At 34.9% G+C, this 72,089-nt stretch overlaps 1 protein-coding gene across 1 annotated transcript; it reads left to right on the top strand.

The window, feature by feature from the left end:
• The first annotated feature begins 24,083 nt into the window (after nt 1-24,083).
• LOC129282047 (pituitary homeobox x-like) lies at nt 24,084-63,308 on the top strand. The gene is made up of 3 exons (XM_064112811.1): nt 24,084-24,246; nt 34,738-34,940; nt 59,560-63,308. The coding sequence occupies exons 1-3, from the start codon at nt 24,084-24,086 to the stop codon at nt 60,100-60,102; spliced, it is 909 nt and encodes a 302-aa protein (XP_063968881.1). The 3' UTR covers nt 60,103-63,308.
• Nucleotides 63,309-72,089: the final 8,781 nt, after the last annotated feature.

Below are 72,089 nucleotides of genomic sequence, written 5' to 3'. Positions count from 1 at the left end.
TTGAAGACAGGAACTACATTAGCTTTTTTCCAGTCATCCGGAATAATGCCTTGGTCAACAGATGCTTGAAAGAGAATAGTGAGTGTTGCTGCCCTCTGCGTTCGGTCATACTATCATGATCACAGTGATTCAACAAATCCAAAATGGCGGATAGGCGGAAGTCGTTGACTGCTCAAAATGATGTCCAAAAAGTCCCCAAATCTGCGATAAAATCTCATTTAACCATGAAATAATGCTAATAATGTGAAAGATGAGGATGTATTCATGTTTAATATGTTTCTTTAAATAGTTTTTGTACTCTTATATCGATTTTAAAGCGTTGTTAGTACAGTGGCAGATGCAAATTTTGACCAGCGCAAGCATTTGACATCGCTACTCATTGCGTACTGATTTTCTATGTAAACGGAATTGTCACTTTCTCATGTACCAGTACACAAAGTCTATAAAAATTTCCGTTTTCAGACATGAGACATGCTGAAACGGAATATAAGATTTTCGGGAACGGAAAAGGCAATTTTTAGAAACAGTAAATCACTGTCCCTATGTAGGCCCTATACAGAATTTTAAAACATGCAAACCAAAAACAATAACAAAAACAGTGAGTCACTTATGAAAAGAGTCAGTCAGTCAGTAAATCAGAGCAGAACAAAAGCGCCCTTTGGCTTTGTTACACCAAGGATATATCTCCTTGCCCTTGGTTACACCGGTTGCGGCGCGGTACCGAGATCTAGCCCGACCAGACACCGTGTGAAACGCGACAGCATTCTGGTAAATCATCAAATCATGTTCATTCATACTCACCTTTCATTTTCCGCTGCCATAGTTGGTTATTCTTCTGTGGTTGTAAAAAGCATTGAGTCTATATAATATTCAGATCCTAACATCAATTAGAAAACGCCCACTTCATGCAATAACCAAGGCGAAGGCTGTGGTGATAGAATCTCTGAAACTAAGCCCTGGCCTAGACATCGAAGAGAAGATCGCAGAGATAGAGGTCGATAAAATTATCCAGGCACGTCGAAGCTAGCGCTTAGCGACCAATAATTATGATAATAAGGATCTATTATTCCAATCTCTCTTCCTCGATCCTATCTAATTCTTTTTCGTTTGCTCTTCCCCTCTCTCACTTCTTCTTTCCCTCTATTTATCACTATCTCTCTCTCTATCTTACTGTGTACCATGTGAATGCATCCATCGTTGTTTGAATTTATTTGTAATGTATTTTAGATATATTACTGTATCGAACAGTAATATAATAATGTATTATGATTATAATGTATAATGTACTCTGATTTATGTATCATGTAATAATGTAAATTTAACCTGCCGGCCAACCTAATAGGTTGCCGGGCCTGTTTCTTGTTATTCTTGATCTTTAATAAAGACACGATTTAATACTTCTATTGTTCGCCGAATTAGATTGAAATAAACCGACATGCAACTGCAGGGGGGGGGGGTAGATCATCACAATGTCATTTAAATCACATTCTTTAAATTGAAAATAGAGTATTGCCCCTTTTTATCCCTGAAAAATCACAGGGACAGCGAGCACCCATCCCTGCCTCCCACATTTCCTGTCCAATCGATGAGACTTTTTTTTACTCACAGGTATGAAAGAAAAGTTTTCACTTTGTCTCTAAATACCTCAAATCATGTAAACAGAATAATGTTAGAACAAAATAATGCAGCAAAATAACAGACAACGTGGTCAAATCATGTGACATAATTATTACTGAATGGCATTTTGGTTGATGATGACCATTCATATCAATGTGCGAAGGAGCAAGGCGAGTAAACAAATTTGTCATTAGTTGGAAATAGACTAAATGATATCCAAAGCTCTGTCATAAGGGACGATTTAACTCTTTTATATTGCGAGCGAGCGCTGTGAGTAAGCCTTTACAAAAATTGCTGTCACTCGTTTAAAGTTAATGTGCGTGCATTTAGGAAGGTGGTCAATATTGCGCTTAAAAAAGGGGGAAATATATTTTAACATGAGGCAATATTTTGTTACGTCTTGTCAGATGTGTTATGAGAATATGGAAGATGGGATCATGATTATCAAATATAGGATGCCTTCTAAAAATGAATATAGGACATCACCTCTTAAAAACTTTTCAAAAGTGTAAAAAGCACATTAATGTTAATTGCATGGGTATATAGTACCACACGAGATGAATTAATAAATACATGTTTTGTAATACTATGTTCATATGATTGTGTATCATTGGCAGAAAGTGTCAATCTGCATGTTTCTATGAAAAGGTGAAAATACCCTTATTGAAATATCAACTTCATGCAAATAAAAATTAAAGATCGCAGAAAGGAAAGGTTTAGATCTAACTGAACTAACATTATGATCTGATGGGATCTGAGGAAACAATCAAAATTCTGAGCAAGAAAATGATTCACATTCCAATCCAATCTAATCTAAAGGTCATTATTGCCCCTTTTCCTTAAGTTAATATTACAAAGCGCTGCGCACACACTACTCCATGTTTGGGCCACTAAAACAATTATTAAACACCTCAGAATATTCTAAATATATACACAATGTTGCATTAAATGTTATTTCAAATCTAGAATATGAATGGATAAATGCGCTAGCGTAAATTGAACACGTTAATATGGGATTTGCAGGGGCGGATCCAGCCTTCGCCAATATGGGGGGGGGGGCGGATTTTTTTTCAGCCATATTTCCCCCGATCGGCCGCTCGAAGATGATTTTTGGTTTCTTTGAAGAGGTTGTTCTTATAGTCACTTCTTAGCTTTATTATCATAAATCAACATAAATTTATAATATCATAATCCTTATTTACATAATGCGAGCGCGAAGCGCTAGCTAACTTTTTTTGGAAATCTTATGTATTTTTTCCTAAAATTTGAAAGTCTGGGCAATGTTTGTTATCCTGAGAACGATGTGTATATATAACCAAACAATATTGATGCGTAGCGCGAGCGGAAAAAAATTGAGATTTAGACCTATATGATAAACGGGACGCTCTATTCAAGTTTTGTAAATCATGAATTGAATGAGTAATAGGGGATCTTCCAACATTTCTAATGTGAGCACAAAGCGCGAACAGAAAATTTTTATATTGTGATCTGAAACTGGATAGTGATTTAAATAGAGAACAAGTGGAGTATCTGAATAACCATGCGCGCGCGTGTTTCATAAATAGATCTAGAATCTAGGCATTCTAAATAATCTTTTATCATGAAAATCAAAGCGAGCGCGAAGCGTGAGCTTAAACTATTTGATATTCCGATCTAAAAAAAAGTCAATTTCAGCGGTATATTTCAAGCACTTTGTAGGAAAATTGTGAGGTGGGTATCGATTACACTTAATAAAGATCATATTTTTCATTATTATCACATGTCATCATTTGAAAATGATAACTATATCTTCCTATTCCTCTTGCTAAGCGCAGATGAAACAAAATTATTATTGATTATTAAATTAATAACTTATTCATTAATGCCTAATGAGGGCACGAAATCTGATGATATCATGGCATGAAAACTGGAAATTTCAAGCACTTGTAATAATTAGGATGCATCAGTTAATATATTTTTAACCATTAATGCGAGCGCAAATTGCGAGCCAAATATTTTTATAAACTGTCATGAAAAGGGGATTTTAACTTAGTTTGTTGTATAATCAATATTGAGACATACATAACTCGCCAATGAAAATGCAAGCGTGCAGCGCTAGCTGATACGTTTTGACAATCAGACCTGAAAGGGATATTTTGAAAAATTTATAGAATACACGAAAATAATAGGTGCCTGATAAATCCAAATTTGCGAGCGCGCAGCGCGAGTAGAAAATAATAATATTCAAACCATAAAACTGACATTTTTACAGAGCACTTTTTAAAAATGAATTTGTAAATCACACAAATTAATGAAAGTTCGATTCCCGCGGTGAAATATGTTTTATATATTAACTTCCAAACTTGATATTTAAACTCCATATTGAACAAGATATGAAAATCACCTAACAGGCAATGCGAGCGCGAAGCGTGAGCGAAAATTTTATATAGTGACATGAAAGATTATTTTTATTTTCCAAGTCTTCCCCTCATCTTATTTTATTCACTTGTCTTCCTCCTCTTCTTTTTTTTCTCCTCTCTTTGCCCTCCTTTTTTTTCTTTCTTTCCTTTTTTCCTTTATTTGCTCCGCCAATGGGGGGGGGGGGTGGCCCCCTCTCGCCCCCCTGGATCCGCCTATGGGAATTGGTATTTGAAGTTTTTTAACTTATCATTGATTTGATACCTTTTCTTGAAACGTGTTTTCTTGAAACCATCCAGCTTAGCTCCTCTAGTATAGATTTAGGAAAAGACCCCTCACATTCAAGCCAGATTGTAAAGTATATGTTTTTGTTCTATTGTCGAAGTTATTGAACTCATCATAATTATTTAAAAGTCGTTGGAATAAATAACTCATCATGTCAACACTATCGTGGTTCAGTGGATTCACTTTGCAATTAAGATGCCAGAGGCATGTACGATTAAGCGAGTATAAGCGGAGCAATCGTTATATTGCATTCAATATTTAGCAAATTTATTGCATTTTAACTGCATTCAAAGAATAATTCACACATCTTAAAGATCAATAATGACTATTAAATTATAAAAAAATATATATCTTTATTCTTTAAAAGTGAGAAAAGTGTTTTTTTTTTTTAACAAGCCACACCCTCCCCGAAATTGGAAGGGGGGGGTAGACCGAGATCCCTCCTTATCGGGATTTTCGTCAGTGGTTCGTCATTATTCAGAATACAAAATAATACACACATAGGGATCATAAATCCGAAAATTCAAGCGATTATTCCAAAGATGTTTTAATCCAAGAAGATACAAGGTCTGTTATTCCAAAGGTTGGTTAATCCCGCTGTTTTACTAGGGTAACCGTGTTGGGATCTCAAGCCCCAGCCAGCAGTTTCTTTTCTTTCTTTTTTTTTGCATTAACGTGAAAATTGCCATCAAAGCGTGTTTGTATGAATGTTCAGCCCACCCCACTATCTACTCAGCCGCCACTTAAAAACAATTGTTCCGGAGTGGCTCCTGGTCCGAATATGAAAAGTCGTCAGTACGAAAATATTTCAATTTTCGGATTATATCGAACTTTATGGCGCAGTCAAAATAATATCCCCTGTAAAGATTCGAAAGCCGTTTTATACCGGCTACATTATATGTGGTTCGGATAAAAATGAATGGGAACACATTTTATATTTCTTTATATTTGATTTATACTTACATGTACTTCAAATGAGAAAGATGATCATCTTATGTAATCACCCTGGCGTCGCCTGTGTATGCTTGGTTTGGGTTTTATTATTTGTTACAATTCTCTATTATTATTTTGATATTTTTTATTTGTTTATTTAGGTCTGTTCATTCATATATTCATTTAGCTATCTGTTTGTTAAGATATGCATGTATTGATTAATCTATTCATTTATATATCAATTTAATTTTCCCCCTTTTGGGGAGGGGGGGGGGTTGCTAATGATTCTCAGAAAAAACAATTGATTTGATTCAGCAATGAGAATCGATGGCCACATGAAAACTTTTTTATCTATGGGTTCTCTCACTGGCATATAAATAAGCAGTGGCGTAATGAACCAAAATTTTGAGGGGGCTACATTTGGTGTATCACGTAAGATTTATAAAAAGTTCGAGCTAGCGAAGCGAGAGAGAGCAAACATTTTGGCTTTTATATTTTTACATGATTTTCAGAAAATCGTATCATATTTCACCATTCGTTTTCCCTTTATTTTTCTTTCCTTTGCTCTTTTTGTCTGGCTTGGTGGTGATTTTTTTTTAATTGGGGGGGGGGGGGCAATAAAGAGAGCCTCCCTCCCCAAGCCCCCCCCCCCCCCCCATGTTTACGCCACTGTAGATGAGGAACCTTTGTGGCACTTGCCTCAGAGGTTTTTTTTTTTTTTGCAGGAGTTTCTGCATTTATTGTAAAGTCAATAATAAAATTTACAATACATAAACATAATCGTTGAAAATACATTGTAAAGTGACAAATTTATAGCAGTGTTATAACAAAATTTAGACATGAATACAATTTAAGATAAGACAAAGTAGTGAAAAACAAATGCAGTGGCAAACTATATAAGCAAAAAAATGCTTGAGTAATAGCAGCCAAAGGGGGATCAGGGGCTACATGGAAACCAAATATTCTATAGGTGTAGGTCTGGAAGAAATTCTTACGTCACAAATCATCAGAAAAGGAGAAAGAAGAAAACGAGAAAGAAGAAATGAAGTGTGCGTGTGTGTGCAAGTGGGTGAATGTGCAGGTGTGATATTTAAGAATACTTCGATAAAAGATATTTCTTTAATGAAGCTTTAAAAGAAAAGATAGATGCAGTGAGTTTAATATCATTTGGCAAATCATTCCAGATGTCTGGGCCATGATGTCTGATCGTTTTGTGTGCTAATATTGTTATCGGGTTTGTGAGGTGGATGTTGGATGAGTGGCGTGTAGGATATGAATGAATGTTGCTGTTGTAAACAAAAATATCTTGAAAGGGTGTAGGTATAGATTTAGTTGAGAACTTGTACATGAAAATGGCAGTTTGGAAAGTATGAATGTCATGAATTTTTAACGTTTTAAGGTTCCGAAAAATAGGATCAGTATGTGCTAAAAATTGCGAGTGGGAGCAAATGCGGAGTGCTTTCTTTTGGAGGCGTAGAATTGAGTCTATTTTCGTTTTGTTGCAATTACCCCACAGTATGTTGCAATATGATATATGTGACAAAATAAAAGAATTGTACAGCATAAATAGTGATCTTTGGGAAAGACAATATTTCAGTTTGAATATTATGCCAATACCTCTGGCAACAAGTGTGCTAATGTAACGAATGTGGCTATTCCAAGTTAAATTAGAGTCAATTAATACACTTAAGAATTTCGTTTCTTGTTTTTCAGCAAGATGGATGTTATCGATGTTAATGGAGCCACGAAATATATGATTAGAATTGATGTGTTTAAAGTACATGAAATTTGTTTTGTTAATGTTTAAGGAGAGTTTATTTGATTTAAACCACATGGACAATTTATTTAATTCATTATTTAGTACTGCTACAAGCGTGTCTAAGTTACTGTGTGAAAAAAATACATTAGTATCATCAGCAAAAAGAACATAAGTAAGTAAGGGTGAAGCATTGATTATATCATTCATATAAATTAAAAATAACAAAGGGCCTAAGTTAGAACCCTGTGGTACTCCACACTTAACATTACAAACTTCAGAAGATTTAGAGTTAAAATTAACATATTGATATCTATTGTATAGATAATCTTTAAACAATGATAAAACAATTCCTCTAATCCCATATGTTTTTAATTTACTCAATAGTATATGATGATTGATAGTATCGAATGCTTTCGATAGGTCCATGAAAACCCCGACAGTGTGCTCTTTTTTTTTAAAGTGAATCTGTTATTTTGTCGTATAATTGTAAAATTGCATAGGCAGTTGAGTGATTTGTCCTGAAACCGTATTGATTAGGAATTAATAGTTTATTTGTGTCCAAAAAAGAATATAGTCGTTTGTAAATTATTTTTTCAAGTATTTTAGATATGCTTGGTAATAATGAAATAGGGCGGTAGTTGGCGATTTGGCAAGGGTCTTCTTTTTTGTAAATGGGAATTATATTTGCAATTTTAAGTTGATCCGGGAAAATTCCATTTGTGAGAGATAAATTGAATATATGTGATAGTGGAAAAGCCACAAAATGAATTATTTGTTTAAGTAAATGTACACTGATACCGTCATGACCACTAGATTTAGTAGGTTTAAATGATCGAACTATTTCTATAATTTCATAAATATTAGTGGGGTTGAAAAATAAGGAATGTTCAGTATGGTTATCTACATATTTTGTAAAGTCAATAGCATTAGTTACTATTTTAGATGAAAGATTAGAGCCAACATTGGTAATAAAACAATTGAATGCATTAGCAATTTCGGAAGGATCTTGCGTTTTATGCCCGTTTAGAAGGAAATCAACATTATTAAGACCATGCATTTTTTTACCTAACATTTCATTGACTGTGTTCCACAATGTTTTGTTATTATCTTTGTTGTTTTCTATTTTGTTAGAAAAATATGATTTACGGGCTTGACGGATTATTGATGTTAATCTATTTCGATATTTTTTGTATTTGTGTATATGTTCTTGAGTGGGAGATTTAAGCGATATCTTATATAATCGATTACGAGTGAATATTGATTTAATTATACCTTGGGTGATCCATGGTTGTTTATTCTTCTTTTTATTTGGGTTAATTCTCGTCAGAGGTATATTTTTGTCATAGTATTGAAGAAGTTTATTTAGAAATATATCATATGATTTGTTAACATTATCTTCTCTAAAAACATCTTGCCAGCCCTCTGCACTCAAATCAGTTTTGAGAGCATCTATGTTATGTTTAGTTTCTTTTCGCCGGGTGACTTTTCCTTTATTGTGTGGTTTATGTAAATGTTTATAATCTCGGCATATCGTAAAGATTGGTAGATGGTCAGAAATGTCGTAGTAAATTATTCCGTTGTTGTTATTATTATCTAATAAATTTGCATTGCAAAATATGTTGTCTATTATTGTGTGTGATGTACTTGTTATCCGCGTTGATTTATTTATGAGAGGTTTAAAGGAAAATGATGAAAACAAATTAATTAACTGTTGGCCAAAGCAAGAGGAGAGTAAGGCATTGATATGTCTATGTTAAAATCTCCCATGAGATAAATGTCCTTGTTTTCGTGTGATATTGTTTCAAGACAGGATTCCAATTTATCGAAAAATATGTTAGCGATGTTATTTGGTGGTCTATATACTACACCGACTAATTTGTTTATATTGTTATCATCAATAATTTCTATGAACAAAGATTCTATACCTTCAAATTGAATGTCATATCTTACTTTGAAATGTAAATCATTATGAATATAAAAAGCGACACCCCCTCCCATTCCACGTTTACGATCACTATGTTTAAATGTATAATTGTCAATATTGAAAATGGTTGGTGAAGTTGAATGTAACCAGGTTACTGATATGGCGATTAAGGAAAAAGGAAATGTATTTAATAGAGATAAAAACTCACTGAAAGTATCAACATTTCTTTGCAAGCTTCTGATATTTATGTGCATAAGGCTAAAGTCGGTTGGTTTATCAATTTTGGCTGTATTGAAAGCTGAATTAAATTCCTTTGCAGTGTAGTATTTACATTGGGGTGTAAAGGCTTCATTATTCATGAATACGTCGTTTATATTCATAAAAGGTTGAATAAACTTCGGTTTGAAATAAGGAGTAGTGAATATGGGGTGAAAGGTGCGTGCAGGTGAGAGTGAAAGTGATGTATGTACATAATAATAAGGGTGTGTCGGATGTTTTGAGCGTACATGATTGTGTGACGAACAGACTCCGGGCTGCACAGTAACAAACACGAGAAAAGAAGGGGGGATCCTCCGGAAATTTGTTAACCTGTACAAGTACGTGTATTTGGTTTAGATAAAATTCAAAGTTTCATTAATCTTAGGACAATAAAAAAAAAGGTGAAATCTAAGTCGGCATAATACAATGAATACTAACAATGTTCTATATAACCTCATGGATAGGATCGTTAACCGAAAAAAAATCCAATTTACCCGTCATTCAAGCGTATTATGGAATGTAAGAGCGAGGAAATAAAATTGTTTACAAAAGTGAAGTATGTTGACGATGAGGATATTCATTTACATAAGAATTGTGTCCAGGTCATTAATCTACAATATATGCCTAATATACTATCGAGTATGTTAACATGCATGTAGCCTACATAGACATTGAAAAATCACAGTGAAAGCGAGATACTAAATGGAACAAGGTGCAACAAGGTAGCATGAATAGGCAAACGTTGACATGGAACATAAAAGGTATGCAAATGATTAATACAAGCAGGGAGATAGTACAGCAAAGGCATAGATACTATATAAATTACATTCGACAAGGGATCTCATTTGCATAATGATTGTGAGAAAATTCCAGTAAGAGTAATATGCACATGTACCACACTTCTATATATTCAAAGTGGATAGAGCTTCATGGAATCTTGCATATAATAAGCTTCTATATAAGGAAAACTTAGATTTGCACACTGTGTGCAGCGAGTTCAAGCGAAGCCAAGAGATTATATATTTTTAGCATAATAGAATTGAAATAGACCCCTAATGTGGAAAAAACAGTATTAATAAAAAAATATGTTTTTAGACAATTCAACAGATAACAAAATGACCATTTGAGAATATTGCAAAAAAAGTATCGCTTAGTGTCATAAAGTCCTTTTCATAAATAAATTCAGGATACCAGGGGTTACATATCGTAACAACAGAAAATTCTTATGGAGAATGAGAAAAAAAAATGTGGTCCTGTATTGAGAATTGAAAAGTGTCATCAATTTAGAATGTCAGTTATGTTCAAGAACGTATTTTTAAAATAAAGAAATGAGTGTAATACAGGAGGAAGACTTACTCTGATTCAATGAAATCCTAATTTCATTATGAATGTGTTGAAAAGATCAACTGTTTCGGAAATCGTCACAACAGAAAAAAACTCAAATTTTTTTTTCCCTACTTGGTTACAGATTTTGTAGAAAGAGCAACGTTTCAGATGCAAAATTTTTTTTTTTTTTTTTTACCATATACCTTTACCAAATAAAAAAAATCTCAATATTTTAAAACAAGAGAATGCGTCTTTTATAATTCACGTTCATGTAATATTCATCTGACATAGACAAACTGTCAACCTATCACAATATAACTATTTTTATTAATATTACATCGACCGTATCAGAGAGTTTCTGAAGATCTTGTTTGAAATAGACAGAGATAGACCCTGTGAAAGGAGGAATATCTAAAAGGGTTTTCATTTCAGTTACAAACAAGCTAGACAATTCTGAAAGTAGGACAATAAAGAGATACTATTAGATTGGTTTAATTTTGGTTTGAATGTGGTGAGATGTTTAGATTAAACTAGCTGACATAATAATGTAAACTGTCATATTATCACAAACAAATTGAGTCATGATACATAAGATTCAAAGGTGTACATATATAGACGAAATTACATGTAGATCTATTCTGTCAGCATAATAATATCTCGGTTATATTGAAAAAAGATATTAAAAAAGTCAAGAATAAAAAAGGGAAATGTCTTACCCTGACTACAGTTGATTTAAGAAACAGCTTGACTAGTTAGTGAAGGCTATTGAAATAACCAAAGATTTCAAATATGACTTGTTCTGTCTACATAAACATATATCAGTGTATATACATCTGTTCATTTTAATATGATAGAAAATTCCAAAAGTATATACTCAGAGTGAAGAACAGAATAGTATATTAAGCTGGTTAAGTGTTGAATGTAAGTATCAACCGTTTTCAATGTGTTTGACCACTTGTCCGGTACAGCATATTCAAAATGTCTTAGTGCCTGATGGGCGTCTATGACGATTTGTTTTCGGTTTTTTTCAAAAGTAAGAACATGTACATAAGGGATAACTTCCAAAATCAGATAATCTACGTATATTATCGAACTGACGTGAATAAATGTCAGATTGACGCACAGAAAATGAAATAAATCACAAATCATTCAGAATAGGGTTATAGGCAAAAAAGGCAGAATATCTCGATTACATCAACGAGAGAGACTCCAGTGAAAACATCAACAAGGTATATACTCCAATGTGTGACCAAAAGGAGTTTGAAATACCCATACAATAGGTAGAGGTTCCATTACCTCGTCGTCATTTGTCAATCACATTTGGTGCAATAAATTATTCCAAAGCAAATCGCTTCCTTCTCCATTTATATACCCTCCGTCGTTTTCTGTTTTCGCGTCGAAGACACCATAGCCGCAAATCTGGCTTATTGGTCGCTAGATGTAGCCATGATGAAGCTGCGCGTCAGAATAGTAGTAGTAGTAGTATCCCGGAGTAGTATGGTATTTATTCAATAAAAAAACTGGCAAAACAGTCCAAAGACTGAAAAATCCAGTGCACAGTATAAACAAAGGCAAATTACAATATTATAAAGATGAAATAAAAGCAAAGAATTACAACCAACCAATAATCATATTACACAATCATAAAAGATATAACAAAAGAAAAAAAAAAGAAACTTTAAAAAGAAACATATTGATCAATGAAGCATGTACAAACGTCAAGAAGTGTAAACAAACAAGGCAACCCTGGGGAAATTCTTTTTTTTAAGGCGGAGAATGGTTTGATACAGGCCTGGGGCGTCGATCCATTTTATCAGATGGGGGGGGGGGGTCAAAATCATGAATCAACGTTCCAAAGACGCTCGATCACACAAAAGAAACAAACCCACACACACATAGGCCTATATTATATAAATATATGACTCATGATCATGATGATGAGAAAGAGACCCATATCTCACCGTGACCAACAAATTAATCAACAAATTAATGCAAGCGCGAGCCGAATTTTTTAGTATTCTGACCTAAAAACCGGAAAAAAGTACCTGTTTAGGACTGTCTGTAGTAACTCATGAGGAGGATACATATCTCACTACACAGATAATGCGAGTGCCGAGAGCGAGCTGAAATTTCTTTATATTCTGACCTGAAAGCTTGATATTTTAAGTTTTTTGGGTATCAATGTTTAAGATGGGTATCTAAAACAACAACAGATGCGAGCGCAAAGCGCGAGCTGAAAATTTGATATTTTGATCTGAAAAAAATGTTTTTAATAAGAACAAGATATATATCCAACAAAAGATTACTGCAAATCGAAGCGGGAATTCTTTTCAGGTTTAGAACTGAAAACGGGTCATTCTATTCACCTATAATATCATGAAAAGTATGGGTTTTTGTTACAGAAATGATGCGAGCGCAAAGCGCAAGCTGAAAATTTTTATATTCCAATCTGAAAATGCGAACATTTTGAGCACGATTTTGAATAAACGGAACGAGTTGTGTATCTCAATCTCGCTTGCTGATTTCTGTGTAACATTCAAATCTTATTTTATTTTTGCACATTCAGAATTATTGGGGGGGGGGCAAAACGATATGCTTCCCCCCCCCCAATATTTTCATTGGTGAGGCGATCGCCCCCCCCCCCAAGATCGACGCCTCTGGTTTGGTATCATAACGTAACATAAAATTGAAGTTAGTCGATATGTGACCAGCCTAGGTAAAATATACATGTAGTACAACTAAAGAAACATTTGTTTAACTCAAACAAAACTTGATTATCCAACAAAGGTAATGAAAGTGGAAATCGAGGTGAATTACTGATGATCACAGACGAACATAAACACCACCACTACCTGCAAAATATTTTTTTTAATGATTCTACTAGAAACCTTAAATTGAAACCTTACTTGATGATTGTTCAAACCTGATTGTAACAAACTTTTACAATTTTTCGTCATTAATTTCTACTTGTTATTGTATTTATATTAGTGTATGTTTTTTTATGACAACATAGGCCCAATCGGAGGGAGAGGATATACACTCACACAAATTTTCCTAAGAATTTTTGACGCATACATTTGCTTATCCCAAATTATTTTTAATGTATACTGTTTATGTTCTTAGTCAATATCTTATTCTTATTTTGATAAGAGTAGGCCTGCATTATATACATAAATAATAATAATAAAACCTGTATGATGATCAAGATTTTTTTTTGCCAAAATTTCTATTGTCCTGCTTAATAGGCTCTATTGAATTCAAGTCCATTATAATGACACACAATCTCACTGAGACTCCAAGGAAGCTTACAAATGCCATCTTGACAAGTCGACTGATGAAACTGTCTGGTGGCGAGTTACTTCATTGTTGCATATCTCGCCTTGCCAAAATTGGCGGCGGAAGCCACAAAATTTAGGGGGGTCCACCTGAAATTTTGGGATGGACACATGTAAAAAAATTGACAAGCAAATAAAAAAATTAGGGGGGACCACAAAAATTTTAGGGGGTCAACCTGAATTTAGGGGGGGGGGACGCAGCAAACAAAATTAATTGACAAGCAAAAAAAAAATGTTATCAACAAAAACTTTAGGGGGGACAGGACCCCCCCCCCCGCTTCCGCCGCCTATGCTTGTCAACAAAATAACATTTTAGAAGTCGACTTCGTATATGCGTATCTCGCCATTTCAAAATGATGAGGTTATTAACAAAATCTTCCGTCAAATTCCATGGCCAATACTCACTCACCTCAATGAGATAATGCATTACCGAAGACATTTAAATCGATGATTTTTTTTCCTACCGGGTAGGCCTACCCATTCACCTCACCTGAGTTGAGTGCAGCATAATGTGGGTAAATTTCTTGCTGAAGGAAGACACGCCATGGCTAGGAATCGAACCCACATCCTCGGATTGAAAAATGAGAGTCATAACCACTTGACCACGACGACGCCCCGTTTGACGTATCAAACGTACCCTGCAGATAAATTGGAAATAAAATAAATAATATGAAAATAATTTGTTCTCAAGAGGTGGATGAATCATACTGTCAAGCATATGGTCTTCACCATAATATATTAGAAATACACTCTCACTGTCTCTTAGGTCTTCAGCAGATCTCCAAGATAATTATCCAGGATATATATATATATATATATATATAAAACGATATTACATTCCGCGTGTTGGAAACAGATGAGATAAAAGAGACGAAGAGGTAATGCATTGGTAGTTCCAACAAAGTCAGATTGTGAGCTTTTTATCACTGACGAAGACGTGAGGTTTATGTCGAAAATTTGGATTTGGAAATAAACTTTGTTGGAACTCTTATACCTTGGTCACATTTGTTCTACGGCGGCCGTACGGCGAGTCGAAAACAGCCGTTTTACATTTATTTGTACCAGCTACATATAGATGATTTTAGTAAAAATGAATAAAACGGCTGTTTTCGACTCGCCGTACGGCCGCCGTAGAGCAAATGTGACCATGGTATTAAGCTAGAACACAAATTCCATTTTCAATCGTGAAACTTGGCACTTCAAAACTATAATCCAGGATGAAATTTGATATAGCAGTGAGAAGGGGTGGACGTAAGTTTGTTTTCGTGCAAAAAGCAAGAAATTTTCTCAATTCAAAATGTGGAACTTCTCATTTTAACCTTTTCCATTGGGTAAGTGTGAAGGATTTCTGTGCCAAGCTAAGTGAATATTTCCATAGCGACAAAGCGAGGTAGTTTGCACATGTCAAAATTAAATTATTTTTAGCCTAATTGCGAACTAAACACACTTTGTAGTGCTTCTTAAAAACAAAAGAGAATTGCGTCTATCGATAATGAGATACTTAATTCCTGCAAATTTATAAGGCTTCCTGCTATTTTGCAACAGAAATTCATTTTAATTCCTTCATTCATTTTTTTTTCAAGAAATAAATGCGTAAATAAAACATAATGAGATAAAGTAAAGCCATAGAAAATTTTACCAAATACGAATCATGACAAGTAGTCCCTAATATAGTAAGGTCACGGAATATGAGAGCGAAAAAACGACACACCCCCACAGTCTCATTTTCTCTGTTCTTTTACTTTGCAAATGTTTGTCTGTTTTCTTTCCCTTTTAATTTATTATCTCGTCTTTCTCCGTCTTTTCTCTCACTCTCCCTATTTCTCTCCCTATTTTTCCATATCTCCATGTTTACTTAGAAAAAGTTGTTCGCTAACTACCATACCATCACAGTGGCTCCGACGGGCGCAATATCTGGCTGAGCACAGGTGTCTGACGGTCAAACACCGTCGGATAGAAGAATAGGACAATTCCTCCATGCAACGCCCCTGTCCCTGTATACTGCTTGCAGACAACACGCATATTTCCTGGTGGGTGTTTCATAAAGCTGTTCATAAAGTTCTGCATGACTTTATACCCACGACTGGAACGTGTACTTGAATGGGTGCTAATACCTCAGTCACATTTCCCCTACAGCCGCCGTGCGGCGAGTTGAAAACAGCCGCTTGAACATTTTTTTTGTATCAGCTACACAATGGGGGTGAATAAAATTATATAAAACGGCTGTTTTTGACTTGCCGTATGGCGGCCGTAGGGGAAATGTGACTGAGGTATTAGTCATCTACAGATGGATATAACGAAGACAGGATCATCAATGTGTGTAAAGCCATGATTTTGTAACTTACGAACAGCGTAAGAAACACTCAGCACCGACCTTGGCGCAGTATCAATATCAGCGTCCAAATTGTATTGGAAAGCAAACTTGGTACACGGCCGGCGCATTTTTTTTTCGAATGCCAGGGAGTGTTCAGGAATGAAATAAAATACTGACAAAGCCAGTGTGCTGACCCTTTGAATAAGATGCAAACATGTTGCAGAAATTGCATAACACTCTGCATTTTACGTCTTGTCCTACTTTTTCTGGCCCTGTAGCGGACGCCAGTCTTCACTAGGAAGGTGCTATACAACCATGACAACCAGGGCCGAATGGTGTGACCTCTGTTCTCTGAGACGTTGGCATAAAATAAGTCGACAGACAGACATAAAAAAGTCCAGGGGAGCGTTCATCAATATTTTTGTCTGACAAGTTGTCAGATCTGGCAACTTTCCTTGATTCTGATTGGCTGTGAGGTACTGTCACTGTGGTAACTGTCGCAAAACATGTCTTGTCGGATAAAAAGTCCGACATGTTCTTTCATGAAACGCTCCCCAGATCCATGATAAAGGCTGGAGTGCATGTAATGGAGCTGTCCGTTTGGTTGCAACCATAGAGGTGGACAGATCCCCCTCTATCATGTCTATGGTTGCAATGGATTTTGTGGCAACTTCTGGTGTACGAGGCGGCTGTGTCCAGAGAGATTCAAATTGAAAGTTTCTCTCAGATCTTGTTAGCAGCATGGACCTACTGATCTGATGATCAAGAGTCAGATGGTCAATTATTAGCAAAATCTAGAATTAGTATACCAAGAGCGGCGCAAAGGAAAACATGGCTAGACCATCCCTGTAATCTTGTGAAGTAGTAAGAAAAACAGGGGCCGCGGAAGCGGGGGGGGGGGGGGGGGCTTCAGCCCCCACTTTTTTCCCAAAACCTTGTACAAAAAACGTAAAAATGACCATTATGATTGTGATTTTTTGCATGGTCCGTCCCCCCCCCCTCCATATTTGGCTCAGCCCCTACTTTGAAAACCGTTCCTCGGCCCCTGGAAAGGGATAAAACAAATAGGGGTCTATAAAAAAGTGGGATAGGACAGAAGGAATGAAGGAGGGAATAACAATATATTTCTGGGCAGTGTATATAATTATTCATGCTCGGCTATTAGCAATCGCTGTTTGGACATCATTACTTTATATACATGGCGACTAGTGATCATGGATTGTCAGCTTGTTTAGAGGCATATTTTTAGCTCCATGTTGTGGCGTTATGACAGGTATTGAACATGCTGAAGGAGGAGGAAATATTGGCGAGAGGAATTAAAAATCTATGTAAGATGCGACTCCATGCAGGCTGATCTGAAGCTCGTCATCTACAAAATGACCCCGATAATTTGAGCATTGGACTCATGAACATGATGAATACGAATCCCCGCTCTGCCATTGTCTCCACATTGAAAAAAAAAAGACCCGAGAGTAATTTATGTCGTCTATAAGGTCAACAACTATGGCTGATTAACTTAGCCCCGTGATACACATCGTCAGGTTTGAGACCGCCTCCGACACCGAACTTGAAGCCGCCTTCACGCCTGCAATTTGGGTGGTGATACATAAGCCAAAAGTGGAATGAAGCCGCCTCGAGTTCATTTTCCCCTGATAGACATACCCACTTTCACACGGTAAAAAAAAAATCGTAATTTGAATGATGATTCAAATGAAAAATAAGGCTAATGACGAATTTTTAGCCCGTGTGAAACCAAACTACAATCACGAACGCTTATTACAATCACGAATTCAAATTCTACTCCGGAGATGAATTCCATTTAAGTTTCACTTAAATTAGGGTACGAATTTTCCATGTGAAAGGTCCGATGATTCTAAAGACGAATTGCAATCTCCATGACAATGATGATTCAAGATTCACGTGTGAAAAGGCCCATAATTATCAGCCGGCCTCACATCGCCTATTCACGTGAAACGAGTCGCCTGACTTTTTATGTCAATATTTTACATTTTCCGTTACCTCTAAATATTGTTCGCGATTTCTAGTTAAGTGGTCAAGCCGGCCTGAGTCCACTTGAACACGTTGAAGCTGCATGACCGAAGCCGGTGTGAAGGCACCTTCAACCCACATCCAAGGTAGACTCAGTCCGAGGCAGTGTCAGTCCGGCAATAAACAAAATTAGGGAGGTGATCGGTCAAGCAGCCGCCGACGACGGCTTCTGTCCACTTTCAGCGTATGTGAATCATCTCTCTTTAACGTAAATTTGAGCCTTAGGCTTCAGTCACAACTCAGAGCGGCGGCCGACCGATTAGTAGCCTGCTCGGGCGACGCTGGAATTGAGGCATCGTCGAACGATTTTTGTAGAAGTCGATCGGGCTGTAAAAATACTTAGCGGTGGCCGAGCAGTGCCCGGTCGATTACCCATTATTTAAAGCCTAATCTGGGAACTTTTCTGTTTGGCTTCCGAGCAGTGATCGGCTGACGACCCATCGAATCCCGGGCGGTCTCCCACCGGCCATCGGCCTATTTTTAGGTAATCGTCCGTCCGATCTTCAGTTCGCCGCGAGATCATCGACTGATTTCTGACCGGCCAGCGACCGGCCGATGACTGCTCGACAGCTGTTGATCCAACGAGTTAAATTTTGGACCTAATATCGTTCGACGGCGACCGCTCGATTACGTTGGCGCCCGAACGGCGACCAACCGGGCGCCGAGCGTATTTCGGGCGGCGAGTAAAAAGTGCAGGCACCGCTAGAATTTTAACTCCGCGCTAAATCTTGAGCGGCGACCGAGCGATGCCCCCAAAACCAGTGGTGCCCGGACGGCCGCCGGTCGGTGCCCGGGCGAAATTGGCTAAAAACTCGCTGCCCGGTCGCCGAGCAGGCTAAATTTTGGAGTTGTGACCTTAGCCTAACGTAGGACCTAAAATACTAGTTTAAATATTAAAATTGTTTATTTTGGTCAATCACTATGACTCTGTCATTTTTAGTTGTTAGAATTAGTTCTTCTGTTGAGAAATTGACATTTTCACAGCTCAGTCGGTTAAAGCCTTGTCACACCGACCGAACTGTGTTGGAGAGTTCCTTCAACGGTAGGGAGAGGAGGCCGAATTTCGACAACGCTCGTCACCACTGGGCACAAAATGGGAGAAAATTTGAAAACACGGGTTTTGCCTGAGCGGTGCACCGCTGAAGCCGGCGTTGCTTTAGCATTAGTTTAGTGGTGACGTGAGCGTTGATAGAGCGGCGTGCTGCGCATGCGAGCGTTGGCTCGGCGGGGGTTTAAATTTGGGTTAGCGGCATACCATAGGGTTAGGGTTAGGACTACGGAGCTGAATGGATCTCTTTGATAGAAGTTCTGATCCTTTCTCCCCGTATGTATGGCCAAATGCTGGTCCCGCTCTGACACTTCCATACCAACGCCAAACCAAAGTTCATCATCGCAATGAATCGCTGCTTCAACGCCCGACACCGTTCAAGCGATCCCGTGTCCGCTCATAAAACGCTAACAACCGCTCCGCCAGAGTTTTTGCAACGTTTAATCACTGCCCGGTCAAAGCTGGGGAAGCAGCGGTGGTCCAGCGTTCAAGATTTCTGCGTTGGCCTAGCGGACCCAAGCGTCCACGAACTTGCGTCTAGCGGTGCCAAACTTTGACTGGGCGTAAAGTTGGAGAGGTGGTAAACTTTGCCGGAGAAGAAAATATTGTCCGCTCCTAACCGCTCGCAATATTTTGTGCTGCTCAAAATTTTCGGAGCGGTAGGAGGGACCATCAGCGGTGGCCAAGCGAATACGGCGTTCCCTTAACGGGGCCAACTTCTGTTAAACGGTGGTGAACATGGTGAACGGTAACGAGCGGTGATGATTTTTTTTTCACCGCTCCAGGAACGCTCCAGCAAAGTTCTGGCGGTGTGATATGCTTCCGACCAATATTCAGGTTATCAAAAATGTATTTAAAGCCTGCGTGACTTAAATCCATTCTCGACAATACCCTTCATTGTGGATTGAGTAGACATATACCGTGTTTACACAGTGACTCGGCTCTGGGGTTCGACACGCGCGCCGTGTCGAACACAGCTTTTTTGATCCGCCAATATCGTAGGTTTCAACCACGGAAATATTAAAAATTATTTCCATGGTTTAAACCCGCTGGACGTGTCGAACTCGCTGTTTTGGTTTCAGTATAAACGCGATCACATTGCCGTGTTGAGCACAGCTCGCGTGTCGAACCCCCGAGCCGAGTCATTGGGTAAACACGGTATTTATCGGACGGCAATCTCGGTTTCTTGTCCTATCCACTTGGTACAAATAATAATAATAACAAATATGTTGGTAATAATAGCTGGATTTATGTAGCGCTTTTTGTCAAAACGTAACTATTATTACCCCCATAATTAACACGAGCTGCCGCTTCATCAGCTACGCTCAGTGCATTCAAGGAACTGATCCACACCTGGGGGCCGTTTCATACACTGGCGTAAATCCCGGGGGGATGGGGGGATATATCCCCCCACTTTTCGAGGAGGGGGGGGGGATGGCCTGTACAAACATCCCCCCACTTTTTACGAAAGAAATGAAAACAAAATCACAAGAGATAATTGTTTTATTGGTGAAAATACCGCTTAACAAATAAAACAATATTATTGAATCATAAAGTGCAAATAAAGAGCCGGTTCACCATTTCCAAACGAAATACTTATGTCCTTATTATAACATTGAAGAGAAACCCCCGTTTCTTCCAATTCATCAATGTTGGGGTCTTTGGGAAGGGATTAAGATGGAATGTCAATTTTTTTTTAATGTAATCTCTAATAAAACCATTAAACCATCATGGGGTAAAAAAGAAAATAATATTGGAGGGGTATTTGTCATATGGACATACAGTGGCGTAACTACGGGGGGCATGGGGGGCACATCCCCCCCCCCCCCCCATCGGCTGACCCAAAAAGAAAACGGAGAAAGGGGAAAAGGAAAAAGAGGGAGAAAGGAAGAGAAACGTAGTGGGAAAGAAGAAAATATTATTTATTATAATATTATATTATAATTATGTTATGTTACATTACATAAGAAACATATTTATCATAACTTTATGAAACATAATTTGCCCAGGGCCTACGTCTTCATTGTTCCTGGTGCTCGCATTGTCTGTTTAATGTGATATATAATCCTGTTGTACTAAAACATCCCATTTTCAAGTCAATATAAACCAAATATATTTCCTAGCACTTGATTTATCATTGTTTTATGTAGTGACATACGCTTCTTTTTCACGACTCAAAAAGTGATTGCCCCATGTTAAGGTCTTCGTATATATGAAACATTTCCTGTCCGTGATTACGTTCGCATTAGTGGATTGGTGAGATATGTCTGCTTTTCATAAATTCCTAAAATCAGTCCTTAAAATGTCCCTTCTGATCTGAATATCAAAAATTTTCAGCTCGCGCTTCGCGCTCGCATCAGTTAATGAAATACGTATGGTTTTAGTTAATTCTTACAAAAAAACCTTAGAATGCCCCACTTCAGGTCTGAATTATCTAAATTTTCACCTCGCGCTTCGCGTTCGCATTGTTTAGCGAGACAGGTACCTATCATGTTTACACAAATTTTATTATAATGTCCCTTTTTAGGTGTGAATATAAAAAAATTTCAGCTCACGCTTCGCGCTCGCATTATTTGATCAGTGAGATACATATCAGTTTAATGACATTGTCCTTAAAATGTCTCTATTAGGTCAGTATAACTGGCAACTGAGCGCGCTCACAAGCGCACTCACTCAGTGATTAATTTTTTTGCTGGTGCCCCCCCCCCCCATGCCGTGACCCACGGTACGCCACTGTGGACATATCAATGGCAATTCCTTGCATATCTAAAAACATGATTGCAAAAAAAATGCCAAAATATTTCAGTCATCCCCCCCACCCATCAACACGGATTTACGCCAGTGGTTTCATAAAGCTGTTAAGATCGACTTTAAGAACGACTGGTGATCCTTCCTTATATGTTCACCATAATTGTTCATTGGTGATTATTTAGCGCATGAGAAAGGTTCACCAGTCGTTAAACGAGTACGTATAAAGTACGCTGGAATGTATACTTATTATCTTGATATTTCAAAACTAAATTGATTAGGATATTTTTTTGAGTCTGGAAATGTAGATGCACCGATCGTGTCAGGTGAAAGAGGTGCATCCAAGGTGGGGAGGGGGCGGAGAAGAAAGACAGAGATTGTAAGATTGAATTGAATTTATTTTCATAATTCAAAAAATATAAAATATGATAACACAATACAAGAAATACGTTTGATTATTATACAGGATACAGAAGATTATGATAATGGCAATTAATGAAAGTGAAATATAAAGGAACCATCATAAAAAGCGGAACTTGTAATGTCTGCATGTTCCTTATGATGGACTGGTTTTAAATGAAGAATTACCCCCCTCCCCCTTTATAGATTGCGATGTCACCTATACTTGCTTGTTTGAGTGATCGTAAAATACCAGGCAAGTACAAGGGAGAAGTGTGGAACTGATCACTTTTTTAAGTCTCCAGTGGAAGATAAAAGCTTATTGTAAGGATATCAATTCTTGGTTTGCACAAGCCTTAGAGTTTAGACCATGCTGTATGGGTTCATTCGACGTTTAATCAGAAACCCTTTCTTTTATAGTGTTAATTATTTCATCATCCTTTTGGGGGTCAGATTGATATAGTTTGCAAACAAGCCCGACAGACATGACAGAGGACGTTGAATTTATTGTGTGTCCACTAACTCTAGGATGTCGGCGACATTCCTTTCATAATTATGTACGCAGTAAAGCTCAAATTTAGTCAGGTTTTATGCCATAAATAGTGGAATAACGAAACATAAGATTCACCATCCTAATCATTCGAAGACATACATATTTGAAGCTGTTTAGGCTTGCTGTGAATACATACATAGAAAATTCTCTCCTACCGGTCCCCATATCTCTCTCTCCACCCCCCCCCCCTCTCTCTCTTTCTCTCTCGTCCATCACATCAATCAGCGTTGGGAAGTGCGAATATACATTTCGTATCATTTCGAAACAGCGCCAACGGGCTGAAAGGGAAAGTGTACTTGAATATAATAACCTGACAATAATCATTTCAACTCTCGGAACACAACGTCGCTTCTGCACACGGCACTATTGTGACGACAGCTCAAAGAATCCGCCAATCAAAGACGTGATTGGTGTGATATTGCGCGGACATGCCAAAAGAAGCACACCGATCATGGCATGTCAACCAACTAGCGCATTTCCATACATTTTTTTTCTCATCTCCTATTGCCAAGTATATAACATTTATATACACATCTAGTTTGTTTTTAACCTACCCGTAATTTCCCCTATCCATCCCCTTTTAAAGACTTTATCGTCTAATAGTCACTTGTAAATCACGGAGACTGTGGTTTTTCTTCGGAGAAGATTCGCCGCGCATGAGCTGGGAGTAATCTTTTTATATACCTCCCGTAGCCGTGACTGAAATCGCCGTCGCATTCGTTACCTGCTACGAGCGAACACGAGTACCATCATTCTGATTCGTCGCCCAAGCCTAACCGAGCTAAAGTCAGATTTTCGCGAGGATTTCCATCCAGCGGAGCAGAATTTTCTCCCATCCATCGGCTTTCATCATTTTTTTCCTTAGAAAAAAGGGAGAGTGAGGGAGAGAAAAAGGAAGACAAGAGAACGTGAAGCGAGTGTTTTAAGCCCCGTACATTACCCGAAGCAGGAAGGCTAGTCGAGTCGTTACGAGGCGGGCAAGATCAGGCTAGGATCAACATTAATCCGCGACTAGGTTTTCGTCCCTGTGACGGGACTCTCACTCCAAGGTAGAAGGAGAGAGCGAGTGAGAGAGCGAAAGAGGAAAAAAAGTCGATAAGCCTTTCGTATACAACCCAGCCTAAAGACGAACAAGACAATGAACACCATTCGAGCATTCGAAAGCTTCGTCGAAGCTAGCAACGCACGCAACACTCAACCGAGTTCAGCGACGTCGCATAACGACATCGGGCATGATACTCCGTGTGATCGAACTCCTCATTGCTCAACGATAGGACATCAGAGTACACCTGAAAGTGTTGGTAAATATAAACCCTTCATTCTATCTTTCCTCACCGCGATGTCGGCTTCGATTCATTTCAATTTTCATTCCACTCTGTTTCATTATCTTAGTCATCAATTTATTGATTTCATGATATAATATATCTCTAATGTCACATTTATGTGTTGAACCTATCAAGAGGTATGATTTGAAAACATGTATAATTGCGTGATAGAACACGATACATGTAATGGGGACCTATACATGCTATGCTATCTTCATGATCTTCGTTATATTTTAGTTCATATATCAAAAATAACGATCTTATTTTTAATTATTTTTTCTTACATTTTTATTTTTCATTATAAATTTCCTTTGGCTCACAAGCAATAATTCTTAAGATTATTTCGTAGCGTATAGGTGAAAGTGGCGTTCTGGTTGAATTTGTAAACTAAACACCTACCAACCCACTCCCTCCGACAACATTGTATGAGGAAAATAATATATTCTTTTGTAATTTTATCCAAAAACATTAATTCGTTGGTGTCGATATCATATCATTATTTTTCATTACGGCTTACTTTTTATGATGTGGATAATAAGTGTTCAAACAACCCTCCCCGTTATATTGTCTTTTCTATAATGGTTTTAAATTAGTAAATGGATTATCTTAATTTCTGATTGAAAAGAAAATAGATACACTTATTTTTTATGTATATTTCTTTTTGTTTAACTTAATACGCAAGGATATGTTTTTAGTATGCGTGAGTGCCTATAGATGCGATGTGGGTGTGCTTACCTTTGTGTATCTGCTTATGTCTAATTCTGTATTTTTTTTTCATTATTTGCACACTCATTTGTTTCCTATATTGGGACCAATTTCAACATTCCTACTGTAGTTTGTTTTTATTTTCTTTGTATTTGATATTGATTAGACAAAATGCGCTTGAAAATTGAACTTGATCCAACTTAGATGGGGTGATTTGACATCATGGAATAAGCCCCGTAATAATCTTTAGCACTGGCGTTAATCACGTTTAAATTCGTTACCATCCTATATAACCTTTAAGAAATTAATGAATATTCATGTTATTTCTTTGGCAATTTATTTTTAAAGAAAACTTAGAGTGAATGGTGATAATAGCAATGATAAAACTGAATACCTCATTCTGATCTAATCAGCCCCGGCAGACTTTATGGCTTTGTTTGTGAAACGACTGTTTTTTTTCTGATCCGAAAAATATAGGCTTATATCTTTCTTCGAATATAAACTGACAATTTGGTATTTTATCATGTATTATAATGTATCATTGTGATTAAAGTTACAGGGTTTTTTTATTCCAATTTTGATAGCGAACTATAAATTATTGTCTACAGTTATTCCAAATTATATAACATTTTTTTCAGAATTCCAAATGTAAGAAATTCATCACTTGCAATACTTGTTCCGACTTACTCTTTTATGCAAGATCTTATTGACTGCCGATTATATTGAATGTATAATAATTATATACTAAGATAAGATACAACTGAGATCCAATGATTCTTGCTTTATTCTATATGTAAATGTAACAATGATAAAACATTTCGCCATCCAATGATGTAGCCAGAATATAGCTTACTTAAAAATGAAAACTTTGAATATATTAAGATGAATTTACATTGCTCGCAATAATGAATATTCAATATGAATACATTACTACTACTACTACTTCTACAACAACAACAACAACAACAACAACAACTACTACTACTACTACTCTTTTACTATTACTACTACTACTACTACTACTACTACAACTACTACTACTACTACTACAACAACTACATACTCTACTACTACTACTACTGCTACTACTACTACTACTCTACTGTACTACTATTATTACTACTACTACAACTACTACTACTACTACTACTTCTACTACTACAACAACAACTACTACTCTACTACTACTATTACTACTACTACTACTACTACTACTACTACTACTACTACTACTATACTACTACTACTACTACTACTACTACTACTACTATACTGTACTACTATTACTACTACTACTACTACTACTACTTCTACTACTACTACTACTACTACTACTACTGTACTACTATTACTACTACTACTACTATTTTTTCTCCCTCTTGACTTTCTTCTTCTTTTCTTCTTCAACTGTCTTCTGATCTCCCTGCCCTTTCATCTTCTTTTTTGTATTTCTCCTCCTTCTCCTCCTCTTTGTCATACTATCTTGACTATAATCATACATTCTGTTTTCAGGGGACGCGGAACGGACTTCAATGTGGGCCGGGGGGGGGGGGCGTTGCACATATTTTCTGAAAAGGTGCTAGTGGCTCATGCTTTCAACGCAATATTGCCACAAAATTTGGGCATTGGGGGAAAGTTATAGGCTTTGTTTGTACGTTAACTACCTTAAATGTTATGGGTAACCCTTTAAATCAGCTTTCAAAATTACTTGACTAGTGCTCTGATTATTTTTTTACTATCTACTTCATTCCATGTTAATATTATCATTATCTCAGTATTATTGTTTCGCTTATCATCATGATCACGATTTATGTGTACGTTTTGTTGAATTTAATTACATTTATCCTTTTATCGAATTTAATTGTCTTGTGTAATGTGCTGTTAAGTCACTCATGTATAGAAACAATAGCGCACTACATTATCAATCATAAAATCGTTAATTAGATTTTGTCAGCCAATATTCCAAACCAAAACTAATAACGTAAATGCCTTTCTGATGGGCTGTAAGTAAATGATTAGATATAACGTATGATTTTTTACATCATACTTTTATTGTAGTGCGTGTATAATATAATATTTTTTTTTGTTATGGATACAATCAGATTTGTCTACATCCGAGTGAAATATCACTTTCATATAATGATAACATTTCTCTTTCAAAAAAAATTCTGGTCTTTCACTGAAATGTGGATATAATCCCCGGAGGGAAAACAAATCGGATCTCGAAAATGAATATTTCACGCTCGTTCACTTCCGCCATTGCCCCTTCACGTTCAACCGTGCTTGACCGATATTAAGCGATGATTCATGCAGAGTACGACTGAGTGATGTAGCAAAATATTTCCATGTATTAACTAAGAGTAATTGTTATTCGTAAATTGATTAAATTAGATTGTGTATGATTTCGCTATTTTTAATGACGATGGTCAAAAGCATTTTCGTTTGATATAAGCACTATTATTATAATAATAGTGTTAGGGTACCAGTTATGTTAAATTTACCCTGAATACTGCATAAATACAAATACACATGTGATTCCTATATAATTGACCATGATTTCCCAAACTATCTAATTTCTTTAAAAATAACTGCATCTCAAAGCATTACTGCCTATGTTAAAATGTAAATAAAAAACCTAAATATTATCATGACGGATATTTTTAACATCTTTATCTTGAAAATTCATGCACAATGATGTTTACTACGAGTGAACGTAATGAGAATAGTCATAATTGCAATACTTATCAAAAAATAATAGATCAAATTAGAATGATTTGTTAATACTTATCATAATGATTATCATGTTATACATTTTTTATGTATTAATCAGAGTCGATAAATCATGAATTAATAAGACTGAAATTATATCGATTGCAGCCGTTCTCTAATTTCGTACTTCAATGAGTATTACTGCACTTGCCAATATTTCTATAAAAATAATAAATCTGAAACAGAAAGGTTTAGAGATACACATTTGCCATCACAATTTTGAAGAAATTATAGAAATATGAATAAAGGAGCACATCGAAAGAACATTACAAAGAACATTTTTCCTATAATGGAACACAGAAAAAATTTATTGGTGAAGAATGGATATATTTTGTAAAATTAAAACTTCTTGTCCACAATTTCTTTTGGTTGTTATTGAATCTCAAAATTAATATTTCACACTTTAAGTGTATTACTATATAGCACGAGCAGAATGTCTTTTAAATCATGACGATATCAATTTTTTCTTAGAAATTATTCAATAATTTTGAGAACTTACCCCCAAACTCCCACGGGGTTCAAGAGTGAATACATATACATGTTCATCTCGGGAGGAACAAACAGTGCGTTGATTGACAAAGAAATTAAGTTGTTCTTTTTGACATTATCTTGTTTCCCTAACGTTTAAGAATAACGAACAGCGAGAAAATACGACTCGAGCAATTTGCATTATACTAACCGCTCTCTAAATAGCCGGAGGGGACAGCTTCCTAACGGATTGCTGGGCCGCTGGAACCCCGTGCAATTGCCAGGCGTGTTCGTTGGCAGAGTGAAATCGGTTGCACGCATTTATTTTCTTTTCGTCATTTTATGAGCCTCAAATCGAACATATTGGCAATGGAATTGAGTGAATCTTATCTGATTTTCAAGTCGCCTCGAGTGTTCTTACCCCTTTTTTTCCCGCAAGTTTTGATGGATGATACTCTATACCTGAAATTACCGTACATGTTTATCAATCAAAGTTGGCATATGTAGCTATCGAAAAATGACATTTCATTGCAGTTTCAGATTCGGAACAAACACACTGCACATCTAGAAAGTGAAACAAGAACTTCGTTAGTTTGAAGTAATTTATTCAGAATTATCGAATTATAGGTGAGCAGTAGCACTTTCATTCTTGCATGCAAGGCGGCGTGCGCTTTCATTAGCAATGCATTCCCCTCATTACGGTTTCTCTATGTTTATAAAGTTTTTTAAATTATTATACGTTCTACCATGAAAAATTCAAACAGATAATTGTATCTATTTAAAGATAGGCCTCATCGATTTGATTGTTATAGCGCGCTTATGATCTGAAATACTTGCTGTTGGAAAGCCAATATTTCATTTTCATTTTGTCCATTATTTGTATCAATTTTATTCTAATTTTTAAAGGGATCAGATAGTAATTATTTAATGAGTTTTTTTTTTGTTACCAATATCATACATAGATGCGTAAATTAAAACGTACTTATGTTTTGAATCAGCACAATATGCAACGTTTTCCCGCTGGGAGAACAGTTTATAAGAGCTGGAGTGAAATAATATACTAGTAATCCAAAATAATTATCATGCCTACCAATTTGCCTTGTAGAACTGGAGCATTGCTTCGACTACTGTAGTTTATTTCGATGTACATGGTTACGTCGTATCTGTGAGGGCCACTATGCAAAGTATCGTTTTTGATATCGAATAGAAGTAAGGCAATCAGAAAAATAAAATGCTGATGCATACACTCTAAGAAAAGGTTTACCCAATACTGGGTAAAATGGAAACATGCATGTTCGTTAGGTAAAAAAGATACCAAATATTTTGTAAATTTTAAGCAATGTTGCGTTGAAATCTACCCTTAAAACGTGCATTTTGCTCAATATGGGGTAAGAAAAATAGCCAGTAACCATGCATGTTCCCTTTCTACCCAATATTTGGTAAAATTTTACTCAGTGTTTTTAGACTGTATATATATATATTACTAAAAACAATCATTGCAACGTACTCTCTTGAAAATGACATTTTAAAGGAGTGACATCCTTTTTCAAAATAATGTTATATCCAATCTGCATAAAACTGAATCCAACAATGATCATTGTACACTGCAAAAACTCTGGTGTTGATTTATCACCAGCCCGGAATCTATATATGTCCACACCAGAAAAGTGTTAAAAAACACCAGTTTCGTTTTGGTCTAACACCAGATAGGTGTTTATACAACACCAATTAGTATCAAAACAGCATCGGTTTGATTCCAAACTGGTGTTGTTTCAATACTTCTCCGGTGTGGACATAATATAGATTATGGGCTGGTGTTAAATCAACACCGGAGTTTTTGCAGTGTAATTGTTTGGGCGAACCATTTAAAGTGGTAAATGCAACATTTAGAAAAAGGTTATCACTCCTCCAACCTCTTAGTTCTTGATTTGACATTTATCATTTCAGAGTGTCGGACTTAATGAAGAGGGAAAATGAGGGGAAAGAAAGCTAATACTTTTAATACGCGGGTAGGGTGTGACTTATCACCCACGTACTGAGGGCAGACAGATAATGATAAGCAAAACGGGATAAAAACATAATATTGAAAATTATTACAATAATAACAACAAAAATAATAATAATAGCAACAACAACTATAATAATAGTAACAATGATAATAAGAATGATGATGATAATAATGATAATAATGATAATGATAATAATGGTAAAAATGATAATAATAATAATAACAATAATAATAATAATAATAATAATAAGGCAAGAGTTCGACTGGTATTTAATTGAGACTATTAGCAGGAATACAAGAGGAGAAATGATAAAAGAAGGAAGTTTGTTTCGAAAGAAGGATGTTAATTTATTGTTTTTATTTTTTTCTTCGAGTTTTTTTTTCTTCAGATTTTGTACTTACTTTTAGCTATTACATTTTGTTCTTGAACATTGACTTTTTCTCTCTCTCTTCACGTTTTTCACAACATTTATCATTTTCATATTATCAACCTCTTGTACATAATCCATAAGAATAATTTTTTAAAGCAATTTAAGAAATTGTATATAGGTCTACACTCTGAACTCTACAGGGTGTTTGATACGAAAACTTTTACATGAGTCACTTTAAAAAAATGTTAATCATAATACAGTTAGAAATAGATGTAACACCTAAAAGTGTCCTTGCGTTTGACATTTACTTCTTACTGCATATTGTCTAACCTCAAACTCTGTCACTGACTCATAAATATCTGAATATCTCGAGATCTGTTTGCATTTTAGCACACTTTGTGATAAATGTGAGCACTTTCAATAACATTGGACGATAAAAAGCGCCATTTTTATACCCATGTCATACCCGATGACAAAGGAAGGTGTAGGTTTTCAAGGATAGAACGTCCCAAAGGTTGATCTAACGTTGCCAATTTGAGGACAGGGCAAGCATACAGACTCCTTTTTACTTCCGTCAAAAAGCTTGCCTGTGTTGAAATGTAGTTGTTACATGTTTTTGTCGAGTAAGTATGACCCCAGCTTGAACCGTGATCAACATGAGTCGAGTATATCCTCTTCTTTCCTCAGAAAACTAGCGCGAAAGATAGCGATGTGTGGAAATATTTATTAATGATATGTGTCCTCTTCACCGAAATCACTACACTATTTTTGAAAGAGAATGAGAGAGAAAGAGAAAGAGAGAGATAGAGAGAGGATGGAAAAGGGCAAAAGCGTAGAATTGGGTATTTACTAATTAGCTCTTACATCCTGTTAAAGCCGTATAATCACTGCATACGAGCTCATGGGATTTTCAGAGTTTGCTACCCCGACAAAGTTGGGGCAACAAGCTTACTACTTCCCGTTGGAGAACTAACCTTCTTTCCTCCCGTACAAGTTGTGCATGAAAAGTGTACGTATGTATCTGTGTGTATTTATGACTGGAGGAGCCGGCTACTGTTTTATTTTTGTTTTTTATTAATGTAATTAGAATATCATCATTGTATAATGAATTAAGATTTAATAGTAAGACAGGATATATCAACTTTGGCTTATGACACTGTAAAAAGCTAACACGAATGGGTCTCATGAGCATTTTAGTATGATTGACTACAAAAACTTACTCTCGGCCCTTTTCGGCTTTGTACCTTTCAAAGGTGGCAGCTCCTTATCACATTAGAACACATTTTATGTCGCAACTTTGCACCTTCCTGATGGTCTTGGAGCACAGTTAGAGGTACAACTTTGCACCTTTCATACCTGACGGGGGGGGGGGGGCACAATTACACATGACATAGGTATATGCTGAAACTAAATATGTTTATCAACATTTTCCACCAATTAATAATACACCAAAATTTTGCTAAAGTGACAAAAAGGAAATACATATAATTTAGATTAATTTCATGACTTTAAAATCTTTAGACTGAAATAAGCTGTTTCCGTCATTGTTCAGATTCTTGACTGCACATCATAATACCCTGGTAAATTAATAATATCGTTATATAATGTTTGCTTCTGTTATTTTTTCGCAAGAAAAAATGAATATACTTTGATTTATTAACAGAAATGCCAATTTTGAGATCCTCGACATCCTATACATTAATGCTATATTTACACTCACAACAAATCCACACGTTGTTTGTATTTTCTCTTTTCCCCTATTTATTCCTTGTTTGTATTTTGTAAATACATTTCTGTGCTGAAAGGTGACCACAGAGAATATCCAACGCCGACAATAGATATTGTATTGAAGTGAACTTGAAGAAAATTATATCTTTGTAGAGCTGAAATGAGGACAGAAAATAAAGTTTTAAAAAAAATTCAAGGATAGATACGAAAGTGATAGAGGTCGGTAATGTCAATACTCAACACAGTCATCTTAAATATTTTTTGTTAGCTTCTTAAGGCCCACTCAGCCGTTGAGTAAGAGAATTTTCCAAAGTTAGTCGAAACGTAAATAACTGATCTCTCAATCGATATTTTCTATTTGTGAAGTTGAGCAAAGATGATGAGGGACTCTTGCCTTGGCTGTCTGACTGACGACGATTATTCATAGCTTCTCACATTTCCAGAGAGACAAAGAGAGAGAGAGGGGGGGTGGAGAGATGGAGAGAGAGTGAGAGATGGGCCTTCATTCGGGAAGGGGTGTAAAAAATAATTGGTGGGGGAGGGGATACGAGGAATATCGAATCATGACAAATTGACTAATAAACGAAGAGAGACATCAAATTATAAAAAAAAAGAGGAAATGAAAAAATATGAGAAAGAAACGAATAAGGAAAATAGGAGGAAGAAAACGAAGAAAAGGAAGAATATAAAGGCGAAATAGGGTGGAAATAGAAAGGGTGGGTAAGGTCACATTAGAAATTGAACAGCCGTCTTCGTCTCCCATCATTCACATGCAACCAACACCTCTACTGCTAAACCCTAAAAAAAAATACCTGTCTGACCTAAAAGAAAGAAGAGAAATCGAGTATGGGGGATACCGGAGCCGGCACAAATTAGCGAGCGTACTTTACACCAGATTAGGAGCGACCGGATCAAGGATCAAACCTAAAGTCCTTCTACCCCTCCTTCATTATATTTCTCTCCTTTACCCATGATTTTTGTTCTCCATCTCTTGTTGAATATTTTTATCGCAACCTGAGAATGACCTAAATTGGGTGAAGAAACGAATCGGGTGGGGGAAGGTGGTTATCGAACGTGCCAGAGATTGGAAGAGAGAGAGAGAGAGAGAGAGAGGGGGGGGGGATAAAGGGGCAATTATCTCTTTATATCAAAAAGAGTATATTAATCGGGAGACCGACAACGAATTCAAACATATTTTATGATTAATTCAACATAAGGAAATAATCTGAGGAGATGATATTTAAAGGAAACGTGTTATAAGCCAGTTATTAAGTTGAAGTGAATATTGACGGGAAAAAAAAAACGATAAGACATTTTTGCAGAAAAAATTGTATTTCAAAACATAGGAAACAATGAAAGATCATGTTTTTAATCAATCGACCATGATGTACCCAAACATACCAAATAAAGGCATTGCAAATTCGAATGACAGAGTGTAAGTTAAACTAGCTTTAAGAACGTCGGGGGGAAGAGATTGAGAGAAGGAGTGGCGCGCTTGGGGGGGCTAAATCTTTTTTCAGCCTTCTAAATTTTTCGTTATCCATGTCTGTCATCACTAACGGGTCACTTTTTACACCTGTACTCCTTAGCGACAAACAATGGAACATGTTATGCTCCATTGGGAATACTTGGGAAAAAAGTGCAACGTTACCTTATACTAACGTACCCCCACCCATCCATCCATCTTTCATTTTAGTTTTATCTTAAAGTTTCGGAAAGGTGTTACGAAACGGCATATAGAAAACAAAAAACAGCTAATGAATTGAGACATGATAGTACTTCCTCTATTTCAGTTATTTCTTAATGCTACTTACAACTTATTTTTATCACTTTTTAGTTGATCATTAAGTATATTTTTTTAGATTTTTAAGAAAATAAAGTTGTGCCGAATATCGATGACCGCCATCAATGCTATTACTGTAGCACTACTTCTACTTCTACTACTACTACTACTACTACTACTACTACTACTACTACTACTTCTACTACTACTACTACTACTACTACTACTACTACTACTACTACTACTACTACTACTACTACTTCTACTACTACTACTACTACTACTACTACTACTACTACTACTACTACTACTACTACTACTACTACAACTACAACTACAACTATTTCTTCTTCTACTTCTTCTTCTTCTTCTTCTTCTTCCTCTACTACTATTTTACTAATGATATTAATACCTAAGAAGTATTTACTTCAAACATTAATGAGCATCATCTAAGTTTTTCTACTTTATATATCATACAACTTTTTTTTTCTTGATCATATTTATGGGATTTAAATACAAAGAAGCTTTAAATATGCATAAAAAATTGGCAATGTCCCTAGTTATTTGACAGCTTAAACAGAACAATTTGAATTTTACGATAATCTATGAAACGATATCTTTGATCTAATCGATAGATAAAACTTGTGTCAACGACGACAACATCGACATCGATGAGGATGAAGACAGTAAGAAACGAAGGCAACGTCGACAGCGAACACATTTCACAAGTCAACAGTTACAGGAATTGGAAGCGAATTTCGCGAGGAATCGTTATCCTGACATGTCAACAAGAGAGGAGATCGCAGCATGGACTAACCTCACAGAACCTAGAGTTAGGGTGAGTAATTTATTTCCGAATTTAAAAAACTTTAATTGGAAACTATTCCTTTGGTTTTGAAACTTGCTGAATTTTTAGTAGCCATGATTTTAGGGGGGGGGGGGGTTAAAATCTACTTTTAAGAAATAATTAAAAAACAAACAAGTAATACCAGGTGAATTCTTAAGGAAAATAGCAGTATCGCATAAAAATAAATAATTCAACTAAGATACAAATAATAAGAAGATCTAAGAAATTTATATAACAACTTTGCTTATCCCACCCAAAGTGAATATAGTCATTGAAAGTCGTAATGTTGTTCTTTCAAAATGCTTAGTTACTTAGATACAGACATTTAGATGGACTGTTTCTCTCCATCATACCTAACACTTCACATCAAAACGAGACAAATGCGACACCAAGTGCAAATAAAATATATATTTTCAGCATGAAGTGCCCTCCAATATGCCATTTCAGTAGGATGAAATGGTATTATCACTTTTCTTCACCCTCGCATCATAATATTCTTCAATAACATGAGAGTAATAATCATACCCGATACAATCTGTTCTTTTGATTTTCAATGGGTACTTCGCGCTATACCAATATTCTGAAAATTGACGAGTCCAATTTACTCCTATTTATCGGGTTTATTGGAAGTTTGTACATTATACATGCACTATTTTGGGATTGTTTTTACACCCTTACAAGACAAACCTATACAGGAACAAAGGGGATAAAGATACATCTAGAAAATGAAAGTTGTATACAAAGTGGGTCACGGCAAAAGTATATGTTATCATGTTATTTAAATAAAATCAGATAAGCCCAGCAACATAATACTCTTATTTTATTTCCTTTCAAATTTCATTCTATCGTTGTCAATAAAATCTTTAAATGACCAAATAAACACAAACATTTTGCCCCACTATATTCAATATAATAATCATGAAATTAACAAACTCACCGAAATACAATACAGTATAGCCTAATTAAATTAATTAGGATAAAAATTCAATTAAAATGAAATCGCTTCATGTTTTATTATTTTATATAAACAAGAGTTCCTAACATAAAGCTTTGAAATAATTTTTAAGGTGTATTGGTACCCATTTGTTACAAAAATACTACTTTGTTTATAAAAAATCCCTTCATTATCATCTTCAATGACAATAACCTTGAATGAGGCTGGTAAGCCGTGCCAAGATTTCTTCGCCTACCTAAGGAAGTGGATACACACGTACCTTTATCCAGAGAGGAAGCCGCGGCTTGCTGTCGGAAAATACGTGATTCAATTGTGTTCTTAGGTATCAAGCCGCCAAGGTATCCTGAATATTACAAGGTCAATGGGAGGTTTTTTTTCAACCAGTGCTTGAGAAAAGTATAGCACTGTCATAATAAAGACATGCTCAGAGAAAAAAAAATGGCGTACAGTTTTTATTTACAGATTGCAACGTCAACAGATATAAGATGAAGGTCAATGCAAAATGCAAAGTACAATAAACCACCATCAGAAATATTGTGCAAAAACGTGAAAAAACATTTCTTTTATATTTTATATGTATTGTTTTTAAGCATTTTTGTATATTTGAAAGGATTGAAAAACAAGTTTAAACAAATATAAGTCAAGAAAGATATGCTAATAATACATTTTATTTTGACAAACCAATTTTAACTGTCTCTCAGTGTTTTCCCGATCTCATTGAGTACTTCTCACTTTATTAATGTTATTTTGCTTCATCTCCTGCACCTTTTTCCTTTTCTCAATACATTTTTTCATTCCTTAAAAAGGCATCAAATATAAAGATAATATCAGCATAAAAAAAATATTTCATACATATTTGATTGATGGTCAGATGTATCCGAGCCTGCCATGAAATCGTTGCAACTGATTCGGTTATTTTGAATGATAAATACATAGGATTAGCGTTAAAAAGCAAACGTAATGGCGTCTCTATTCGATCAATCACACAATGACAGCCCAAGTTGTCAGACCAGATCAGGAGTTTGATAAGTTGGGGTTTTTCTTTTTCTTGGGATTCACGTTTATACAACTGTGTTGTTTTTACATCACGTCTTGCATATTCTCATGTTTATCTCTTTTTTTATTTCCTTTCAGTACGATTTAATTTTAGCACCAATAGAGCGAATTATATTTTTTCATGGAAAGAAATCATGAAAAAGTAGAAAACTTTTTGAATTCTTATTTATCAATACGAGCTTATCATCTACTAATTGAAATTTAAGAATGGTTGAATTGTTGTGGTTGAATTGTTTTTCAGAAGTAATTTTGCCATAATTGTTTCTTTGTTGGTGTATGTGTGTGTGTCTATTTTCGGGGTTGGGTGCACTCTAACAACAAAGAATAAAAAATTTACCCTATATTGGGTAGAAAGGGAATATGCATGTTTGCTGGGTAATTTTTTCCCCATTATTGGGCAAAATCCATGTTTAAAGGCTAAATTTTAACACAACATTGCGTAAAATTTACAAAATATGTGTTATCTTTTTACCCAACAAACATGCATGTTCCCATTTTACCCAAAATTTAGTAAACTCTTTTAGAGTTTGAGTGTGTATGGTGTACTTTGCGTTTATTTAAAGTGTGTGTGGGTGACAATGGTGAGTGCGCAATTTAGTGTGAGAGAGATAAAGCACTGATTAAAGGTTTACGCTCTACCCATGAAGTGTCTGTGTGAGGATTTGTTCGTGCGTAAAGACGATGTGTGTGTGGGTATGTGAGGGTGTGGGTGTGTGGGTATGCGTCGGAGATGGCTGGTTTGTGTTCGTTTGTCTCGTCCTCTATATCACACTCTCTAACCCTCTTATCGTGATTATGAACCCACCGTATACAACCAGGGGTTAATTATCAGCTTGAAAATAATTGATCCAATTTTACGCTTTTAATGGTAATTAAAACATGACTTGATATCTAATAGTATGCTGTTAATTGAAATGTCCTTTCATGTATATTTATATATATGTGTATTGGGAAATTTGTGCATTCAGCCGTCGAATTTCCTTTCAAATATGATCATATATGACAGTCATAATAAAGATAAGGAATATATAGACGAATTAGAGCCATTGCTATTTGCAGCGCCATTACTGAAATATTCACTCATGCTCGAGAGACCTTGACTCTTAAAAAAATATCGCTATATTTTGATTTGCGTTGATTATCAGAACATAGACGCTCAGCAGCGATGGTTTCAGGAATAGATACGCTAGAAAAACAGAGAGTAAACATTTACTCAATATTTGGTAGAAAGGAAACATGTATATGTTTGCTGGGTATGTTTCCACCCAATATTGGGCAAAAAGCATGTTTGAAGGGTAAATTTCATCGCAACATTGGGTAAAATTTACAAAATATTTAGTATCTTTTTACCCGCCAAACATGCATGTTCCCATTTCACCCAATATTGGGTAAACTTTTTAGAGTGTAGCCATGCAGACACCTTAGTCGACTTTCAGATTTGAATTTGCATGAAAATAAGAAAACCTTAAAATCAGAGAATTGTCACTCATAGTCATCAACTCCTAGTCATCAACATCTGTGTATTATATACCCATCTGATATGAACTGTGATATAATGTATATATTTTTCAAACTCGTTTACGTAGGCCTATTCATAATTAGAGTAATTTTCACCAAAGTCCTATTCGATTTGATGAGAATGACTTATATCGTAAGTTTAAAACAAAAACAAACAAAATCGCGTTAGCTTTTAGAAAGATGTATCTCAGTACAAATGCCTCGCCATGTCCCTATTTCGAAATATCTTCATGGAAACATACATTACTCCAGACATATACAACCTCATTGTAATTCCTATATTACTCTACGAACGACTCATGGTAGATGGCTAATGGAGTCCTTCTAGTAATTCCTCCCAAATTAGATATATACGTGTATAGCATTCTACTACAATGTAAAAACACTTGCATATAGGTATACTGTCTGATCATACATTCATATGAAGGATCCTTTTTTGTGAAAACAAACTTTTTCTAAAAGGTTGGTTAACATATGTGTGTGCGTGTTTGTGTGTAAGGGTGTGAGTTTGTGTGCGTGCGGGGATGTATGGACGTGTATATGACTGTATGGGATTATCATTGTCCAAGATGGGAGGGTGTTAATCCTATATTATGTACAGGATATGTCATCTTTATATTAATATTTAATATTTTCATCATCACTTTTCCTATGAGATATTAAAGTTTGAACGATATAAGGTGCGGTGCAATCGTAAAACTGCTTTTTTAACAAGGTGTAGTAAGAATCCATACAATAAAACTGGTTTTCTAGTAATTTCTGAATTTCAAGGTTATCGTACCGATAAAACAAGTAGTTATTTTTATCACCATAAGAGACCAAGTAAACACTCTTAAAAGTACAAGATGTTAAGATTTTTCTTTAGATAATTCAATTCCGAAATGAAAAATTAACAAGATCGTGTATAGACCAATATGACATCAACCTATATTACCAGGAATGTTTACAAATTATAACATACCACGTTTTCGGAAATGGATGCTGCGAACAATTTACAATGTGATTAAAAATATAATCCCCCTTGTGGGGGAATAGAATTAAAGTATTTGCTGCTGGATTTGGTAACAAAAAGTTGATTTGAAAAACCACAAAAAACGACCACGTAAACATTGAAACTCGAACCTACTGAAGTGTTGTTTCATTGCACTAATTAATTTATGAGAAGGTAATTGTTATCTGCCATCGTTGATGTGATGTACACCTTTTAAAGTAATTTGCCCTTGCTTGAACTCTTCTATACAATGTAATTTGATATGTAGCTAATTGATATTCGGAACTCTGTAGTGAACTGCGAATAATTCATCTCACCGCTAAATATTGTATAAAACATATTAGAAGATTTTGATAAATGTTAGAAAGTGATATTTGTAGATAGTGACTGATTTTTTTTTTGGTATTGTTTTTCAGTTAAAGAATGATAGGCATATCCCGTCATGCCCCTCGGGGTTTTCACATTTTTTCTGTATCCAAAAGATTGTAAAAATTGTATTCATATCCTTTTTTAAACTATAATGATCTATATGAATTTATGTGGGGAAAAATGTCAGATGGAAGAAAATAAGTTGTTTGAATAAAATTTATTTTTAATGGAATTTAATTGAAATGTTACACAATAACTGACCTGAATGAATGATGAATTATCTCTTAGATATAACGTAAAGGAATGATATAAACACGAGAGAGTCAAGTTTTCCCAGCTCCAATCCCCTTTTTGTTTGTTTTCTGTTTTTTCTCTTTACACCCATGTTATCTACATGATGTATACATTCTCAATGTTTAGAGCAAAAAGTGCAAATGCTCATGATAATCACGATAGTAGCATTCATAAGAAAATAGTCCACTTTGTCCAATTTTCGATTTTCTTCTCTTATTTTTCAATAAAATAGAAGGAAGTGATGTCATTTTAATCATCAAATTGTTTATTTTTTTTTTCTATTTTTCTGTATAATTCCATACAGAAGTATTTCAGCTTATGTCATCACTCCCATCAAAATAGAACTTCGATAAATGTGTTTTCAAAGCCATCCGAAGCTAGCAGAAAATCTTTCTCTTTACCACTTGAACATACATGTACAGTCAGGCTCATGGCGACGAAAGACGCTTTCACTCTTATACCTTCTCTCGATCTATTTCAGGCCCCGTGCTACATTGCCGTTTATTTGACCTAAATTTCCTATGCATTGGGAAATATCTTGATATATACACGATAGGAAATATTCTCTTAACATAATGCATATAAAGCAGATTGTCATTCACCTCTTCATTTATTCGATATAGGCCCACTGAAATTTAATTGGAATAAATCTTGAAAAGGAATGCAAATCAAAGTAAAATATATGTTATTGGGTTAATAAAACTGACGAATAAATGTTGTTTAGGAATGCCTTAGTCAAATTGTAATCAGCAATAATAATGGCCATATATTAGGATATTGAGAAACTAAAATTTATTATTTTATGTTTATCATCTTATGTGGAAAGTTTGATTTTTAGAAATAAAAAATAGGAAAAAACATAAACTGCGTAATAGGTATTGATAAAAATAAAGCTCAAATGCATTTAAGTAAATACATTCAGATTTAATACTTAATGAACTAGTTTAAAAAAATATGAATTTCGCGACTCCTATATACATTTCATATATTTGTTTTACGTTTGAATGTTGCAATATGACTAGAATTATGATTTTAAATAAATCGTTTAATATTACGGAAATTTTTATTTGTGACATTTCGGCAAAAGTTATATTATATGTCGAAAATATATATTTCTACCAGGCCTTCACGATAAGGTGCATATAGTCAAACATTCTACATTCAAATTGTAATATTTCTGCTATTTTTCATGTGTCCACCCCGATATTCTTGTAATTCTTTTGTTGCCTTTTTTTATATGCAAGACCATTAATTTTTATGATACTGACCCTCCCTGTAGAGATAAAACAAATTAATTAATGGTTATAAAAAAATGAAACGTACAAAATAGCCGGAGACTTTATTAAATTTTTGTTTACAATTTTTGCAAGACATTTTTAGACATTACAGAATCTCTCGTAAACGATTACAATGTATATGTATATATTATATTTAAATATATATATATTTTTGTATAGAATTGCAATTTCAAAAAACATGTAGTATTGTGAAAAGTGAGCAAGGTATGGACTGCAAGCTTAATAAACTTACGTGCAGTGGCAATATGGATTGCCCATAATAATATATCGGATCTAAACCATGTACATTGCACAGATTCACGATCGCTCCACTCAAACACTAAATCACTGTTATATTCCGTTCTATTTTGGTACAAGATAAATCACTCCATGTTAAGGGATGTGTGCTTTTTAATACTCCTCTTCTCCTACCCTTCTACCTAATATCCTCTCCGTCGCCACTTATGTTCAGCGATGAGATGAATTCCGCTTTGTGGGTGAATTCGCTTTTCTCCATCAATAGGGATTTTTGTTCATGATATTATTGGTGGCAGTCTTAGCTGGAAGATGACGCATAGCAATTGGAATAGATATCGAGCTGGCGAGTATGTTTATGACGGTGTTTTTGCTCATGATCCCCTGAACCATAAGTTAGAACACGTGATGCTAGGTCGAGGTGAGTTTCAAAGCTCCATCGATCGTTCGAGGATGACTAGGCGGCCCGCGCCCCGTGCTTCTTTGACAACGCGCCGCTAGAGCTTCAAAGAAGCGATGATTGATTCCAACCATGAGCTGGGAGTGAAAATGCCTCGTTTGAAAGCGATTGGAAAATACCTATATTTTCTTTATGAAAGATATGACCTGGATTCACCCAATTGTAGTCTTAGGAAGTGACATGACTTTGAAGAATATAATCAGTGTATCATCATATTACACACGTCACCCCTATATATCGGTGACTAATTCTAACAAAGGAATTTCCACACAAAGCTCCGTTTTCACAGATGCGATTCTAAAAATTTGAATAAATAAAAACTTCACATTATTTTCGGTATATTAACAAACTTCATCAATTACTTTATCCGACTTTCAAACAGTAAGATGATATAATATGTTCCAAAGGTAATCGATACTCTCATGACGATTGCCCATGCACATCACATAAATACACACACCCTCAAGAGGGCAATTGTTTTTTAAAATATAAATTACTTAATATATTTTCACTTTGTTTGATCCTTTTTGTGTAAAAGATATATGATTTTATTTAATAGAGGATATGCGCTCAACATGAACAATGATCTTTTTTATGTTGAATATGTGAATTTGTTTTATTTGAAGGCTTCAATTATTTTTTATACGCCATTGTTAACATAAGACGTTACATAAGGCTGATTGCGGTATTAAAGCGTCTAAAACCCTTAACTATATACAAAAAGAATGAAAAGTGCTTCTCATAATATTTCATTTCAAATACAGACAGAAATATTGGAAGAAAAATCGATATGGTGCAAGAGAAGCGAAAACCTTGGATGAAAAAGTGCATTGTCGTTTATACTTGAACTCACTGAGAGTTTCTTACACAAACATGGTTGATGGTTTAGAGAGCTTAAGATTGACCGTGACGCGGCCATGACCCCGTGACAGTCAACCAAGGGGTCTGATTGTAGAGCGAGACACATGAGAGAGATTGGTCTATGATATATTCCTGTCAAAATAATATTAATTCATTCCTTCTTTTTTATTTCTGTCTGTCTACAGGTCTATCTGTCCGTCTGTCTGTCGCTGTCTCCACCTATCCAACTCGCTCTTCTCTTAATTCCTCTCCATCTCCCATGCTTGCGCTATCTTTCTCTCTCTCTCTCTCTTTATATATTTTTTTTCACTCTCCATGCATCTTCTCCCTTCCCCTTTCCTCAATTCAGTCTGTGTCTATTTCTTATAAAAAAGTTTTTCCTCCTCCTCTTTCCCGTTCTCTTTTTTTTCTCTCTAAATAATACTTTCTATATTATTTATCTATTCTTATGATAACATATAGGAAGCCCATGGACCTGCATTGCCTGTATTTTATTTATTTGTTTATTTATGTATTTATTTATTTATGTATCTATTTGTTTATTTATTTATTCATTTATTTAATCATTTATTTATTCATTTATTCATTTATTTATTCATGCTTTATTTATTACTAATGATGGAATGAGGTAGAGGGTAGTCCGGTTCAGTTGTAAGAACTGCTTTGTAACGGAGCCCTCCATCTTCATTCTGAAGTCTAGCCTACTCCTTTCGTTAAATCCTTTAATTATGGCACTTTTATTCAAACATTCAATTCTCTATTGCTGATTATTTATGATGGTTTAATAGTTTTTGTAATGAAAACCATCACATCACCACAATCTATATAGATTGCATATCCGTTCTTATACTCAATTTCTTTCTGGCAGTATAATAATTAGCGAATTCATATCGGCTTTTATAATTCTTCGAATGTTTGACGGCAACGAATTCAATGCCTCTATGGACACGGATGCTGTATACAAATTGGGCTCAATAACATTAGCATTATTACCTTAGAAGTAATATCATTTTTCACAACACAAACATTACATAAGTCCTTCTGCTCCTCTTCCTGTTCTTCTCCCTCAAATCCTGATTCCATTTTTTTTCTTGGTCCTACTTTCTTATTGAAGTTCTTAAAGTTTATCATCACCGTCATTATCTTCTTCTCCTCCTCCTCCTCTTTCTTCTTCCTCTGCTTCTGCTTCTCATTTTCCATCTTCTTCTTCTTCTTCTTCTTCTCCTCCTCCTTCCTCCTCCTCTTCTTCTTCTTCTTCTTCTTTCTCTTCTTCTTCTCTTACTTCTTCTGCTTCTTCAGCTTCTTCTCCTTGTCTTCTTCTCCTTCGTCTTCTTGTTCTTCTTCTGCTTCTTTTGTATTCATCCTCTCCTTCTTTTTCTTTTTTTCACAGTATGAAAAAGGAAGCGCATCAATATTACATTCCCTAATAATTCCAGAAATATCCCAAGCGCTCTACGAAAACCACACGCTGTACTTCGTGGTCTTTGATAATGCAGAGTCTGGTCCGCAGCCGCACGGGATTCCGCCCCTCAGATACCCGTTGTTATATTCCATTAGTTGGGGAGGGACGAATCCACCTTAATCTACTTGGAATCCCAGAAACGGACATCTCAAATTTAACTTTCATCCGACCTCTGAACTTATCATCATCTCTCATATTTCATACCCTTAATTTCATTTAGTAATTTTCTTTCTCGTCTGCTGTATTTATTATTATCCTCTTGAAGTTTGTTAATTATGGTCCCTTCATGCCCATGGTAAACAAATTGCGAGAAAGTGTCCAGTTTTCCATTTCAGTGATATTTTCACAACTAAATAAATCTTCATTTTAATGGTATGTAATTGTGAGATTGATTAATAAAATTGGATTATAATTGAATACAAGTTTGAAATGGACGATATAAATTAAGCGATAAAGACAAGAAAACCCGGAGTATGATAATAAAACAGCGAATAAAGGCAACTTCTTTTTACGCTCATCAATCATTGTCCATGCTCAGAGCTGAACTTGTTAGCGAACAGGGATCAACCTCCTCCCCCGAAAGTCCCGGCGGAGTTGTTTCCTTAACCTTGACTTCTCTCGTCTCACAAGCCCACGGCTGTGTAACGTTTGAAATCCATATAACATGCTATTCTAGTGGGCTATTAATGAGGCCGGATGCTAAGGTAACTGTACTTTATACGGATAAATATTTAGCCTCTTTTTCCTTCCTTTTTGAAATATGATTCTTGATGTGACAATCAATCGTCATGGAAATGTAGGTTATTCACAGATTGATAGGTTGAATGTGTACGTGAGAAAAGCTTGTTGTTGTTAGGAAAATTGGCAGGAAAATACAAGATTATAAACTGATATGAATATTCCTCTCATGATGCAATATAGTCTATACACATAAAGTTATTTATAAATGATCAAAATGTTCTTACGTTGGAATAATAGGTTATAGTGCCCACCATGTTCCATGATGTTATTTTTTCTTTTAAAACAATGTATGATTATATGCATTCCCTTGTCAAAACTCTCCTCTGCCGAAAAACGTTTTGCTGTAGCAGCTGCCAAGACTTGGAATGCTATATCCCTCTTTCAATAAGAAATGCTTCCAGTCTTCTTGACTTCATATCTACCATAGAAGATACCTTTTTCCTCAATAATTGATTTCCCTTTTTATCTTAAATATTGTGGTAATTATTGCAAATGTTAAATTATTATTCATACATTGTGCGCGCGATGGTACTTTTTGTTTTTAGCGCCTCTAAATATCCATTATTATTATTATTATTATATAATGAGAATCTGACTCCAGTAACACTGGTTATGAGTCAAATTAAAAAAAAGTATTCTATTCACAAGCACGAGAAATCCGGATCGCATCTGCCTCACGTCCCTACGAACATACGTATTCTACTTTTATGAATCTATTTGCACAAAACCTGAAATGATCCTACGCTATTTAAAATGTTTTGATTGAGACTAAAAAGGAGGTAAAACCAAATAACTCTCTGTCACGAAGTTTGAATATACATCAACAACAATAATTCGATACAGTAAATTGTTACTTGCATCGTCCATTGGCTTTAGTCATGTTATGTATCAGTATTATAATATTCTTCCAAATTAGCGAAAATGGAAATGATAAGAATGTTAACAAAACAACGATATCCAAAACAGCGTAGAAACTGGCAGCGCTGATCGCACTCATTGATCTAAGGCGTACATGCACGTATCTCCGCATAGTGGCTCACTCGTGTTTTGTTACGTAAGAGCGAGTGTATCTCCCTTACATGCATGAGTGAGCTATGCTGCGCGCTTAAGCGTTAATGAAAGCCGGTATGTTCATATCTAACTACGTAGAATTCATTAAGGTCGATCGCCTTTCTCAGCTTTGAAATGGGCTGTAATATTGTGATTCTTTGCACAATTTTACAACAAACCCAGAATCTTTTCTAGTAATCTCTGCTACTTTTTAAGATTATTATTCGTGCACTGCTATGGGCACATTCAAGTGTAATTGGAAGGAAAGGTTGAGTAAGATTTTTGGTTAATCGTCAATGGGATAGTTATCCCATCATCTTGCAAACTTGGGTTTTGCTTTGTTCGGGATATTACTATAAACTTGGAAAACCCCAATTGATTCCTTCATTTTGAGACCTGTATGATCTTCTGCGAAAAAATATGAAAAATTATCTTAATAGTAATGAAATAGAATAAAACGGAAAGTAGGAGAACTAAATATGAGATGAATGTATTTTATAAACTTAAGATATAAACGATTGTATTATTTTTATGTTTTATTGAAGAAAGCACGCAGAATGATATTAATGTTTGAATAATAGATAAATGACCGATTCTATTGTAGTTGATGTTTGGCATATTGACTGATTATATATCATATTTCATAACAAGAAAATAAGCACTGAAACAGTTACACATAACCCTGAATTGCTTTTAATATGCTTTCAGAGCAAGTAGGCCCATGGAAAGGTATTACAAAATAATTTCGATTCCCTGTTCACCCTTTTTCAATTAGTGTTCATCGTCACCCTCCACACACCAGACCAGTCTCACTCAGCCCCTCCCCATGACACCCTATATCATCAGAACTAGACCAGTCTCCCTCAGCCCCTCCCCGACACCCCCTCTATCATCAGAACCACACCTGTGTACCCCTGCACTGTCTTTGTATTACACCCCTCGGGGACAAAACACCACATGCTTTCCTATCATGTGGGACTAGAGTATATGATGACATGGGCTTTCTACTGAAGTCTACCGACCGTTTCTCTTTCATGTGTGCCGATATGAGCAAGGAATTATCACCAATGAGACCTCTGTGTTGATTTTTCCCCTCAGCCCCGCTCATTTGATTTCGAGTACCGTGCAGTTTTTTTTTCTTCTGTTGTGTGAAATGAATTGTCAAAATTCAGCCTGTATTATTATCAAGTATGTTTTATGTCGTTTACTTCATCAAAAAGATATCCATTTAATAGGATTCTTTTATTGATAAAATTGTATATGATTTCAATCTAATTCATATAACCTTTTTATTTTAGTTTTTATTTTTGTAATGAAAAAAATATTTAAATATTTCGTCTTTCCATTTTAAAAAAATGATAAAAATGGTGGTGGGGGGGGGGGGGTGAAATACATGCATATGTTAATAACATATCCAGGTTAGACTTAAGCAAAACTCATCATGAGATCATACTTTTGATAGTACATTCTCTGTCAATTGTTAGTTTCGTTTCCGATTTAAAGAGATAAAATAAACAACATGAACGAGGATAGCGGTGACCTATAGCCTACTGCCCTTCTTTCGTCGAGGGTCCTATACACACTTTATTTCCTAGGTATGATTATGATTATGCACCCTCGCAATGCTCTGGAATAGTTGATAATTATCATGAATTACGATTTTTTTTTTCCCGGTAGTTAGTTAGAATATAAAAGTATCTGTTTGTTATTATCATCATATTGTTAGATGTTTTATATTTTGGATCTATTTTATTGAGCCTTTCAGGGCTTTGTTTGAACAAGATACAGAGAGACAATTTTTCAAAAATACTATTTCTTGTTTCCATGCTATCCTGCATTGTTATAATATCTATCCCTTTAATCTTCTGGACTGTCGTTGTGTTTGCTATAATTGTTTTTGTAATAATATTTTCATGTTTGTTTGTCTGTTAGGTTTTATCCTTTTACTTGTGCATACTTTACACTCCAAAAAATATTTGGTAAAATGCTCCACATTGGGCATTTCTTGTGGGCATTTTTATTTATCCAATGTGATGAAAATTTTGCCCATTCTAAAGTAATTGCTGATATTTTGTTAACCTTACTGGACAATATGATTCCCGTATTGGGTAAAATACTGCCCCAAATCAATTGGACACATTATTACCCTCGTGCTGGTTAAAATTTTACCCAATATTTTTTTTACAGTGTACTTGTTCTCACGAAAAATATGTTGAATAGTCACTCTGGTTCAATCGCGTGTTCGATATGCTCTTAACCATGTAAACGACACTGTGTCCCTATATCTGAACGTGTACTTAAGACACCATTGTAAGCCTACTAGAAGTAAATAGAAATGAATTGAAAAGTTAAATTCTTTGATTTTTTACCTTGTGTTTCATTCTATGTGCACAAGAAAACAAATATTTTGATTTTGTTCTCATGTTCTTTTCATTTTCTCTTTTTTTACCTTTCCCTACTTTCGTTGTTCACATGGAGACAAGTATCTTTTTTTTTAATTTCTCTTCAGTTTTGTTCAAAACTTTCCCTGACTTAGTACCAAGTGCCAGCATTTATCAATATGTGTCACGTCAAACAAGATGTTAATATCCATCTTCTTTTGTTCCACCTCTCTCTCTCTCTCTCTTTCCCCATCCCGCGATCCACGTCAACAACCCATGTTCAAGGCCCGTCGTCTGTCAAAATATTTTAGGACACGTGATACGATTTCGCGGTCGCTTATTGGTCGAAGTCTTAATCCGCTGTTAACCCGGGTAGAACTTGGCCTGCTGGATCTAATCCCAGCTGTAATGTGTTTTCCATGTGTTAACCTATTACGGATTAACGGGTCAATATGACGTATGAGAAATGATTCTAAAACTTGCACGCATGTAGAACCTTAAAGGTCAATTCCATCCAAGAAAAATGTTGATTTGAATCAATAAAGAAAAATCAAAGAAGAATTACACTGAGAAATATAAAATAAGAAAGTTATGACATTTTAAAATTTCTCTTAATTTTCACATAGCAGTTACATGCACAACTTAGTGAGAGAACCGATGATGTCCTTCGCTCATTATTTCTTTTGTTTTTATTGTTTTAATCATACAATATTACAATTTTTACAGATTTGACAATAAGGTCCAATTTGACAGAACCATGAAATGTTACACTCTTTAAAAAAATCAGTCAAATTGACTAGACCAGTAGTCAACTGGGTGCAACTGATTGTTTAGTCACATTTATGACATTAGATTCTAGTCAGAAATATATAAATTCTAGTAAAATACGACTAGAATAAAAGTTGCACCCAGCTGACCCTATTAACTAGTAATTTTTGACTGATTTGTTTTTAGAGTGTAAAACAACGGTGATTCCACATGTTCAGTGAGGAAGAATACTTTGTTTCACAGAGAATGAGGAGAAAATTATAATATTTCATATATCATATAAAAAAATAAAAAATAGTGAGTGGATGATGTCATCAGTCCCCTCGTTTGCATACCAACAAGGATTTGCATATAACTGTTTTATTGTGAAATTAACAAAAACTTTAAAATGTAATAACTTCTTTATTTTACATTCGATTTTGATGAAATTTGTAATGTTATGCTTGTTGGATTTTCTTCTTTTTATTCAAATCAACTTTTTGCCGGGGTGGACTTGTCCTTTTAGCTATGGCAGCCTGGCGTTGACACGAAAGTACTTAATATTGAAGATTGACAGAGTTGCTTTAATTGTCTTCCATTTTTTTAAATAATAAATACAATCAATTATCATTATCTTAACTCAGTTAACATGGATATCATGGCTATTAAATTCTGGCATGAGAAAAAAAAATTACGAACGAAAAATATACAAGTAAGACGAACTTAAAGGTCAAGTCACCCCGACAACAATATTGATTTCCAATAAATAGCGAAAATCGAAGAAACATTTCACTCAAGATTGTTTTTTTTATCCATGTCGCGCCCTTCTTTTGTAATCACGGTGAAAACAAATAAAGAAACAGCTAGCTATCCTCTTTGAAATTGCAGAGAGAAAGACAAGAATAGCAAGGAATGGATGATATACATGCATATAAGATTTACCAAAATTGTTGAGCACATTTACATGGTTAATAGCTAGGACATAAGGGGTGCAATTTGTATTCTCTTTCTAACTAGGCTAGAAGGGGAAATTCGTAACACCGATCGCGTTAGATAGCACGCTCCGCAAATTGGCCGCGTAACCACCCTTCCGTTCCCATTACACCTCGAGCTATTTTTTAGCATTCAACCATAGCATGGCACCACTTCGTCAGAACGAAACAATTTAAGATTTGTAAGGAGGGTGTAGAGCTTTTGGAGGAGGGGTTAGGGCGCTCCTCTTTCGAGCCCTTCGCAGAGCTGAACATGTGGCTTCGTTTTGGTTCTGTCAGTTTTATCGGGCTGAAAATATCACGCACAAATCGATCGGTTTTGGTTGAATATGAAAATATGTTGTCATATAGGCCTAATACAAAGAAAAAAGGCGTTATGAAAATTGCGACTGTTTTTTACAAATCAGAAGATATAACCAGATAGCATGAATAGTTAATTTTATTTTCATTCCATCGGTACAACGAACTGCAGAAGAAGTTAGATCATTATTATTAATCCGCTGTGGGTATACTGAAAATTATTTTGTCATTAGCAATGCTTTTCTCCTAATTATAAGGCATGTAGAAAATAGCAAAAAGGAATTCAGCAGTGTTTATATACACTCTAAAAAATATTGGGTAAAAATGCTCCATGAGGGTAATTATGTATCCAACCAACATTGGGCATTTTATTTGGGCATTTTTATTTATCCAGTGTGATGGAAATTTTGCTCATTTTAAAATAATTGCTGCTTATTTTTTAACCTTATCGGACAATATGCTTCCCGCATTGGGTAAAATACTGCCCAAAATTGGTTGGATACATAATTACCCTCGTGCTGGTAAAAATTTTGCCCAATATTTTTAACAGTGAAGTGAAAAAAGAAGGAATAAGCGAAGGATGGGCCTCTTTTTTTTGCAAGCATGCATCACCCCCCTTTCAAAACCATCCCGCGACACCTGAATTCAATTTGATCACTTAAAAATTATATATTCTTTAAATGTGTGAGATTGAAATTAATTTAAGGTGATTGTCATTAGGGACAAATCTTAAATTACGTTAAGAAATTTTGATCATTAATATTTTCTTATCAATCTATAAGAAGATTGTTGAAGATCCTTGAGGTTTTTCTCACATGAAAATCGTACCGTTTAAACATGCCTGTTTGAAGCATTACATTTTTTCTTATGGCAAATGCCTATATATATATATATATATATATATAGTTTATTATGCTTATTAGTTCCCTAATAATATATTTTGAAGAAGGAAATACGGATAGTATCTACATGTATAATGAAAAGGAAATGGGCCTTCGTTTATATGTATGCACGGAGTAATCAACTCAATATTTTTTGTATGCTGAACAAAATTTAGGAACTATATTAGACAAGAGAAATATATGTAGACAGATCTGACCATGGCGAAGAGCATTATACGAGATAAAAAAAATGAAATGAAAGGCAGACAAGTTCTGGAGGCAAGCACTCCAGTTCATTTTTAGATCTCAATTGCGAAAGTAAGCCTAAAGCAAGAAATATGCCCCAGTGAACGTGAAATTGGTTTCAAATGTTTAGAGCGAGATCAAGAGTGAATATTGGCGTGGACGCGCAGGAGAGAGACAAATCCTATCGACACAGCACCCGGGGAAATTATAAGTCTCCATCGATGAGTCAAGAAACGAAGGGGCTGGAATCTTACAAACTATTTTGACAAGAATTGGGAGAGAATTGTCACAGTTGACCAGGAATTTGATCCGACATGTAGGAATAAAACTTGCAAATAGCTGATAAAATTATGGAACATCGTATCATATGACAAGGCTTGTCCGTTTTGTTTCCCTGCGTAGAAAGTTGATTTGTCACGGTGGAATAAAATTGAAGAACGAAAGTGAAAAACGAAAAGAAAACAAGCAGAAAATAGTTGAAGTAGAGCCTTATATTAGGAATTATGGAATTGTAAATTTAATAACTAGATAAGTATTAGATATAAAGTAAGAACAAGAATTCTTGAAATTTTATTGAACATATAGCTAACTTAATTGATTTCTAATATATTCAACAAATGACATTTTGTTCTTGAATCTCAAATATATATTATTTTATACAAAGCAATTCATTTCAAGAGATTTTATAGTTGTCCTTTTTTAAATTACCGATTACTATACTTATAAAACTAATTATTTTCATTATTTATCGTGAATTCTCTTATACATTGCCGACTACGTCAGGGGATTTGAAAAGATATTCGAAATTTACTTAGCATATAACACTTTACAAATCATTTTTGTTATTCCCTCTTTGATCTAAATGTTCGTATTTGTGATAACATTCTTCCTTGTTGCATTTCATAACAAATGAATATTTATTTTTCTTTTCAATTAGACTGGGATATTTCACAGTACAAATGAATTCCATTTTCATAATTCGCGGTGATGTGACCATGGCTATTTTTTTATCGTCTCATTCAAAACGAATATTATTTCATCCTTAATAAATGGCAAACTTTGCTAGTTAATGGGGGATACCTTTCATTTCATATTTCGCCCCCCCCCCCCTCTCTCTCTCTTTCATAGACGTACACCTTAAACTGTTAAGTTTTCCAATGGATATTCTTTATAATGTTGTCTTTCGAATTACTACATGCTTTAGATGAAAAAAAGTAAAAAACAAAAACAAGGAGATAAAACGAAATGTCTTTTTCTAGAACAAACCTTTAAAAACATTCTTTTGGAAATAATGAAGGATGATAGATAATGACTGATAAATTGCTCCGAGATCCAGAAACCCTTCTTTTAAAATAATGACATTATCATTCTGAATGACTGCCCTTACACTCTTGAATGGGCTAGAGGGATTTGACCCTAGTCGACTTCTAATAGTTTTCAGACATGGAAACATAGCTTGGAGCACTAAAAGGCTGATAAAAAATGAAAAGGACAGAAACAATGTTGGCAAAACAGCCCTAACTGTTTGAATGTTAAAGCATTCTTTTTATTCCAGGTGAAACGATGCAGAACGGGTGTTAATGAAAACCGTGCAGGGTTTTCTGGGATACGCTTCCGTTTTCTGCGCATGCTCAATACCGCCCAAGGCATCATGTTGACAGATTAACGCGACATTTTCTCTATTTTCCACCTTTTCTCTTTACATTTCTTTCTTCTTTATTAAAGAAGGTTTAACACTTTCTGCCCTTTCTGTAGGGGATAACGGATATTAAAGATGTCGTGACGAGTGCAAATTCTATATCATAAAAGATCTAGACTTGATTTTGTTATCTTGTGAGTCATATAACAGTGATAGTCCTAATCATGGTAATAGTTTATCTTGAGTCCGGTTATATCATGCACATTCTTCTCCATTCTAAATCTATATAATTTTAAGAAGGAAGAAGATTCTACTATTTACAAAAAAATATGAACCTTTCTGAACTTTTCTTTGTAAAACGTTTTCCAGAAACAATGATTTATTTGCTAGTGTTAAATGTTTTCTTTTCACGGAAATAGTTGAATATTGAACATCAATCTTTATCAATCTAAATGTCTACTCATACATTTAAAAAAATGAGAGAATTGCAATTAAATTAAGCGCATGAATAATCGAATGTTTCTTTTAAATAGATTGTTAATGTACTGCAATATGAGACTAAAATAGTGATTATAAACTCACAAATAAATAAATAAAAAAAAATCAGCCCGTACCTATTTAGTAAAACATGTACAAAATTAGAAAATGACAATCTAATTGTGATTTTATATAATATGTTCGGCCCAGCCCCCACCCCCCCCCCTCCCACACACACATCCATATTTGACTCAGCTCCCCACTTTCAAAATCGTTTTACAAACACTGATTACAATGACGTCATACCATTTCGGAAGCAGTTATATAAATAGTAAACGTTCTAAGTTTTTTTTTTAACTTAGTATTTGCTATTATGATTGTTACTTCTGGGGCAAGTTTCATAAAGGACTGGCAACTGTTGTAAGTTTGTCATTATGGCAACTACCATGGTAACAGGGCTCAGCAGCCAATCACAATGAAGGTTTCCATGGTAGTTGCCATAATGGCAAAGTTAAAACAGTTGCAAGTCCTTTATGAAACGGGTCCCTGGTGTCGATAAAGAAACTGAAGTTATGCGAAGAAGGTGAATAAGAAATCGACTGTCACCATCTTCTTTCCACTCTGTCATCACTTCTAAATCTCACCTTTCCTGTCGCAAACTTCCTCTTCATTTTTCTCTTTCTCTCTCAGCCCAAGGTCTCCGGTAAAACAGGAACAAAATATCTATTTTTCTCACGATCTGAAACAATAGAGTGTCGTCAATTTATTTCTGATGAGAGTTATGATGACCGTGAGCCGAGGTCAACGCGGTCGGTCACTTTACAAGTTGAATTCAATATTTGGTTTTCTTAAAAGTTCATATATTTATGTATATCAATTATTTTTTTTGTGGGGGGAAGAGAGTACATTTTTCAAGGTAATTCATGAAAACTCCTGCTGTATATTGTTTATGCTTCTGAAATCATTTTTTAATAACGTAAGCATACTTCACATGGGTATGACATAGATATGTAAAAAAAAAGTTATATAATTTGACCAAATTTTCTCCTAAGTTGTGTTTTGCCCTCAACGATAAAATTACTTCATTTCATTATTTCTTACAAAGAGATAATGTTTTAAGTACTTTTGGACATGTTGGAATACAGTGCTGAGTTTTTATTAAATATCATTATGATTCCTACCTTATATATATATTTTTTTTATAGGAAACGAACGAAATTTAAGAATAAAGTCATGAAATTATCGCATGACATAATATTAAACTAAATTATTTCATGTAAAAGTAGATACAGATTACCAAACTGATTTTGTTAGCTGTGAAATTTATGCAAAGTTGCACTCTAACTCTCCAAGAAAATAAATGGTTCATCTTTGCACCTTCAAAAGCTGCAACCAATACACCGGGACACATTGAAAGGTTTATCCTTGGACTTTTAAACAGAATCCATATAACATTTCATTCAAAAATGAGCCAAGTTCGACTTTTCTAAAAGCTTCTTCACGTATCGCTATTATTATATATTATGGTATCACTATTTTTTATCTAAATTTTGAATAACCTTGATTAAATCTGAATTGATGCTATTAAGACATTTCGGTTTTTTTAGTTCATAATCCCTTTTAAGAGAAGAATGGATTACACAACATATAAGTCATAATATAATCATGATCATGTTGTTATCGATGTTTCGTCATACATGTCATAATAGCGAGTATACGTGAATGTGATTCATGAATGTAATGCTAATTCGAAGAGTACACATGATTGTAAAAACACAACATCAGCATTCGCGTTGACATATCTACCTCCACATATCTTTTCTGGGCTCTTCCTATCTTTGGCACATCTATTTTTGGAAAAAAGACGGTCTATTTCAACAAGAAATGTGCTAGTTCACTTGTATTATCTACTGCTTCCGTTTGCAAGCTTCCATAGCTTTAGAACGAGCCCGAACTTCCCGGGCTAAGGTTAAAGAACGCAGGATCTTGGGTATTATTAAGGGAGACAGATTGCAGAGAAGGAGGGCGGGAGAGGGCGGCGTAATTTAATTGTTTATCAGGATGGCCTACCACATAAGTTTAAGACGAAAGATGGCTTATTATGAAGTATCGTTCAAGGTCATGAACTAAATTAAAAATTGACAATCCTTATAATAAGATATGTCATGAAATATGTTCCATCAAATAAAATGGGGAAAAGTTGCGTATTCAATATTATATAAAATTGTTTTGTTTACCAGGCAAACTATAAATCCAATATGAAATAAAAGCTATTTGAAATAAATACTACTTGACTTCACATCATAATGGCCAAATAATACATATTCCCATAAATAATCTCTAAATTTTATAATCAAATGTATTCCTTTAAAATAGATAGTTAAAGTGTAAAGGAAAGAGAACACGTTCTTTAGAGTTAATAGGACATTGGCATCAAGCAACGTGGAAAAACTGGAACAGAAAACAACAGTTAATGAAGTTAATCAGCGGTCAGCGCTAACATAGATTAAACAATAAAACTTTCCTTCTTTGGCTCAAGAATTGAGGAATATCTTCATGACTTCATAATTCATTGGCTATTGCTCAAGCCAGGGAAAACGGTTATTGGAAATATGACCAACACACTACAATACCCACGCGGGGAGATTCGGGCCGCGGACAGAACCAATTACTCGTCTAAATCCCCTCGCTCTAATAGCATAACGTGATTGCATAGCCACGGCGCCTGTGGGATTCGTGGTCTATCTGGGAAGTCATATCATATTTCATAAATTTAGCGGATATTTTTTTTAGTTGGTAATTGACTTCCAGCGAGAAAATAATATACATATATATCATTTATGGACTGTGAATGATCTTTAGGGTATATGACATACAGTGAAGATTCCTTTATTACTTTATGACATCTTGCATAATATTCAAAACAACAGAGAGATGGAGTGGTTTTATTTAAAAAAAAGATTATTTCACACCTGAAAGGTGAAAAGATTGGATATTGATATTTGGATTACTTTTTAAAATATATTTTCATCAAAAGAAATATGCCCACTTGCCTAAACTGGAGGAAAAAAGTACAATTTTATCTTGTTTTCAAGTCTTGTTACACCAGTCATCTACATGTAACATGCATGACTCCACCATGTTTATCAAAATAATAATTAAAGCTCAATAGTCGCCGTGGTGCAATCAACGAGATAGCGTGTTGAAATAGCAATTATGGTTGCTCGTACTTGTGTGTAAAAATGTCCCCTTTGCAACAAATTAGAAAGTTATCTCAATGATAAGGCCACGATTTGCAAATCGTTAGTCAAATCTATTTCTGTATATTCAAGGAGGAGAATATATTTAATCTGAAAAAGGTAACATATTATGTTGCTATAATGGCAAATTGACCTGAAAATAGTTTGACAATTATCATACACCCTAAATTTATGTAATTATCAACCAAAACAACGAACTAACAAATTATTTATTAACAGACAGGGATAATCTCCAATCTTTTTACAAGCAGTCTTGTTTCAACAAATTTCTGATTGGTTCATAATGTCGACCAAGCTAATGTTCTCTTTTCTTGGAATGTATATGTGTTAATATGACTTGCGAATCGTTGCAATAAAACATGACAATTACGATTTTGTTTCACTCCTAATTAACTCAAAGAAGGGGCATGAAATGGTGGGGGGTCATCTATCTACTCCCTTGTCATTTTCTTCTTCTATAACTAGATAAGTGCATCATGTTCGTGGTCACCCCCCCCCCCCTCCATCTAATGAAGTCTTTCTAATTGGGTTGTCAAGATTAGAACACTCCATTTTGTTTCCCTAATCCTCTTGATTGATCGTTCCATGTCCTTCTCATATTCCATTTTCAAATTCCCCCTCCCATTCCCTATCATTGTCGGAATATTTGATGTATACTCTCTATCTTGAGAGAAAGAAAAATTAGGCTAACGGGAAAACGGACATAAATGAACTTTAACAAAATCATTCCAAACGCACGCGTCGATGGTCATATTTTTTTCTTCACGCACGCAATCATGTGAAAATATGTATTTTGATTTTTATTTCCTTCCATTGAGGAAAGGTTTAAAAACACAATTTAGATGTAAATAACATCCTGTGTGAAAATAGGAAACCTTTCATGCCTAGATATAAGTATCACCATCCTTTATTTCCCTTCAATTTGCACATTGATATGTTCATTAGTTGGATTTTATTTTTACTTCTGTTATGAAACTCATCATGTTCACAATGTGTGTTTTTCTCCGTTCATTACTTTTTTTCTGAAGCTATATATTTCTTAACACTAATCAAACTGCTTGGCCAAAACTTTTTTTAAAGAGTAAAGAGACATTTTTTTGTTAAGACAGTACTTTTTGATGATAATGTCAAAATTATTTGCATTTGCATCGCTCAAAAGGTAACTTATTATTATTCTGACAATGAAACGAAGATGAGCTCGAACAAAAAGACAAATTAGCGTTTAAACATCGAGGTTTCTTTTGACGTGTTCATCACAAACATTCCCGTGGATATCAGGACGAAGAGATGACAAAAATCTTGAAGTGTAAAATATTGTATTTATCCTTGGATAACGATAACATTGGCGCTCTCAAGGATGAAGCACGTGCAATGTCATATCAGAGAAGGGGCATTATGGTTCCCGTTGGAATAAGTTGACGGGTAAATTTGTTCTTTGGCAGTCTTAATACGTATTCAGATCATATCTTCAAGCGTGAGTGATTAACGGAAATAATGAAGCAGTGAAAATAATAAATACATGACAGATTGACATTTTTATATAATATAATGAGTTAAGATTATATCATCAAAGCGATAGACATGTGATGTGTAGAAAGTGGGTCGAACTTAGAATACTATTGCATTTAATATCACCTGGATAAACCGATCTAAGTAACGGATGTTATGAGAAAATGAATGTAATTTAAATGAACATGGGGGTATACTAGTTTATCAACCACCTCTGTAGAAAGCTTGTAGACGAATTATGCAAGACATAATTAAAGTGATCGTTATAATCGTCTTGATAAATCTGGGGAAGCGTGTCAGGAAATGACTTGTGGACGTTAATCCGACAATCCTCCGCAGATCTGAGAGTTACCATGGAAACAATCAGACACCTGTGATTATCAGCAAATCGAAATCAAAGAAAGCTGTCGGATATGACAAGTTCCAATCGACAATAAATTATTTCTTAATCGATCTCTGGATCCAAGATGCATTATTTTTTTAAAAAACCTAAATTGTATTCTAAATGGAATATTATATTGAAATAATTATATTGAAAAAAAAAATCTCCCCGATATAGAAGGGATAGTACACGGCAAAAACTCCGGTGTTGATTTAACACCAGCCCGGAATCTATATATGTCCACACCAGAGAAGTATTGAAACAACACCAGTTTTGAATCAAACCGATGGATGTTGTTTTAATACTAACTGGTGTTGTATAAACACCTATCTGGTGTTAGACCAAAACGAAACTGGTGTTGCTTAACACTTCTCTGGTGTGGACATAGATTCCGGGCTGGTGTTAAATCAACACCATAGTTTTTGCAGTGTACCTGTTGACAGATTATCAAACGTATTAGCTATCGATTTATGATTTTTCTTTCACTATTTGTGTCTTTTAATACAGATTTGGTTCAAGAATCGGCGAGCAAAATGGAGGAAAAGAGAGCGTAATCAAATGAATGAACTGAAGAACGGTCTAGGTGCTGGTTTCAACGGCCTCATGCAGCCTTTCGATGATGGCCTCTACTCAGGCTATTCCTACAACAACTGGGCAGCAGCGAAAACTGCCAATCCGCTCGGATCAAAGAGCTTCGCGTGGTCGTTGAACACGGTTAATCCCTTGTCGATGACAAGCCAGCCGATGTGTTTCAACCCACCGACGACTATTAGCTCTACTTTCTCAGCGGCCACACCCGTCAATGGCGTCGGTCAGCAATTGAACTCTTTAAACAACGCAGCAGCCGCTGCTGGTGCACCCGGATACCCGTATGCCTCAGCGCCGGGTGCACCGGCTTACGTGTACAGAGAGCCTTGCTCAAACAGCATAGCATCACTACGACTGAAGGCAAAGCAACACTGCGAAAATATGACCGGAGTCAGTTATCCGGTTCCTCAGAGTTCATCTCTCTCGGCATGCCAATATTCCGGTTTGAACGGAACGATGTAGACTAGAATCGTATTATCCCAACTAATTATCTAACATTTTACCAATCGTCTCACACTAAACAATTGATTCCCGTCTATGAACCGGAAGAACAAACCTGCATTCTGTAATGCAAACCAAGGTCATCATTCTGTTGTCATGGCAACTAGGATATAGTTCAACAGTCGTCTAGAGTTGATCCTTGCAAACGAGTCTTACTGCTGTCAGAATAATCATCGACAATACAAGATTCGTGAGAATGGATTTCCGATATACCACAACAGAGAAGAAATATCATGGAATTAGACATTTAATTTGCTCTACTGTCTGAATATCAATATTTGAAAATATAATATCTCTTTAAAATATACATGAAATACTTTAGATTCCCCTTCTCACTTCCCGGGAATAACGAAGTTTATTGACGATAATTCTGATATGTATGAAATAAACATTGAATTAATTTTAAGCGCCTTTAGTGGAATATGAATTGTAGATCATCATAATTGGCAATTTTATGTATCATTTTTTTTCAATTTGACTCTTCAATGGATAAGAATTTGGTTTGCTTCCTCCTAAGAGCGTTTAATTAATATTCTAATCATTTTTATGACACCATGCATGGCAGCTTCTTATAAAGTTTTCAATATAAAGACATGGGTGGCACCATGGAATTGTAAGTTATGATGAGACGACCTGAAGCTCTTGTCGTGCTCTGTCTTAATATTGCATAACATGGATCATCCCACATGCTTATTTCGTCAACTTTTTACTTTCCCATTTTTGTCACTACTTGAAAATCAAAGGAGGGCGGTTGCCCCCTTGAAGTGCCGCCCCTGTGTGGAAAGGTTTTGTAAAAGTTTCCTCTAACATTTCTTTTTAAATAATATGACTGTATATCTCAAATAATCTCGATATTTAAGTATACTTAAATATCAAATAAAAATGTCAAACTATTCCTTCATCTGTTTTCTCGCGTGGAGAGAGTTTACGGGTCGCCATTTCGATGGACTGCTCGCGAAGGTAATGGTGATTTTGATCACGTTGAATTTAGATGAATAAACAGTATCATTGTAAAAGAATGATACTTGAATACTATCGTTCTCATTGTAATTTCAACTATTATCTAAACACACTGTTGTGATGCAAATATTTTGTTATACTTGTATTTATTTAACGCGGAATGTCTATTATAGGATATAACGTGAATGATGTGTGAAAAGGGATAATTATCATTCTAGTCATGTTTCAATAACTGCCATTTAAAACTCCGGTTTGCAATATTTTTTTTTTTCAAGTTAAACGTTAGTGCTTTTTTAGATCATTTTTAAGGAAAAAATGAGAACACCTCGATTCGATTTGGCAAACACTGTTTGATATCTTTTTGGTTTCGAACCGTGAACAAGTGAAAAACGTCACAACAAGTGCAAGGGGTCGAACGTTAGCTGACAAACATTAACAACACATCATTTTCGTTTCAACCAATTTTATGTCTGTACACTATTCATCTGTTTATCATGTTCATTTTGAGTTGATTTCGTTATTCATATATTTTTAGGGATTTGACAAATTCCGACAGGTCAGCATTTTTTTAAAATCATGCATTAAAATATCAATTTAGACATGTCGGACATTTTTTTTCAACATATTCACTCTTATTTCTGAATGGTCAAATATGTGTTCGAATGCCTCAAGCTGGAAGTAAACCCTTTTCGAGTCAAACTGACTCGTTTCCAAGTTACTCTGACTCAGAATGTGTATTTTTCAGCTGATGCCACACCATTCCGAGTCAAAACAATTTGGAACTCTAGTCACTTTAACTTGGAATAGAGCTGACTCGTGGTTGACACCCAATTTCGAGTCAAATTTGACTCCGCAGAACTAAAAGTGTAAATTGATAACTGCAGAGAGTATGCATTGAAACAAAACGATAATAATAATGTAGTGTCTTTTTTGTCAGAAGAGTAATTATACTATATGTTTAAAACAGTTAGTGGTTTCGGGAGGAAAACACACTCGTTTTGGAGACAGTCCACTATTTTTTTACATCGTTAATGAATAGCTAACAATATCTTATTAGAATAAGAGAAAGTGACAATAATATTGAGATAAAATCCCATGTTTACAACGTGGATATAAGATGAGATGACGAAAGACGTAAAGGAACTATTCTTGTCGTCTCATCAACATTTTAGACATTCTGTTCCAGTTTGATTTATTGTTCTTATTCTCTTTACGTTTCTATGGTAACGCTTTTTTCACTTCGTGATATTCGATGTTTAATTTGGTGCCTTTATAATAAGGGTTTTTACATGGTCACCTATCTGTTCAGTATCTGACATTTTACACGTTTCCTAGTTGTAGTTGTTCTTTTATATTAAGTCAGGGTGAAATGTACATACTAAGCACCACACGCCACGTCTGATTTCTAACTGAATAATTATTTCATCAGTATTCCGGAGTTTGACATTACCTTAACAGCTAAATAATTGAACAAACTTTTTTTACCAATAAAAATAAACAAATTCAACAATCGACTTGGTGGCAGGGGGATTTTTAAATTTTGATAGGAAATTTACAACAACTTCATCCCGAAATAAAATTTTTGAATCAACCAGACGTGTTTCACACTGTAGAGTTCAGTGGTCTTTCATACTACTGTTAATGAAATCGCATGTGACGTCACAAACTATTAAATTATGAGGTGCCAAGTAAAATGCTAATAGTTTTATGCAATATTAAAGCAATTAAGCTTTGACAGTGTTTTATATACAGTATAACGCCAACAAGTTGTATTTTTCCTTTTCATTTTAATAATTATGATTTTCGATATTGACGCAGTCGTTGTTTATACAAGCACATGTTTCAACTTAAACTGAGAGAAAGTAGTGCTTGAAGAACTTATTTGGCTTGCCATAAATAATTTGGTTATAAAGTCATTTGTAACTTCATGAACAGATTTCTGAAACACCCACGGGCCGAATTATTGCACAATGCACTGAACTTAAAGCGTTAAAGTGAAAAAGTTTCACGATAGATAGTCCATAGCTGTATATACGATGTTTTGCATGTAAGAAATGGTTTTAAACATTGCTTTTAGAGTATTATATACAGGTACAACACATTTCATCGTTGTTACGGATGATATGTTTGCTTAAATACTGTATATACGTGTATAAATTCATGAAAATGTGAACGTCGAAATAATATCAGTTGAAATACGATAACTATTTGGTCATTGTTTTTTCGTCTCATTTTGTTTTTGTTGGGTTTTCTCTGTCAGCCATGCCATTCATTTATTCAAAACTTTGAAATCTTATTTCATTTCAAGGTTCATGTTACATACTATGTCCATGTGAATAATCCAAAGTAATTATCTTAATAACTTTGATTCTTTGCTTTAAGTGCTTAAAGTACAAAGTAAGATGGGGAGATGAAAAGGAATAAAAACGAAGAATAAAGAGAGAGAGAGTGTGAGAGTAAGAGGGAAAAAGAAGAGAGAGAGGGCAAGAAAGTTGGGGAGAAATAGATAGAGGGAGGAAGAGAGAGAGAGAGAGAGAGAGAGAGAAAGGGGGAGAGGGGGATAGATAGTAAATTAAGAAAAAAATATAGGGGATAGTATAATGTGGAGTAGGAAAACATTGTTAAGAATTCCGGGAAAATTTATATTGAACTTAAAAAAGAAGGGAGGACACATTTTTTCATTAAAGTGAGATGATGAGAAGAAACATATCCAAAAAAAAGAGAAGAGAAGAAAAGAAAATCTCCAAAGCCTGCACATCGACCGAGTCAGAACGTGGGTATTGTCACGAAGTAGGTCCACGGTCACACCAACGCAACCGCCTCCTTACCGACCGATTGTATGCTATTCGATAACACACAATAAAGTTGATCGGTCAGGAATCGGTATCGTCTGTGTGTCCGTAGCATTACAATAGAGAAGTAGAAAAAACGAGTTGTTATCTATTGTTATATATAAATGAGATGTATCCAGGCATTGATGTAAATTGGTATCAATAATGTTGTTTTACCATACCCCCATAGCCGGTGGATTAGTATTGAAACCTGGAAATTCCCAGTCCATAAGAACAGAAGATTTATCTTACTTATAGAAGGAATATATTATTCAGATATGGTACATAACGAGAAAAAAGGGGAAATGATAAACGTTCTGAAGAGTAAGTGCTCGTGCTTCTCCAAGTGTCGGATTTCAACCTTGGGGAGATTCTGTCATTCTAAACCCAAGACCAGATGAAGCAAATTTCCCATTTTAATTTAGAATCCCATTTACTGAGATATTTTTTTTATTCATTTTATACATCAGATTGAAATCTTGATATCAATCATAAAACATGCAAATCTCCATAAAACAACTAACAACCTGTCTAAAGCTTCGATAAAGGGTCAAAGATGTGAATCGTTTTATAAACCAATTATGCGGCTAATAACATTTCAATCTTACAAAAAATGTAGATACCTACTTTGAAATTTTCAGCAAACTCCTTGCTCGATAAATCATAAGTGGAAGACATACGCGGTTACCTTTACTATACGAAACAGGTTTCATTTCCATAATTTATAATACGTATCTATTTTCATTATCATCCACCAAAACCAAAATGGCTATGGAACTTCCGCGTTCGTAGTTAAAAAAGGCTTTAAACTGCAAAAAAGTACTCCGACAATGTTTGTTAAATTTTCCCATTTATATTAGACCTATTGCTATAACAGCATTTTGAAATATTGATATGACAAAGTCGTACGTATTTTTGTATTAATTCCTTATTCATTATTTTAAGATGACAATTCTCATATCTCTCCTGCTGATAAATATTATTCATAAAATCATTTTCTTAGATATTACATAGATTATCTTAAAGAGTAACATGATTCCAATGTTGTCCATTTATTAATTAGTTTATGTTTCCTTCGTGATTATATTAATTCATTTGATGACATTAATTCATTTCTGTAATAACATTTTGAAAATAGGTAACATTAAGTTTTACATTTATCTTCAAGAAAGCATTATTCATTAAGTAGTCTTTTTTTTGTTGATAAAATGACTTATGAAACTTTATTTTCTTAGATATGTTGAAATAATCATAAAGAATAAATGAGATTCTGATTATGGGGAAGAGGCGGGGCGGGGCAGTGTACAATATTGCTATAAACATGATTAAGGCAAAACGCATTCCCAGCTTACAAAGGGCCCCGAAAGCAGACCATCTGAACCCCGGGGGGGGGGGGGTCATTATTCTCATTATTTCAAATGAAATACATAAAAAGACTGTCTTATTTTTTTTCTGTAAAGGTTCAAAACGGGAATAATATTTGACTATCATCTACCCAAGAAAATACTTTAAAAAGTGTGGAGACTACTAAATCTTTTGGGTCTCTGTGAGAATTTTACAATGTTACTTTCGAATGGTTCACGGTAGACATGGAATGAAATTCTTTTTAGAAATGAGTGATAGTGATAATTATTTTGATTATTTCTCTCTACAAAATGACTCCTCGTCTTAATGCCCGGTTCATAATCTTCTTTTTTCTGATTATTTTTTTCTCGTTTTCAATAATACCTTGCAATCATATCTTCCCAGTTTTCTTCCCAATTAATTTCCTTCTTTTTCTCAATATTCTTTACCATTTATCCCATTTATTTTCTTGTTGATCTGTAAATATAACTTTCTTTTCCTTCTCTTTCTTCCTCCTTCTCTGATTCTGTTTGTTTAATTTTGTTCTCCATCCTTCTAACTTTCCTCTCCATCTAGATGAAAGCAAGCAGGTGATCTACTGAGGGCATATAAATGATGAGATTAAGCTCTCCTAGAGAATAGATTCTAGGAGTATCTCCGGCAGGTGTTCGACCAGATCTCAACCATCTCAGGATATCCTCCGTTCTTCCAGGTTTCTTTCATTAATTCATTTTCATTTTCCGGTGAACCATGGAAAATGATAAATGTCACATAATATATTTGAAGACTTCGCGTCTTGTTATCATCTATTCCTACCTATGTTTATCGGGATTGCTTTATCAATACAAAGTTATTCGTGATAAAAAATATAGAGAGAAACATTGATTCAACAGCCTTTAATATCTCATAGCAAAATAAACATAAAATGAATATTTAAGGCCCTAAGTGATATGATAAGGAAGACATCTAAATAATTAATCTGGTTCTGAAATTTCTAGATCCAGAATGATGAGAATTGTCCATGTGACTATATTAATTGATATTGCGAACTCGGAAAACAATTTAAAGTTTCTTTACTCCTCCTCTTCTTCTTCTTGTTCCTCATCCTCCTCCTCCTCTTCTTCTTCTTCTTCTTCTACTACTACTACTACTACTACTACTACTACTACTACTACTACTACTACTACTACTACTACTAGTAGTAGCATTGCCCACCATTGCCCACCACGAATGGCAAGTCTGTCAAAAAGCTCATCAGATCCTTAGAAGAAGCAAAGTTGCTTTCAGCAAATTGAGAATTCCGATTTTGATGATCTTACAATTCTAAGGACAATGAATGCTGGAAAACAATCTACATGTTCACTTCTTTTTAGATTTTTTAGAGGACACCCCCGTCGATTCTGCTTCATGTACACGTTTATGTAGAACTAGAAGCTTTTTACTGTTTTAGACCATTTGACTTGTATTTTCCTTGTTTCGGTTTAATACCAATTGTTTGATTTTTTTTTTTTTTTTAATTCTTCAAATCGTTGTATATGCTGAAATCATCATTTTGTGGAATATGTAGAAAAGAGGTAAAAGCTACACATAATGGGTTGAAATGTACAATTTGTACCAAATGGATTCATATATCCTGTTCCGATGTTTCTAATGATCAATACAAAGACTCAAATGAATACTTTATTGATTGGAAATGCCGTAAATGTTGTTTAACTGACATGCCTTTTTATAATGTTAAGGATTTACATTGCAGGCCACATGAAGAGGAACGTACAAAAAACAATAGAAATGAAATTAATTCAAAATTAATTGATAAAAATGGCCTCAATTGTGTGCACCTAAATGTTGTTAGTTTGCTTAAGCATTTTGATGAGATAAAATACCTATTATGTCAAAACAATATTCATATAATAGCTTTAAATGAAACTCGACTTGATGATAGTGTCTCAAATGTAGAAATTCAAATAGATAATTATTGTATAATCAGAAAAGATCGTAGTAGAAATGGTGGTGGTGTGGCGATTTATATTCGTGATAGTCTTGATTTCACCCAGTTAGAAGCTCCCAGCCTTTTGGAGTCAATAGTTTTGAAGATCGATTTTAAAAAGGGCAAACCCTTATTCTTTATTAACTGGTATAGACCTCCCAATGCAGGTAATGATATTTTGGATTTGTATGAAGTTATGCTGTCATCAATTCAGGGGCATGATTGCAATATTTTGATAATGGGTGACATAAATTTTAACATTTTTCACAGTTTAAGTACTTTACAATGTAGTAAGTACAATCAGATTAATGATGTTTTTGACTTGCATCAGATTAATACGACACAATTTACCAGAGTCACTATAAATTCCCGCTCTCTGTTAGATCATATGTTATGTAACAACATTGACATTGTAAAAGAATGGCATGTCATTGATGTTGGATTCAGCGACCATTCATTGAGTCATTTATGCTTAAATGTAGGACCTGATGACAATAACAATCATGTGAACCTAGTCACCTATAGAAAGATAAAAGGCCTCGATGTGAATGCCTTTCGAGAAGACATTAAATTGCAGAATTGGTCTGACATAGAGGAATGTAATGACATTGATGATGCTGTTTGTAAATTTGAGGGACTAGTTATGGCAGTAGTTAACAAGCACATGCCTTTACGTACTCGTAAGGTCAGAAAAAAATACTCTCCTTGGCTAAATGAGTCTATTTTTGGCATGATGAAGGAAAGGGATAAAATGAAAAAAAAAGCTAATTCAAGTAAATTAGAGGAAGATTGGATAAACTACAGAAGACTGAGAAATAAAGTTACATATGCAATAAAGAAGACAAAAAAGAGTTATTATTCTGAATTGATTCAAGATTGTAAGGGTAAAACAAATACATGGGATGTTCTAAAGTCTCTACTGCCAAATAAATCGAAGAACATTTTTAACAAGATTGATAATACTCAAGTCTTGGCTGAAAGATTTAATTCACATTTTGCAAATGTTGCCCAAAATTGTCTTGATAGAAGTGATATGGTTGACACCAGTTTTGTATCCAGTTGTAATAATAGCCGTAATAAAAACTGTACATTTGAGTTATCACCCGTAACTTGTAACGATGTATTGCGTGAGATAAACATTTTGAAAGATAAGAAATCAGTTGGCATTGACGGAATAAGTTCGTACATATTGAAATTATGTGGCCCTGACATTGTCAAAAGCCTGACATTTATCATAAATAGGTCAATTTATTTGGGGATTGTGCCAACTAGGTGGAAAATTGCTAAAATAATACCGCTACTAAAGAAAGGGGATAAAATGAATCCTGACAACTACCGACCAATCTCACTTTTACCTGTGGTCTCTAAATTATTAGAACGAGTGGTACAACGCCAGCTTGCAAAATATTTAAATGAAAATGATATTCTTACTTCACACCAATCAGGTTTTAGAGCAAACCACTCCACAAATACTACTTTGATACAAGTTACGGATGACTTGCTAATGTCTCTTGATAAAGGACACTATACGGGAGTTGTTTCTGTTGATCTGCAGAAAGCTTTCGACCTCGTCAACCATGATATTCTGTTGTGTAAACTCAAGTCCTGTGTTAGGATTGATGGGAAATCATTGGAATGGTTTCATAGCTACTTAAGTAATAGAAATATTGTAACAATGATCGATGGATCACTCTCATCTGAAAAACCCATATCTCATGGAGTGCCGCAAGGATCCATTTTGGGTCCGATCCTTTTCCTTCTTTTTATAAATGACTTACCTATGTGTATCGATAAATCATCAGTACACCTTTACGCAGATGATACCGTAATCTATTATTCTGATAAAGATCCCATTTTGGTTCAAATTACTTTACAACATGAATTAAATTCTTTGAAAAATTGGATGTGGCAAAATAGATTAAAAATAAACTCTACCAAAACTGTGTGTATGTTGGTTGGTACAAAACATATGATTCAGAAACATAATACATTGAATCTTAAAATTCAAGATATTCCTATTGAACAGGTTAAATCTATAAAATACCTTGGTATTACTATTGATTTTGAACTAAAATGGAATGATCATGTTTTGAACCTTTGCAAAAAAATTAGTAAGATGATCAGTTTTTTTGGTAGACTGAGTTCTTTTTTGAATAAGTCAAGTCTAAATCTTTTATATAAGGCTGTAATATTGCCACATTTTGACTATGCAGACATAATTTGGTCTTCTGCGACTAAATCTTGCTTGAGCACGTTGCAAAAACTTCAAAACCGTGCAGGTAGGATCATTTTAAAATCTAAACTGTCGGAGCACCGACCAGTATGTGAAATTCATTATACTCTAGGCTGGGAAACTCTACAGCAACGACAATTCTTTCATACTTATTGTCTTTTGTATAAAATATTCCATGATATGTCGCCTGCTTATTTGAAACAAAAATTTATTTTTAAGACATCGAGATACAATACTCGAAAAGGTAATCAGGTTGTCTTGCCCAAACCTAATACTGAAAAATGCAAACGTTCATTTCAGTTTCGTTGTGGAAAATTATATAACAATTTACCTCTATACATTAAAAAAATTGACAATTTTTCTACTTATAAAAAAGAAGTTTTGAAATTAACCGGTGAAATGCAATGATGGTTTCATGTTAGGACTGTCCGGGGGGGGGGGGTATTGTGAACTTGCACACAAGTTCATTTATCCATTCTTTTACATTTTTCTTATATTGATTTGTTATACATGTATTTATTAGAAATTTTCATATTGTAATGCTAATTTGATTTATTTATTTTTAAGGGACCCCGGGGAAGAACAGGTTGGCTATTAATAGCCAATCTGAAACGGGTCTATCCCTACGATTCTGCATTGTAAGCTTCATTACTGTTATATTGTTAATTTGTTATATTGTTTTTTAATTATTTGATTATGTAATGTTATTTTGTTTATATTTATGCATTTTTAATCGTGAATAAAACCAAACCAAACCAAACCAAACTACTACTACTACTACTACTACTACTACTACTACTTCTACTGCTACTACTACTCTTTTTTCTTAATTATTATTCCTCAGAAACATTTTTTATTCAAGTTTGATCATGAATAAATCATTTTTAGAAAAAAAGGTAAATTAACATTAATATATCACGGCACGGTCCCATCCGTGGGCATGATGACTAGAGACGTGTCCCCTTCTCCTTTTTAACGTTCAACTCTATCAAATGTAATAGCCAGTGACAAAGGCCAATCTGTTTTATGGTTGTCATAAACGTCACTCCCGAATTCCGTTTCGATTTGTCAGTGTCGGCAAGTCGAAGCCGCTCGCATTGTCGTCAACATCTAATCCAGGAAATGGACGATAGCGCGGAGGGGAATTCACCGAGCAGGTGGCAGCACGTATCGGGAAAGCAGCGGCTTGAAATGAGTCGAAGAAAGTCAGATCTCCGCAGGTTCTTCCAAGCAATATTCACCTCCACTGTTCTCCGTTTTTTTCATCGCTTTTACGCCACCATAGCTACGGGAAAAGGCCCTAGTATGTTTATCAAGCTCATGACATCTCGTTACCGGGAGTGCTTCGGCTTCGAGCTTGGATGAAGTATGGTCCTGTCATTAAGCAATTTTAATATGCCTCCAAGATATAGCGGATCACTTAGCTTCATAATAAGCCTGAAATGTGGCCAAACATTATTTTGGGGGTCACTTTCACACTCTGAAATTCTTCATCATGGCAGTAGTAAATGGCAGGCAACCATCGTCATTTAAGCTGACGTGTTGTATGTTTTAGGCTACTTTAGTATTGTAATCCCCAAAGCATCTCATTGATAATACCCGTTCTAAGAAAAGCCATTGGCTGGAGATTATATTCCTGATTTGAAATAAAATTCATATATGATTTTTTTTCAAACATTAACTAACTAATTATAAATCCGATTAAAATGGTTTAAAGGGGGTACTCCACGCTGAAATAATATGATTAGAACAGATATATCAGAACACTGAATATTTCATCAAAATTGGACAACGAATGATTAAGTTCAGTGTAGCATTTTCAAGATTAGATTACTTCGGCGAAACAGTTCTGTGCATGTTTTCATGAATATTTAATAAGCAAACAAATGATGTTATATCCCCACTTGTTCTTTTGTATTTCACTATATGAAATTATGTTCATTCAAATTTTATCCTCCAAGAATAAAAATAAAGTTGGAATGGCAGCTGATTTAATGCATTAGATATTTTTTACTTCAACTTGTTTTTTTTTGTCTGGGAGACATACTACTAGTATACCCATATATATGAAAATATGCAATTTTTATGATTTCATGTGATAAAATAGGAAAAAGACAGAGGGGACATGACATCATCAGCCATTCTGATGAATATTTATGACGTGCGTATAACTGTTTTCACAAAATATTTATAAACTTTAAAATTCAATAACTTATTATCACTTTATTATCTATATATTATTATTTTCAGCCCTGTGTACCACCTTTAAAGGACAAGTCCACTCCAACAAAAAGTTGATTTGAATAAAAAGAGAAAAATTCAACAAGCATAACACTGAAAATTTCATCAAAATAGGATGTAAAATTAGAAAGTTATGACATTTCAAAGTTTCGCTTAATTTCACAAAACAGTTATAATTATGCACATCCTGGCAGGTATGCAAATGAGGAGACTGTGACGTCATCCACTCACTATCTATTTTGTATTTTATTATATGAAATATGAAATATTCTAATTTTCTCCTTATTATCAAGTGAAACAACATTAATTCCTCCCTGAACATGTGGAATTAGCATTGTTTAATACTATATGG

Source organism: Lytechinus pictus, chromosome 18 (assembly GCF_037042905.1).
Source record: "Lytechinus pictus isolate F3 Inbred chromosome 18, Lp3.0, whole genome shotgun sequence".
Classification (NCBI taxonomy): domain Eukaryota; kingdom Metazoa; phylum Echinodermata; class Echinoidea; order Temnopleuroida; family Toxopneustidae; genus Lytechinus; species Lytechinus pictus.
This window is presented reverse-complemented; position numbering and strand designations above follow the sequence as displayed.

Bases quoted from the DNA above. Each gene is read 5' to 3' on its own strand.
- LOC129282047 (XM_064112811.1), top strand. From the start codon at position 24,084: ATGAACACCATTCGAGCATTCGAAAGCTTCGTCGAAGCTAGCAACGCA. The intron at 24,247-34,737 runs GTAAATATAAAC...TCTAATCGATAG, and splicing joins GAGTACACCTGAAAGTGTTG to ATAAAACTTGTGTCAACGAC. The intron at 34,941-59,559 runs GTGAGTAATTTA...CTTTTAATACAG, and splicing joins TCACAGAACCTAGAGTTAGG to ATTTGGTTCAAGAATCGGCG.